We start from the raw sequence: 72089 nt of genomic DNA on the forward strand, positions 1-72089 counted from the left end.
ATACTGAAACCCTTCCTATAGCATGAGATGTCATATCACAATGTTTCTAATAGAAAACCTGAGACCCTTCCTATAGCAAGAGATGTGATATCCAAATCCTTCCCATTTCAATCTTGAGACCCTTCCTATAACATGAGATGTGATATCCAACTCCTACCCATTCCAACCTGAGACCCTTCCTATAGCATGAGAAGGGATATCCAATTCCTTCCCAATCCAATACTTAGACCCTTCCGATAGCAGAGATGTGATATCTCAATGCTTCTAATACAAAACCTGAGATCCTTCCTATAACATGAGATGTGATATCCAAGTCCTTCCCATTCCAATCCTGAGACCCTTCCTATAACATGACATGTGATATCCAACTCCTTCTATTCCAACCTGAGACCCTTCCTATAGCATGAGATGGGATATCCAACTCCTTCCAAATCCAATCCTGATACCCTTCTGATAGCATGAGATGTGATATCCCAATGCTTCTACAAAACCTGAGACCCATACCATGGCATGAGATGTGATATCAAACTCCCGTCCTATACCATGAGACTTGATATCTCAATGCTTCTAATACCAAACCTGAGACCGGTCCACTAACATGAGATGTGATATCCAAATCCTTCCCCTTCCAAACCTTAGACCCTTCCTTTATCATGAGATGTGATATCCAAGTCCTTCCCATTCCATTCCTGAGACCCTTCCTGTAGCATGAGATGTGATATCTCAATGCTTCTAATACCAAACCTGAGACCCTTCCTATAACATGAGATGTGATATCCAAATCCTTCCCATTCCAATCCTGAGACCCTTCCGATAGCAGAGATGTGATATCTCAATGCTTATACCAAACCTGAGACCCTTCCGATAGCATGAGATGTGATATCTCAATGCTTCTAATACCAAACCTCAGATCCTTCCAATCACATGAGATGTGATGTCCAAATCCTTCCCCTTCCAAACCTTAGACCCTTCCTTTATCATGAGATGTGATATCCAACTCCTTCCCATTCCAATCCTGAGACCCTTCCGATATCATGAGATGTGATATCTCAAAGCTTCTAATATCAAACTTGAGACCCTCCCTATAGCATGAGATGTGATATCCAAGTCCTTCCCATTCCAATCCTGAGACCCTTCCTATAGCATGAGATGTGATATCTCAATGCTTCTAATACCAAACCTGAGACCCTTCCTATAACATGAGATGGGAATATCCAACTCCTTCCCATTCCAATCCTGAGACCCTTCCCATAGCAGAGATGTGATATCTCAATGCTTATACCAAACCTGAGACCCTTCCTATGGCATGAGATGTGATATCCAACTCCTTGCCATTCAAATCCTGAGACCCTTCCTATAGCATGAGAAGGGATATCCAACTCCTTCCCAATCCAATCCTGAGACCCTTCCGATAGCATGAGATGTGATATCTCAATAACAGGAGATACGTCCTATAACATGAGATATGATATCCAAATCCTTCCCCTTCCAAACCTGAGACCCTTCCTTTAGCATGAGATGTGATATCCAAATCCTTCCCATTTCAATCTTGAGACCCTTCCTATAACATGAGATGTGATATCCAACTCCTACCCATTCCAACCTGAGACCCTTCCTATAGCATGAGAAGGGATATCCAATTCCTTCCCAATCCAATCCTTAGACCCTTCCGATAGCAGAGATGTGATATCTCAATGCTTATACCAAACCTGAGACCCTTCCTTTAGCATGAGATGTGATATCCAAATCCTTCACATTCCAATCCTGAGACCCTTCCTATAGCATGAGATGTGATATCTCAATGCTTCTAATACAAAACCTGAGATCCTTCCTATAACATGAGATGTGATATCCAAGTCCTTCCCATTCCAATCCTGAGACCCTTCCTATAACATGAGATGTGATATCCAACTCCTTCTATTCCAACCTGAGACCCTTCCTATAACATGAGACGTGATATCCAACTCCTTCCCAATCCAATCCTTAGACCCTTCCGATAGCAGAGATGTGATATCTCAATGCTTATACCAAACCTGATGACCCTTCCTATGGCATTAGATGTGATATCCAACTCCTTCCCATTCCAATCCTGAGTTCCTTCCTATAGCATGAGATGTGATATCTCAATGCTTCTATCAAACCTGATACCCTTCCTTTAGCATGAGATGTGATATTCAACTCCTTCCCATTCCAATCCTGAGACCCTTCCTATAACATGAGACGTGATATCCAACTCCTTCCCATTCCAATCTGAGACACCTCCTATAGCAAGAGATGTGATATCCAATTCCTTCCCATTCCAATCCTGAGACCCTTTATATAACGAGATGTGATATCCAACTCCTTCCCATTCCAACCTGAGACCCTTCCTGTAGCATGAGAAGGGAGATCCAAATCCTTCCCATTCCAATCCTGAGACCCTTCCTATACCATGAGATGTGATATCTCAATGCTTCTAATACCAAACCTGGGACCCGTCCTATAACATGAGATACGTCCTATAACATGAGATATGATATCCAAATCCTTCCCCTTCCAAACCTGAGACCCTTCCTTTAGCATGAGATGTGATATCCAAATCCTTCCCATTCCAATACTGAAACCCTTCCTATAGCATGAGATGTCATATCACAATGTTTCTAATAGAAAACCTGAGACCCTTCCTATAGCAAGAGATGTGATATCCAAATCCTTCCCATTTCAATCTTGAGACCCTTCCTATAACATGAGATGTGATATCCAACACCTACCCATTCCAACCTGAGACCCTTCCTATAGCATGAGAAGGGATATCCAATTCCTTCCCAATCCAATACTTAGACCCTTCCGATAGCAGAGATGTGATATCTCAATGCTTCTAATACAAAACCTGAGATCCTTCCTATAACATGAGATGTGATATCCAAGTCCTTCCCATTCCAATCCTGAGACCCTTCCTATAGCATGAGATATGATATCTCAATACTTCTAATACCAAACGTGAGATCCTTCCGATAACATGAGATGTGATATCCAAATCCTTCCCCTTCCAAACCTGAGACCCTCCCTTTAGCATGAGATGTGAGATCCAACTCCTTCCCATTCCAATCCTGAGACCCTTCTGATAGCATGAGATGTGATATCTCAATGCTTCTAATACCAAACCTGAGATCCTTCCGAAAGCATGAGATGTGATATCTCAATGCTTCTAATACCAAACCTGAGATCCTTCCTATAACATGAGATGTGATATCCAACTCCTTCCCATTCCATTCCTGAGACCCTTCTGATAGCATGAGATGTGATATCTCAATGCCTCTAATACCAAACCTGAGATCCTACCTCTAACATGAAATGTGATATCCAACTCTTTCCCCTTCCAAACCTGAGCGCCTTCCTATAGCATGAGATGTGATATCCAAGTCCTTCCCATTCCAATCCTGAGACCCTTCCTATAGCTTGAGATGTGATATCCAACTCCTTCCCATTCCAATTCTGAGACCCTTCCTATACTCTGAGACTTGATATCTCAATGCTTCTAATACCAAACCTGAGACCCGTAATATAACATGAGATGTGATATCCAAATCCTTCCCCTTCCAAACCTTAGACCCTTCCTTTATCATGAGATGTGATATCCAACTCCTTCCCATTCCAATCCTGAGACCCTTCCGATATCATGAGATGTGATATCTCAAAGCTTCTAATATCAAACTTGAGACCCTCCCTATAGCATGAGATGTGATATCCAAGTCCTTCCCATTCCAATCCTGAGACCCTTCCTATAGCATGAGATGTGATATCTCAATGCTTCTAATACCAAACCTGAGACCCTTCCTATAACATGAGATGGGAATATCCAACTCCTTCCCATTCCAATCCTGAGACCCTTCCGATAGCAGAGATGTGATATCTCAATGCTTATACCAAACCTGAGACCCTTCCTATGGCATGAGATGTGATATCCAACTCCTTGCCATTCAAATCCTGAGACCCTTCCTATAGCATGAGAAGGGATATCCAACTCCTTCCCAATCCAATCCTGAGACCCTTCCGATAGCATGAGATGTGATATCTCAATAACAGGAGATACGTCCTATAACATGAGATATGATATCCAAATCCTTCCCCTTCCAAACCTGAGACCCTTCCTTTAGCATGAGATGTGATATCCAAATCCTTCCCATTTCAATCTTGAGACCCTTCCTATAACATGAGATGTGATATCCAACTCCTACCCATTCCAACCTGAGACCCTTCCTATAGCATGAGAAGGGATATCCAATTCCTTCCCAATCCAATCCTTAGACCCTTCCGATAGCAGAGGTGTGATATCTCAATGCTTATACCAAACCTGAGACCCTTCCTTTAGCATGAGATGTGATATCCAAGTCCTTCCCATTCCAATCCTGAGACCCTTCCTATAACATGAGATGTGATATCCAACTCCTTCTATTCCAACCTGAGACCCTTCCTATAACATGAGACGTGATATCCAACTCCTTCCCAATCCAATCCTTAGACCCTTCCGATAGCAGAGATGTGATATCTCAATGCTTATACCAAACCTGATGACCCTTCCTATGGCATTAGATGTGATATCCAACTCCTTCCCATTCCAATCCTGAGTTCCTTCCTATAGCATGAGATGTGATATCTCAATGCTTCTATCAAACCTGATACCCTTCCTTTAGCATGAGATGTGATATTCAACTCCTTCCCATTCCAATCCTGAGACCCTTCCTATAACATGAGACGTGATATCCAACTCCTTCCCATTCCAATCCTGAGACACCTCCTATAGCAAGAGATGTGATATCCAATTCCTTCCCATTCCAATCCTGAGACCCTTTCTATAACGAGATGTGATATCCAACTCCTTCCCATTCCAACCTGAGACCCTTCCTGTAGCATGAGAAGGGAGATCCAAATCCTTCCCATTCCAATCCTGAGACCCTTCCTATACCATGAGATGTGATATCTCAATGCTTCTAATACCAAACCTGGGACCCGTCCTATAACATGAGATACGTCCTATAACATGAGATATGATATCCAAATCCTTCCCCTTCCAAACCTGAGACCCTTCCTTTAGCATGAGATGTGATATCCAAATCCTTCCCATTCCAATACTGAAACCCTTCCTATAGCATGAGATGTCATATCACAATGTTTCTAATAGAAAACCTGAGACCCTTCCTATAGCAAGAGACGTGATATCCAACTCCTTCCCAATCCAATCCTTAGACCCTTCCGATAGCAGAGATGTGATATCTCAATGCTTATACCAAACCTGATGACCCTTCCTATGGCATTAGATGTGATATCCAACTCCTTCCCATTCCAATCCTGAGTTCCTTCCTATAGCATGAGATGTGATATCTCAATGCTTCTATCAAACCTGATACCCTTCCTTTAGCATGAGATGTGATATTCAACTCCTTCCCATTCCAATCCTGAGACCCTTCCTATAACATGAGACGTGATATCCAACTCCTTCCCATTCCAATCCTGAGACACCTCCTATAGCAAGAGATGTGATATCCAATTCCTTCCCATTCCAATCCTGAGACCCTTTCTATAACGAGATGTGATATCCAACTCCTTCCCATTCCAACCTGAGACCCTTCCTGTAGCATGAGAAGGGAGATCCAAATCCTTCCCATTCCAATCCTGAGACCCTTCCTATACCATGAGATGTGATATCTCAATGCTTCTAATACCAAACCTGGGACCCGTCCTATAACATGAGATACGTCCTATAACATGAGATATGATATCCAAATCCTTCCCCTTCCAAACCTGAGACCCTTCCTTTAGCATGAGATGTGATATCCAAATCCTTCCCATTCCAATACTGAAACCCTTCCTATAGCATGAGATGTCATATCACAATGTTTCTAATAGAAAACCTGAGACCCTTCCTATAGCAAGAGATGTGATATCCAAATCCTTCCCATTTCAATCTTGAGACCCTTCCTATAACATGAGATGTGATATCCAACTCCTACCCATTCCAACCTGAGACCCTTCCTATAGCATGAGAAGGGATATCCAATTCCTTCCCAATCCAATACTTAGACCCTTCCGATAGCAGAGATGTGATATCTCAATGCTTCTAATACAAAACCTGAGATCCTTCCTATAACATGAGATGTGATATCCAAGTCCTTCCCATTCCAATCCTGAGACCCTTCCTATAACATGACATGTGATATCCAACTCCTTCTATTCCAACCTGAGACCCTTCCTATAGCATGAGATGGGATATCTAACTCCTTCCAAATCCAATCCTGATACCCTTCTGATAGCATGAGATGTGATATCCCAATGCTTCTACAAAACCTGAGACCCATACCATGGCATGAGATGTGATATCAAACTCCCGTCCTATACCATGAGACTTGATATCTCAATGCTTCTAATACCAAACCTGAGACCGGTCCACTAACATGAGATGTGATATCCAAATCCTTCCCCTTCCAAACCTTAGACCCTTCCTTTATCATGAGATGTGATATCCAAGTCCTTCCCATTCCATTTCTGAGACCCTTCCTATAGCATGAGATGTGATATCTCAATGCTTCTAATACCAAACCTGAGACCCCTCCTATAACATGAGATGTGATATCCAAATCCTTCCCATTCCAATCCTGAGACCCTTCCGATAGCAGAGATGTGATATCTCAATGCTTATACCAAACCTGAGACCCTTCCGATAGCATGAGATGTGATATCTCAATGCTTCTAATACCAAACCTCAGATCCTTCCAATCACATGAGATGTGATGTCCAAATCCTTCCCCTTCCAAACCTTAGACCCTTCCTTTATCATGAGATGTGATATCCAACTCCTTCCCATTCCAATCCTGAGACCCTTCCGATATCATGAGATGTGATATCTCAAAGCTTCTAATATCAAACTTGAGACCCTCCCTATAGCATGAGATGTGATATCCAAGTCCTTCCCATTCCAATCCTGAGACCCTTCCTATAGCATGAGATGTGATATCTCAATGCTTCTAATACAAAACCTGAGACCCTTCCTATAACATGAGATGGGAATATCCAACTCCTTCCCATTCCAATCCTGAGACCCTTCCGATAGCAGAGATGTGATATCTCAATGCTTATACCAAACCTGAGACCCTTCCTATGGCATGAGATGTGATATCCAACTCCTTGCCATTCAAATCCTGAGACCCTTCCTATAGCATGAGAAGGGATATCCAACTCCTTCCCAATCCAATCCTGAGACCCTTCCGATAGCATGAGATGTGATATCTCAATAACAGGAGATACGTCCTATAACATGAGATATGATATCCAAATCCTTCCCCTTCCAAACCTGAGACCCTTCCTTTAGCATGAGATGTGATATCCAAATCCTTCCCATTTCAATCTTGAGACCCTTCCTATAACATGAGATGTGATATCCAACTCCTACCCATTCCAACCTGAGACCCTTCCTATAGCATGAGAAGGGATATCCAATTCCTTCCCAATCCAATCCTTAGACCCTTCCGATAGCAGAGGTGTGATATCTCAATGCTTATACCAAACCTGAGACCCTTCCTTTAGCATGAGATGTGATATCCAAATCCTTCACATTCCAATCCTGAGACCCTTCCTATAGCATGAGATGTGATATCTCAATGCTTCTAATACAAAACCTGAGATCCTTCCTATAACATGAGATGTGATATCCAAGTCCTTCCCATTCCAATCCTGAGACCCTTCCTATAACATGAGATGTGATATCCAACTCCTTCTATTCCAACCTGAGACCCTTCCTATAACATGAGACGTGATATCCAACTCCTTCCCAATCCAATCCTTAGACCCTTCCGATAGCAGAGATGTGATATCTCAATGCTTATACCAAACCTGATGACCCTTCCTATGGCATTAGATGTGATATCCAACTCCTTCCCATTCCAATCCTGAGTTCCTTCCTATAGCATGAGATGTGATATCTCAATGCTTCTATCAAACCTGATACCCTTCCTTTAGCATGAGATGTGATATTCAACTCCTTCCCATTCCAATCCTGAGACCCTTCCTATAACATGAGACGTGATATCCAACTCCTTCCCATTCCAATCCTGAGACACCTCCTATAGCAAGAGATGTGATATCCAATTCCTTCCCATTCCAATCCTGAGACCCTTTCTATAACGAGATGTGATATCCAACTCCTTCCCATTCCAACCTGAGACCCTTCCTGTAGCATGAGAAGGGAGATCCAAATCCTTCCCATTCCAATCCTGAGACCCTTCCTATACCATGAGATGTGATATCTCAATGCTTCTAATACCAAACCTGGGACCCGTCCTATAACATGAGATACGTCCTATAACATGAGATATGATATCCAAATCCTTCCCCTTCCAAACCTGAGACCCTTCCTTTAGCATGAGATGTGATATCCAAATCCTTCCCATTCCAATACTGAAACCCTTCCTATAGCATGAGATGTCATATCACAATGTTTCTAATAGAAAACCTGAGACCCTTCCTATAGCAAGAGATGTGATATCCAAATCCTTCCCATTTCAATCTTGAGACCCTTCCTATAACATGAGATGTGATATCCAACTCCTACCCATTCCAACCTGAGACCCTTCCTATAGCATGAGAAGGGATATCCAATTCCTTCCCAATCCAATACTTAGACCCTTCCGATAGCAGAGATGTGATATCTCAATGCTTCTAATACAAAACCTGAGATCCTTCCTATAACATGAGATGTGATATCCAAGTCCTTCCCATTCCAATCCTGAGACCCTTCCTATAACATGACATGTGATATCCAACTCCTTCTATTCCAACCTGAGACCCTTCCTATAGCATGAGATGGGATATCCAACTCCTTCCAAATCCAATCCTGATACCCTTCTGATAGCATGAGATGTGATATCCCAATGCTTCTACAAAACCTGAGACCCATACCATGGCATGAGATGTGATATCAAACTCCCGTCCTATACCATGAGACTTGATATCTCAATGCTTCTAATACCAAACCTGAGACCGGTCCACTAACATGAGATGTGATATCCAAATCCTTCCCCTTCCAAACCTTAGACCCTTCCTTTATCATGAGATGTGATATCCAAGTCCTTCCCATTCCATTCCTGAGACCCTTCCTATAGCATGAGATGTGATATCTCAATGCTTCTAATACCAAACCTGAGACCCCTCCTATAACATGAGATGTGATATCCAAATCCTTCCCATTCCAATCCTGAGACCCTTCCGATAGCAGTGATGTGATATCTCAATGCTTATACCAAACCTGAGACCCTTCCGATAGCATGAGATGTGATATCTCAATGCTTCTAATACCAAACCTCAGATCCTTCCAATCACATGAGATGTGATGTCCAAATCCTTCCCCTTCCAAACCTTAGACCCTTCCTTTATCATGAGATGTGATATCCAACTCCTTCCCATTCCAATCCTGAGACCCTTCCGATATCATGAGATGTGATATCTCAAAGCTTCTAATATCAAACTTGAGACCCTCCCTATAGCATGAGATGTGATATCCAAGTCCTTCCCATTCCAATCCTGAGTTCCTTCCTATAGCATGAGATGTGATATCTCAATGCTTCTATCAAACCTGATACCCTTCCTTTAGCATGAGATGTGATATTCAACTCCTTCCCATTCCAATCCTGAGACCCTTCCTATAACATGAGACGTGATATCCAACTCCTTCCCATTCCAATCCTGAGACACCTCCTATAGCAAGAGATGTGATATCCAATTCCTTCCCATTCCAATCCTGAGACCCTTTCTATAACGAGATGTGATATCCAACTCCTTCCCATTCCAACCTGAGACCCTTCCTGTAGCATGAGAAGGGAGATCCAAATCCTTCCCATTCCTATCCTGAGACCCTTCCTATACCATGAGATGTGATATCTCAATGCTTCTAATACCAAACCTGGGACCCGTCCTATAACATGAGATACGTCCTATAACATGAGATATGATATCCAAATCCTTCCCCTTCCAAACCTGAGACCCTTCCTTTAGCATGAGATGTGATATCCAAATCCTTCCCATTCCAATACTGAAACCCTTCCTATAGCATGAGATGTCATATCACAATGTTTCTAATAGAAAACCTGAGACCCTTCCTATAGCAAGAGATGTGATATCCAAATCCTTCCCATTTCAATCTTGAGACCCTTCCTATAACATGAGATGTGATATCCAACTCCTACCCATTCCAACCTGAGACCCTTCCTATAGCATGAGAAGGGATATCCAATTCCTTCCCAATCCAATACTTAGACCCTTCCGATAGCAGAGATGTGATATCTCAATGATTCTAATACAAAACCTGAGATCCTTCCTATAACATGAGATGTGATATCCAAGTCCTTCCCATTCCAATCCTGAGACCCTTCCTATAACATGACATGTGATATCCAACTCCTTCTATTCCAACCTGAGACCCTTCCTATAGCATGAGATGGGATATCCAACTGCTTCCAAATCCAATCCTTATACCCTTCTGATAGCATGAGATGTGATATCCCAATGCTTCTACAAAACCTGAGACCCATACCATGGCATGAGATGTGATATCAAACTCCCGTCCTATACCATGAGACTTGATATCTCAATGCTTCTAATACCAAACCTGAGACCGGTCCACTAACATGAGATGTGATATCCAAATCCTTCCCCTTCCAAACCTTAGACCCTTCCTTTATCATGAGATGTGATATCCAAGTCCTTCCCATTCCATTCCTGAGACCCTTCCTATAGCATGAGATGTGATATCTCAATGCTTCTAATACCAAACCTGAGACCCTTCCTATAACATGAGATGTGATATCCAAATCCTTCCCATTCCAATCCTGAGACCCTTCCGATAGCAGAGATGTGATATCTCAATGCTTATACCAAACCTGAGACCCTTCCGATAGCATGAGATGTGATATCTCAATGCTTCTAATACCAAACCTCAGATCCTTCCAATCACATGAGATGTGATGTCCAAATCCTTCCCCTTCCAAACCTTAGACCCTTCCTTTATCATGAGATGTGATATCCAACTCCTTCCCATTCTAATCCTGAGACCCTTCCGATATCATGAGATGTGATATCTCAAAGCTTCTAATATCAAACTTGAGACCCTCCCTATAGCATGAGATGTGATATCCAAGTCCTTCCCATTCCAATCCTGAGACCCTTCCTATAGCATGAGATGTGATATCTCAATGCTTCTAATACCAAACCTGAGACCCTTCCTATAACATGAGATGGGAATATCCAACTCCTTCCCATTCCAATCCTGAGACCCTTCCGATAGCAGAGATGTGATATCTCAATGCTTATACCAAACCTGAGACCCTTCCTATGGCATGAGATGTGATATCCAACTCCTTGCCATTCAAATCCTGAGACCCTTCCTATAGCATGAGAAGGGATATCCAACTCCTTCCCAATCCAATCCTGAGACCCTTCCGATAGCATGAGATGTGATATCTCAATAACAGGAGATACGTCCTATAACATGAGATATGATATCCAAATCCTTCCCCTTCCAAACCTGAGACCCTTCCTTTAGCATGAGATGTGATATCCAAATCCTTCCCATTTCAATCTTGAGACCCTTCCTATAACATGAGATGTGATATCCAACTCCTACCTGTTAGGAAAGATTTCGTTATTGTAGGGAACTTTCCTTCCATGTGGCAACCCCTAAACTTTTTGCTATTGTTTTCAACCTGTTTTCTTGACTTTGCCAGAGAAGTGCAGCCTTCTGCTGTACTCCTCTGGGCTTTCGCTCCTTTCTTACGGGGAAACTGACATGCCCTTAAGACAGTCAGTACCGGGGAACGCTGTTTCCCGTAGTTTCTTTTATCGTGTCGCCATTTTAGTGCAACACGACACAAGAGGGCACTGTAAGCTAAGTTACAGCTCTCTTGGGTCTCTAGCCTTCTACAGACCCTAGACACTCTTATAGGATGGTTTTTGGATCGGTGCAAGTCATTCAGGGACTGGGCTGGTGGCAGCGATCATTTGGTTTATTTTGAGCTCCGTTTGCCGTTCTGAGCACCTTTTTGCCGCGAACACAAAAGGGTGGCCCGGCTACCCAAAATGGCCGGACCACGAGGCTCCTTTGTCTCGTCCACTGTCCGTCTTGCTCCCTTTACCTTCCCCCGGGTCAGGCGACCCGGGGCCTTCCTTATTTGGGCATGTAGTTTCCCGCGAAGCACGGTTGCTTTCGCGGGCTTCTACATGTCGTTTGAGTGCCCCCAGGATGTGGGCTGGGCTGTCTGGTCCCAATACACATCCTGGGTGCCAGAGAGTCTAGGGTGGTGTGAATGCCTGGGACCACTGTGGTCCGTGATTGGTCCACGTATGGTATGTGTGTTGATGAGCGGATCTCCCATTGGCTCCCCTCCGTTTTGGCGCGAAGGGAACCGTGGATAAGAGGGAGCTGGAAACACCACTGCCATGTCGATCTCCTGAGTTCTTACGAACCCAGGGATACAGGAGCCAAGTATCCTGCGAACACGAGGCTGGACCGAGGAATCACTGGTGACCCCCTGAAGAACTTCTGCTCCTCATTGCTGTCGTCCGGTGAAGCCCTTTCCACCTAAGATCGAACAAGAAGGCCTGTACTGGCGCTTCGACCTATTGGAATAGCAGGACCAGCTATTCCCGGCACCTTCATCAACTCCTGCTGTAAGCCTTCGGAAGTGTCTCTGGGCCATCCAGTTGACTGACCAGCTTACTAAGGAGGCCTGCTCTGTAATCGCCGACAGGTTGGGTGGTATTCTGAGTCCGGGGCATGCTCACACGCTTCGTTTGCGTAGCAGTCCTAAGCTAGAGGTGAGCGGTGCTCGTTTGGCTTGAATACACCCGGCCGTCCCGTTGCCCTGCGGTGGCGACAAAACTGTGCTTGTTTCTTCGATCGGGACGTCTTTTTACTCTGCACGACGACGAGACGTTCCCTGCTCTTCAGAACCTGCCAGAAGCTGCATCTATCGAGGAGAAGCTCGGGCCTGCTTGCTTCGGGGACCGGTGAGTAGATTAGCTAGGATCTGGTCGCCCTCCTGCAGTGCCCTTTGCTTTTCCCCGCTGTGAATACAGCACCCCTTGTCCGTACTCGCGCCCTGCTTCTGCCTCACAGTGGAGGCTGCGCTAGAGTCGCGGACCGTGTTCTCCTTCATTAGAGCTCCCTACAGAGCTGTTCAACGTCCTCCGAAGAGCTTCACCTTCTGCCCATTGGCACCGGCGTGTGCAGGTACTTTTGAGCGCTAGGCTCCACTCTTCGTAGGGATTGGACTACCATCCAGTTAGGGGCCTCAGAAGGCGGACATATCACACGCATTGGTTCGCACTGCCTGTTTTCCTTCCCCTGCAGGTGGATAACATATTTCGTGCTGCTAATGCTGTGAAACTGTGTATTCTGTATATATATTGGGTGGATAGTGTATGTGTTGGTTTAATATCGTTGTATATTGCTGCTTTTACTGTGGTTATTAGTTTCAAGGCCTTATAATAAATGTGTATCTATTTTTGATATAAACAACTGTTTGGAGTAGTTTGTAAGCGCTCTTGCTTTGTGTGCTCATTGCGGGCTTTCAGTCACCCTCACCCCTCTTGAGACCTAGTCTTGACCGCCGCGATCGCTACCTTGATTGGTCTGGCTTGTCCAGAGGTTACCCTGTTCCAAGTAATTAGGTTGGCCTTCTGAACCTCTGCGCCACCAGGACAGAGTTCAGAAATCCGTCTTAACAAATTGGTGTACAGCGGTGGGATACGACTGAAGGTATCCAGTGTTGCGCACGAGCTAAGGCGTTTTCAGGTTATTCCAACCAGGACACGCAGTAAAGTATTGAATATAACGTTAAAAAGGCCATAGTCCTATCGACAGTATGGAAACGAATACTTTATTAACCTTAAATGCTTCGAAATCTGAAACATTGAAGAAGATGTGTGCGGAGAGAGGGGTTTCCTCTCAAGGCACTAAATTGGAAATGATCCAGAGAATCGTGGCGTGGCAAGAAGCGCAGCTTGACGCTATAACTTCCGAGGACAGTGCAGAAGGTGGTGGGGCTGCTCTCACTGGCAGAACCGACGGTTCTGCCGCTGCACTGATCCATCACGACCACGAGGACAGGGAGGATGTAATGTCTAATGTTTCCTCTGCCAGTATTTGTTAGGAAAGATTTCGTTATTGTAGGGAACTTTCCTTCCATGTGGCAACCCCTAAACTTTTTGCTATTGTTTTCAACCTGTTTTCTTGACTTTGCCAGAGAAGTGCAGCCTTCTGCTGTACTCCTCTGGGCTTTCGCTCCTTTCTTACGGGGAAACTGACATGCCCTTAAGACAGTCAGTACCGGGGAACGCTGTTTCCCGTAGTTTCTTTTATCGTGTCGCCATTTTAGTGCAACACGACACAAGAGGGCACTGTAAGCTAAGTTACAGCTCTCTTGGGTCTCTAGCCTTCTACAGACCCTAGACACTCTTATAGGATGGTTTTTGGATCGGTGCAAGTCATTCAGGGACTGGGCTGGTGGCAGCGATCATTTGGTTTATTTTGAGCTCCTTTTGCCGTTCTGAGCACCTTTTTGCCGCGAACACAAAAGGGTGGCCCGGCTACCCAAAATGGCCGGACCACGAGGCTCCTTTGTCTCGTCCACTGTCCGTCTTGCTCCCTTTACCTTCCCCCGGGTCAGGCGACCCGGGGCCTTCCTTATTTGGGCATGTAGTTTCCCGCGAAACACGGTTGCTTTCGCGGGCTTCTACATGTCGTTTGAGTGCCCCCAGGATGTGGGCTGGGCTGTCTGGTCCCAATACACATCCTGGGTGCCAGAGAGTCTAGGGTGGTGTGAATGCCTGGGACCACTGTGGTCCGTGATTGGTCCACGTATGGTATGTGTGTTGATGAGCGGATCTCCCATTGGCTCCCCTCCGTTTTGGCGCGAAGGGAACCGTGGATAAGAGGGAGCTGGAAACACCACTACCATGTCGATCTCCTGAGTTCTTACGAACCCAGGGATACAGGAGCCAAGTTGTTAGGAAAGATTTCGTTATTGTAGGGAACTTTCCTTCCATGTGGCAACCCCTAAACTTTTTGCTATTGTTTTCAACCTGTTTTCTTGACTTTGCCAGAGAAGTGCAGCCTTCTGCTGTACTCCTCTGGGCTTTCGCTCCTTTCTTACGGGGAAACTGACATGCCCTTAAGACAGTCAGTACCGGGGAACGCTGTTTCCCGTAGTTTCTTTTATCGTGTCGCCATTTTAGTGCAACACGACACAAGAGGGCACTGTAAGCTAAGTTACAGCTCTCTTGGGTCTCTAGCCTTCTACAGACCCTAGACACTCTTATAGGATGGTTTTTGGATCGGTGCAAGTCATTCAGGGACTGGGCTGGTGGCAGCGATCATTTGGTTTATTTTGAGCTCCTTTTGCCGTTCTGAGCACCTTTTTGCCGCGAACACAAAAGGGTGGCCCGGCTACCCAAAATGGCCGGACCACGAGGCTCCTTTGTCTCGTCCACTGTCCGTCTTGCTCCCTTTACCTTCCCCCGGGTCAGGCGACCCGGGGCCTTCCTTATTTGGGCATGTAGTTTCCCGCGAAACACGGTTGCTTTCGCGGGCTTCTACATGTCGTTTGAGTGCCCCCAGGATGTGGGCTGGGCTGTCTGGTCCCAATACACATCCTGGGTGCCAGAGAGTCTAGGGTGGTGTGAATGCCTGGGACCACTGTGGTCCGTGATTGGTCCACGTATGGTATGTGTGTTGATGAGCGGATCTCCCATTGGCTCCCCTCCGTTTTGGCGCGAAGGGAACCGTGGATAAGAGGGAGCTGGAAACACCACTACCATGTCGATCTCCTGAGTTCTTACGAACCCAGGGATACAGGAGCCAAGTATCCTGCGAACACGAGGCTGGACCGAGGAATCGCTGGTGACCCCCTGAAGAACTTCTGCTCCTCATTGCTGTCGTCCGGTGAAGCCCTTTCCACCTAAGATCGAACAAGAAGGCCTGTACTGGCGCTTCGACCTATTGGAATAGCAGGACCAGCTATTCCCGGCACCTTCATCAACTCCTGCTGTAAGCCTTCGGAAGTGTCTCTGGGCCATCCAGTTGACTGACCAGCTTACTAAGGAGGCCTGCTCTGTAATCGCCGACAGGTTGGGTGGTATTCTGAGTCCGGGGCACGCTCACACGCTTCGTTTGCTTAGCAACCCTAAGCTAGAGGTGAGCAGTGCTCGTTTGGCTTGAATACACCCGGCCGTTCCGTTGCCCTGCTGTGGCGACAAAACTGTGCTTGTTTCTTCGATCGGGACGTCTTTTTACTCTGCACGACGACGAGACGTTCCCTGCTCTTCAGAACCTGCCAAAAGCTGCATCTATCGAGGAGAAGCTCGGGCCTGCTTGCTTCGGGGACCGGTGAGTAGATTAGCTAGGATCTGGTCGCCCTCCTGCAGTGCCCCTTGCTTTTCCCCGCTGTGAATACAGCACCCCTTGTCCGTACTCGCGCCCTGCTTCTGCCTCACAGTGGAGGCTGCGCTAGAGTCGCGGACCGTGTTCTCCTTCATTAGAGCTCCCTACAGAGCTGTTCAACGTCCTCCGAAGAGCTTCACCTTCTGCCCATTGGCACCGGCGTGTGCAGGTACTTTTGAGCGCTAGGCTCCACTCTTCGTAGGGATTGGACTACCATCCAGTTAGGGGCCTCAGAAGGCGGACATATCACTCGCATTGGTTCGCACTGCCTGTTTTCCTTCCCCTGCAGGTGGATAACATATTTCGTGCTGCTAATGCTGTGAAACTGTGTATTCTGTATATATATTGGGTGGATAGTGTATGTGTTGGTTTAATATCGTTGTATATTGCTGCTTTTACTGTGGTTATTAGTTTCAAGGCCTTATAATAAATGTGTATCTATTTTTGATATAAACAACTGTTTGGAGTAGTTTGTAAGCGCTCTTGCTTTGTGTGCTCATTGCGGGCTTTCAGTCACCCTCACCCCTCTTGAGACCTAGTCTTGACCGCCGCGATCGCTACCTTGATTGGTCTGGCTTGTCCAGAGGTTACCCTGTTCCAAGTAATTAGGTTGGCCTTCTGAACCTCTGCGCCACCAGGACAGAGTTCAGAAATCCGTCTTAACAAATTGGTGTACAGCGGTGGGATACGACTGAAGGTATCCAGTGTTGCGCACGAGCTAAGGCGTTTTCAGGTTATTCCAACCAGGACACGCAGTAAAGTATTGAATATAACGTTAAAAAGGCCATAGTCCTATCGACAGTATGGAAACGAATACTTTATTAACCTTAAATGCTTCGAAATCTGAAACATTGAAGAAGATGTGTGCGGAGAGAGGGGTTTCCTCTCAAGGCACTAAATTGGAAATGATCCAGAGAATCGTGGCGTGGCAAGAAGCGCAGCTTGACGCTATAACTTCCGAGGACAGTGCAGAAGGTGGTGGGGCTGCTCTCACTGGCAGAACCGACGGTTCTGCCGCTGCACTGATCCATCACGACCACGAGGACAGGGAGGATGTAATGTCTAACGTTTCCTCTGCCAGTGTTGATGGGGAGGCTATGCTTGAATTCAAGAAGCAAGAGCTGCGGTTTAGGCAGCAGGAGCTTGAATTCAGCATAGCCAAACTGAAAATCGACCAGGCAGAAAAACAAAAAGACAGGGATCACCAGTTGGAACTGGCCAAGCTTCAGTTCGCAAATGGGTCCAAGGGTCCTGGACATGGTTCTGGGGCTTCCTCTCATCCACGGTTTCCAAAAGATCTGCTCAGTGTGTATGAGGAACGAAATGACATTATGGACTGGTTAAATGCGTTTGAGTATGCATGCGAGGTTCAAGAGGTTGATAATGCGGATAAGATTGCATGGTTACTCAGCAGACTGCCCCATTCTGGTTGCAGTGCCATTATGGAAATGTCGAAGGCTGAGCGCGCTGATTTTGCAATGTTGAAGCAGACTCTCATTTTAAAGTTTGGGAAGACTCCGACCCAATATTTGAAAAGGTTTAGAGAGTATAAGAAAAAGGAAGGTGGTACTTGGGTGTCGTATGTAGCTGAGTCCCTGAAAAACTTGACTGGCTGGGTTGAAGGTTATAAGGTTTCTACCTTCGAAGGCATGATCAATCTGGTCATGCTGGAACACATTTTTGCTTCTTCTTCCCCGGAGCTTAAGCAGCATTTGGCCGATTCGAAGGAGATAGATCCTAAGAAGCTGGCCATTGCAGCAGATTTATGGGTGTCACATCGAGTGTCCCATAAGGACAAAACTCATCCTGGTAAGCAGGAAGAAGGGAAAAAGTCCAAAGATGTGGAGGGTGGGGAATCTGCTAAATCTTCTTCCCATAAGGGCCACAAAAAGAAAAATAAGGGTAAGCCATCCGAGAACTCACAGGGTAGTGGAGGTTCGCCTCCGAAACAGAACTCTGGTTATAATAAGCCTCCCTACGTAAACAGACCCAATGGGGCTTGTTTTTCTTGTGGAGCAACTGACCATGTGAAGGGGGATCCCCGTTGTAAGGTTAGACCTTTGGGGGTCCACTCCGCTAATCTGGCCTTCTCCTCCTACGAGGAAGAAGAGATTACAGGAGCATCCTTCTCCTCAGACTCATTTCCCAGCGGAATAGAGGCTGAGGTAGTTTTAGTGTCCCTGGGTTCCTGGGAGCCTAAAGTCGCAGAGGCGTATGCTAGGATTCCGGATAATACCAAGCACTACTTTAAAGACAGTGTGCTGATCAATGGAGTGGATACTCCAGCTCTTAGGGATAGTGGGTGCAGTCGAACTGTAGTGGATTCTACCTTGGTAGACTCAGAGGAAGTTGCCAGAGCTACTCTGATGCCCACTAAGTTGGCTGACGGCCCCCTCCGTATGTTTCCCGTGATCCCTGTTAATCTAACTTTAAATGGTACAGCAGTTAGGATTCCAGTGAGCATTCAGAGAAACGTCCCGGGAAAGGTCTTGTTGGGCAATGATCTCAGAGCTCTAGGGCTCGTAGGAGACACTGCCGAAAGACCCTACACACGGTCTCAAGCACGGGCAGCATTGGCCAAGTCCAATACGCCGCCCCAGCCGAAGGGGAAACCCAAGGCGAAAGGAGTCAACAAGTCCCGACGGGGGAAAGAGAATATTCCCCCGAACTCGCCTACCACTGCGGTGGAGGGAGTTGGTCAATCGCCCGAGCCTGACGAGGAGGTGGCGATGCCTGAAGTGTTCGACCCCAACGACCATCCTGAACTAAAAGACTTGTTAGTTGAAGGAGGTCCTGATAGGGACGACTTCAGTAAGGGCCAACGTGAGTGCCCATCTCTGGAAGGCCTAAGGAGACAGGCCTGCTCCCAGCTTGAGGGTGAACCTCCTGGGAAGCATCGGATTTATTGGGAAGGTGGACTCCTGTACAGTGAGCCCACAGAGTCTACAGAAGGAGACCATAGGAGGTTGGTGGTTCCCCTTTCTGTTAGACCCTTCCTCCTGCAGTTGGCGCATGAAGTTCCCCTTGCTGGTCACCTTGGAATGAAGAGGACCAAGCAAAGGTTATCTATGCACTTCTACTGGCCCAAGATGGGGGTGCAAGTAGAAAGTCACTGCAGGAGTTGTGCCTCCTGCCAGTTGTCTGGTAAGGTTGGCGCGACAATCCAAGCTCCGTTGGTACCGCTCCCAGTTGTGGGGGTACCATTTGAAAGGGTAGGGATCGACATCGTTGGTCCCCTTGACCCGCAAACATCCTCAGGCAATAGGTTTATCCTGGTGCTGGTCGACCATGCAACCAGGTATCCTGAGGCCATCCCATTAAAGACTGTAACTGCCAAGTCAGTTGCAAAAGCGTTACTCGGCATATTTACTAGGGTTGGCTTCCCTAAAGAAGTTGTGTCAGATCGTGGCAGCAACTTTATGTCGAAGTATATGCAGGCTATGTGGAAAGAATGTGGGGTCACCTACAAGTTCTCTTCTGCATACCACCCCCAGACCAATGGTCTGGTGGAGCGTTTCAACAGAACGCTAAAGAGCATGATTGGGGCTCTGGAGGAGCCCCAGAGGAGGAAATGGGACCTTCTTTTACCATGCTTGTTGTTTGCCTACAGAGAGGTACCACAGGAGGGTGTTGGCTTCAGCCCCTTCGAACTTCTGTTCGGTCATCCCGTACGGGGACCCTTAGCCATCGTCAAAGAGGGATGGGAGATGCCCACTCCCCCTGTTACTACCAATGTAGTTGACTATGTGCTAGGGCTCAGAAAACGGATGGTACTCCTGATGGGCTTGGCTAGTGAAAAGTTGAAGGCCGGACAAGCGCTGGTGAAACATTGGTACGACCAGAAAGCTTCCTTAATTCACTTTACCCCTGGTCAGCAAGTCCTGATCATGAACCCTATAAGGCCTCGCGCTTTACAGGACAAATGGTCAGGCCCTTACACAGTGGTGGAGCCCCTGGGTGAGGTGAACTATTTAGTGGACCTTGGAAGGCCTGGACAGGCTCCAAAAGTGTTCCACGTAAATAGGCTGAAGGCTTTCGTCCCAAGAGTCGAAATCGCAGCACTGCTACTGGCGTCAGACGTTGAGGAAGAGGAGTCAGAACCTCTTCCCGACCTGTTCCAAAGCGGTCCTTCAGATAGCTCCGTTGAGGGTGTCCGAGTGGCCCCTCACCTGACTTCTGATCAGCAGGCTGAGGTGAAAAGTTTGCTTAGGCAGTTTTCCCCCCTGTTTTCACAGTCGCCTGGTTTGACACCTTGGTGCAAACATAACATTGACACAGGAGACAGTGTACCTACCAAAAGTAGGGGATACAGGATGTCGGATAAAGTACGGTCTTATATTAAGACCGAGGTCAACAAGATGTTAGACCTTGGGGTGATTGAACCCTCTAGTAGTCCTTGGTCCAGTCCTGTGGTTCTGGTTCCAAAAGCAGGCACTTCTGAATTGAGGTTCTGCGTGGATTACAGGGCTCTGAATGCTGTCACCAAGACAGACGCTCACCCCTTGCCTCGAACTGACGAGCTGGTGGATACCTTGGGTGCCTCCAAGTACCTCAGCACGTTTGACCTGACTGCGGGCTATTGGCAAATAGCTTTAGCAGAACATGCCAAGGAGAAGACAGCATTTTCAACTCCCGACGGGCTTTACCAATTCCGGGTAATGCCGTTCGGATTGAAGAATGCACCTGCCACTTTCCAGAGGCTTGTGAATCATGTGTTGAATGGGTTGGACGAATTCTGTCTTGCATATCTGGACGATATAGCAGTTTTCAGTGCCACCTGGGAAGACCATGTGAAACACCTCGGGATTGTGCTCCAGGCTCTTCAGAAAGCCCACTTGACCATAAAGGCGAGTAAATGCCAGATTGGACAAGGCTCAGTGGTTTACCTTGGGCATGAAGTAGGTGGAGGAAGGATACAGCCTCTCCCCAGTAAAGTACAAGCAGTACAAGACTGGCCTACCCCCACTACACAAACCCAAGTGAGAGCCTTCTTAGGACTCACGGGTTATTACCGCAATTTTATGGCAGACTATGGCACCATAGCTGCTCCTCTGACTGCCCTCACAACTCCGAAGAAACCCAAGAAGGTAACTTGGACTGACGAGTGTGAGAAGGCCTTCAATGGCTTGAAAGACTCCTTGTGCCAGGCCCCTGTGCTCAGGGCCCCTGATTATCAAAGACCTTTTATCGTGCAGACGGATGCCTCTGACACTGGGATAGGAGCTGTACTATCACAAGTAGATGAGAAGGGTAAGGAACACCCTATCGGTTTTATTAGTCGCCAGCTTAAGGACAGAGAGCTCAGATGGTCCACGGTAGAGAAAGAATGTTTCTCTGTTGTGTGGGCCCTAAGGAAGCTGCGGCCCTACCTCTATGGGACCCACTTCACTGTGCAGACTGACCATAAGCCGTTAAAGTGGCTAATGAACATGAAGGGGGAGAATCCAAAGTTGCTTAGGTGGTCCATAAGTCTACAAGGCTTCGACTTCACTATTGAGCATAGGCCAGGTGTCCAACATAGCAATGCTGATGGGTTGTCCAGAATGTTTTACCGACCTGAACAAGAGACTCATCCAGGGGTGGATTAGTTCCCCCTGTCCATAGTCTGGGAGGGGCGAGTGTTAGGAAAGATTTCGTTATTGTAGGGAACTTTCCTTCCATGTGGCAACCCCTAAACTTTTTGCTATTGTTTTCAACCTGTTTTCTTGACTTTGCCAGAGAAGTGCAGCCTTCTGCTGTACTCCTCTGGGCTTTCGCTCCTTTCTTACGGGGAAACTGACATGCCCTTAAGACAGTCAGTACCGGGGAACGCTGTTTCCCGTAGTTTCTTTTATCGTGTCGCCATTTTAGTGCAACACGACACAAGAGGGCACTGTAAGCTAAGTTACAGCTCTCTTGGGTCTCTAGCCTTCTACAGACCCTAGACACTCTTATAGGATGGTTTTTGGATCGGTGCAAGTCATTCAGGGACTGGGCTGGTGGCAGCGATCATTTGGTTTATTTTGAGCTCCTTTTGCCGTTCTGAGCACCTTTTTGCCGCGAACACAAAAGGGTGGCCCGGCTACCCAAAATGGCCGGACCACGAGGCTCCTTTGTCTCGTCCACTGTCCGTCTTGCTCCCTTTACCTTCCCCCGGGTCAGGCGACCCGGGGCCTTCCTTATTTGGGCATGTAGTTTCCCGCGAAACACGGTTGCTTTCGCGGGCTTCTACATGTCGTTTGAGTGCCCCCAGGATGTGGGCTGGGCTGTCTGGTCCCAATACACATCCTGGGTGCCAGAGAGTCTAGGGTGGTGTGAATGCCTGGGACCACTGTGGTCCGTGATTGGTCCACGTATGGTATGTGTGTTGATGAGCGGATCTCCCATTGGCTCCCCTCCGTTTTGGCGCGAAGGGAACCGTGGATAAGAGGGAGCTGGAAACACCACTACCATGTCGATCTCCTGAGTTCTTACGAACCCAGGGATACAGGAGCCAAGTATCCTGCGAACACGAGGCTGGACCGAGGAATCGCTGGTGACCCCCTGAAGAACTTCTGCTCCTCATTGCTGTCGTCCGGTGAAGCCCTTTCCACCTAAGATCGAACAAGAAGGCCTGTACTGGCGCTTCGACCTATTGGAATAGCAGGACCAGCTATTCCCGGCACCTTCATCAACTCCTGCTGTAAGCCTTCGGAAGTGTCTCTGGGCCATCCAGTTGACTGACCAGCTTACTAAGGAGGCCTGCTCTGTAATCGCCGACAGGTTGGGTGGTATTCTGAGTCCGGGGCACGCTCACACGCTTCGTTTGCTTAGCAACCCTAAGCTAGAGGTGAGCAGTGCTCGTTTGGCTTGAATACACCCGGCCGTTCCGTTGCCCTGCTGTGGCGACAAAACTGTGCTTGTTTCTTCGATCGGGACGTCTTTTTACTCTGCACGACGACGAGACGTTCCCTGCTCTTCAGAACCTGCCAAAAGCTGCATCTATCGAGGAGAAGCTCGGGCCTGCTTGCTTCGGGGACCGGTGAGTAGATTAGCTAGGATCTGGTCGCCCTCCTGCAGTGCCCCTTGCTTTTCCCCGCTGTGAATACAGCACCCCTTGTCCGTACTCGCGCCCTGCTTCTGCCTCACAGTGGAGGCTGCGCTAGAGTCGCGGACCGTGTTCTCCTTCATTAGAGCTCCCTACAGAGCTGTTCAACGTCCTCCGAAGAGCTTCACCTTCTGCCCATTGGCACCGGCGTGTGCAGGTACTTTTGAGCGCTAGGCTCCACTCTTCGTAGGGATTGGACTACCATCCAGTTAGGGGCCTCAGAAGGCGGACATATCACTCGCATTGGTTCGCACTGCCTGTTTTCCTTCCCCTGCAGGTGGATAACATATTTCGTGCTGCTAATGCTGTGAAACTGTGTATTCTGTATATATATTGGGTGGATAGTGTATGTGTTGGTTTAATATCGTTGTATATTGCTGCTTTTACTGTGGTTATTAGTTTCAAGGCCTTATAATAAATGTGTATCTATTTTTGATATAAACAACTGTTTGGAGTAGTTTGTAAGCGCTCTTGCTTTGTGTGCTCATTGCGGGCTTTCAGTCACCCTCACCCCTCTTGAGACCTAGTCTTGACCGCCGCGATCGCTACCTTGATTGGTCTGGCTTGTCCAGAGGTTACCCTGTTCCAAGTATTTAGGTTGGCCTTCTGAACCTCTGCGCCACCAGGACAGAGTTCAGAAATCCGTCTTAACACAAGTATCCTGCGAACACGAGGCTGGACCGAGGAATCGCTGGTGACCCCCTGAAGAACTTCTGCTCCTCATTGCTGTCGTCCGGTGAAGCCCTTTCCACCTAAGATCGAACAAGAAGGCCTGTACTGGCGCTTCGACCTATTGGAATAGCAGGACCAGCTATTCCCGGCACCTTCATCAACTCCTGCTGTAAGCCTTCGGAAGTGTCTCTGGGCCATCCAGTTGACTGACCAGCTTACTAAGGAGGCCTGCTCTGTAATCGCCGACAGGTTGGGTGGTATTCTGAGTCCGGGGCATGCTCACACGCTTCGTTTGCTTAGCAGTCCTAAGCTAGAGGTGAGCGGTGCTCGTTTGGCTTGAATACACCCGGCCGTTCCGTTGCCCTGCGGTGGCGACAAAACTGTGCTTGTTTCTTCGATCGGGACGTCTTTTTACTCTGCACGACGACGAGACGTTCCCTGCTCTTCAGAACCTGCCAGAAGCTGCATCTATCGAGGAGAAGCTCGGGCCTGCTTGCTTCGGGGACCGGTGAGTAGATTAGCTAGGATCTGGTCGCCCTCCTGCAGTGCCCCTTGCTTTTCCCCGCTGTGAATACAGCACCCCTTGTCCGTACTCGCGCCCTGCTTCTGCCTCACAGTGGAGGCTGCGCTAGAGTCGCGGACCGTGTTCTCCTTCATTAGAGCTCCCTACAGAGCTGTCCAACGTCCTCCGAAGAGCTTCACCTTCTGCCCATTGGCACCGGCGTGTGCAGGTACTTTTGAGCGCTAGGCTCCACTCTTCGTAGGGATTGGACTACCATCTAGTTAGGGGCCTCAGAAGGCGGACATATCACAAGCATTGGTTCGCACTGCCTGTTTTCCTTCCCCTGCAGGTGGATAACATATTTCGTGCTGCTAATGCTGTGAAACTGTGTATTCTGTATATATATTGGGTGGATAGTGTATGTGTTGGTTTAATATCGTTGTATATTACTGCTTTTGCTGTGGTTATTAGTTTCAAGGCCTTATAATAAATGTGTATCTATTTTTGATATAAACAACTGTTTGGAGTAGTTTGTAAGCGCTCTTGCTTTGTGTGCTCATTGCGGGCTTTCAGTCACCCTCACCCCTCTTGAGACCTAGTCTTGACCGCCGCGATCGCTACCTTGATTGGTCTGGCTTGTCCAGAGGTTACCCTGTTCCAAGTAATTAGGTTGGCCTTCTGAACTTCTGCGCCACCAGGACAGAGTTCAGAAATCCGTCTTAACAAATTGGTGTACAGCGGTGGGATACGACTGAGGGTATCCAGTGTTGCGCACGAGCTAAGGCGTTTTCAGGTTATTCCAACCAGGACACGCAGTAAAGTATTGAATATAACGTTAAAAAGGCCATAGTCCTATCAACAGTATGGAAACGAATACTTTGTTAACCTTAAATGCTTCGAAATCTGAAACATTGAAGAAGATGTGTGCGGAGAGAGGGGTTTCCTCTCAAGGCACTAAATTGGAAATGATCCAGAGAATCGTGGCGTGGCAAGAAGCGCAGCTTGACGCTATAACTTCCGAGGACAGTGCAGAAGGTGGTGGGGCTGCTCTCACTGGCAGAACCGACGGTTCTGCCGCTGCACTGATCCATCACGACCACGAGGACAGGGAGGATGTAATGTCTAACGTTTCCTCTGCCAGTGTTGATGGGGAGGCTATGCTTGAATTCAAGAAGCAAGAGCTGCGGTTTAGGCAGCAGGAGCTTGAATTCAGCATAGCCAAACTGAAAATCGACCAGGCAGAAAAACAAAAAGACAGGGATCACCAGTTGGAACTGGCCAAGCTTCAGTTCGCAAATGGGTCCAAGGGTCCTGGACATGGTTCTGGGGCTTCCTCTCATCCACGGTTTCCAAAAGATCTGCTCAGTGTGTATGAGGAACGAAATGACATTATGGACTGGTTAAATGCGTTTGAGTATGCATGCGAGGTTCAAGAGGTTGATAATGCGGATAAGATTGCATGGTTACTCAGCAGACTGCCCCATTCTGGTTGCAGTGCCATTATGGAAATGTCGAAGGCTGAGCGCGCTGATTTTGCAATGTTGAAGCAGACTCTCATTTTAAAGTTTGGGAAGACTCCGACCCAATATTTGAAAAGGTTTAGAGAGTATAAGAAAAAGGAAGGTGGTACTTGGGTGTCGTATGTAGCTGAGTCCCTGAAAAACTTGACTGGCTGGGTTGAAGGTTATAAGGTTTCTACCTTCGAAGGCATGATCAATCTGGTCATGCTGGAACACATTTTTGCTTCTTCTTCCCCGGAGCTTAAGCAGCATTTGGCCGATTCGAAGGAGATAGATCCTAAGAAGCTGGCCATTGCAGCAGATTTATGGGTGTCACATCGAGTGTCCCATAAGGACAAAACTCATCCTGGTAAGCAGGAGGAAGGGAAAAAGTCCAAAGATGTGGAGGGTGGGGAATCTGCTAAATCTTCTTCCCATAAGGGCCACAAAAAGAAAAATAAGGGTAAGCCATCCGAGAACTCACAGGGTAGTGGAGGTTCGCCTCCGAAACAGAACTCTGGTTATAATAAGCCTCCCTACGTAAACAGACCCAATGGGGCTTGTTTTTCTTGTGGAGCAACTGACCATGTGAAGGGGGATCCCCGTTGTAAGGTTAGACCTTTGGGGGTCCACTCCGCTAATCTGGCCTTCTCCTCCTACGAGGAAGAAGAGATTACAGGAGCATCCTTCTCCTCAGACTCATTTCCCAGCGGAATAGAGGCTGAGGTAGTTTTAGTGTCCCTGGGTTCCTGGGAGCCTAAAGTCGCAGAGGCGTATGCTAGGATTCCGGATAATACCAAGCACTACTTTAAAGACAGTGTGCTGATCAATGGAGTGGATACTCCAGCTCTTAGGGATAGTGGGTGCAGTCGAACTGTAGTGGATTCTACCTTGGTAGACTCAGAGGAAGTTGCCAGAGCTACTCTGATGCCCACTAAGTTGGCTGACGGCCCCCTCCGTATGTTTCCCGTGATCCCTGTTAATCTAACTTTAAATGGTACAGCAGTTAGGATTCCAGTGAGCATTCAGAGAAACGTCCCGGGAAAGGTCTTGTTGGGCAATGATCTCAGAGCTCTAGGGCTCGTAGGAGACACTGCCGAAAGACCCTACACACGGTCTCAAGCACGGGCAGCATTGGCCAAGTCCAATACGCCGCCCCAGCCGAAGGGGAAACCCAAGGCGAAAGGAGTCAACAAGTCCCGACGGGGGAAAGAGAATATTCCCCCGAACTCGCCTACCACTGCGGTGGAGGGAGTTGGTCAATCGCCCGAGCCTGACGAGGAGGTGGCGATGCCTGAAGTGTTCGACCCCAACGACCATCCTGAACTAAAAGACTTGTTAGTTGAAGGAGGTCCTGATAGGGACGACTTCAGTAAGGGCCAACGTGAGTGCCCATCTCTGGAAGGCCTAAGGAGACAGGCCTGCTCCCAGCTTGAGGGTGAACCTCCTGGGAAGCATCGGATTTATTGGGAAGGTGGACTCCTGTACAGTGAGCCCACAGAGTCTACAGAAGGAGACCATAGGAGGTTGGTGGTTCCCCTTTCTGTTAGACCCTTCCTCCTGCAGTTGGCGCATGAAGTTCCCCTTGCTGGTCACCTTGGAATGAAGAGGACCAAGCAAAGGTTATCTATGCACTTCTACTGGCCCAAGATGGGGGTGCAAGTAGAAAGTCACTGCAGGAGTTGTGCCTCCTGCCAGTTGTCTGGTAAGGTTGGCGCGACAATCCAAGCTCCGTTGGTACCGCTCCCAGTTGTGGGGGTACCATTTGAAAGGGTAGGGATCGACATCGTTGGTCCCCTTGACCCGCAAACATCCTCAGGCAATAGGTTTATCCTGGTGCTGGTCGACCATGCAACCAGGTATCCTGAGGCCATCCCATTAAAGACTGTAACTGCCAAGTCAGTTGCAAAAGCGTTACTCGGCATATTTACTAGGGTTGGCTTCCCTAAAGAAGTTGTGTCAGATCGTGGCAGCAACTTTATGTCGAAGTATATGCAGGCTATGTGGAAAGAATGTGGGGTCACCTACAAGTTCTCTTCTGCATACCACCCCCAGACCAATGGTCTGGTGGAGCGTTTCAACAGAATGCTAAAGAGCATGATTGGGGCTCTGGAGGAGCCCCAGAGGAGGAAATGGGACCTTCTTTTACCATGCTTGTTGTTTGCCTACAGAGAGGTACCACAGGAGGGTGTTGGCTTCAGCCCCTTCGAACTTCTGTTCGGTCATCCCGTACGGGGACCCTTAGCCATCGTCAAAGAGGGATGGGAGATGCCCACTCCCCCGGTTACTACCAATGTAGTTGACTATGTGCTAGGGCTCAGAAAACGGATGGTACTCCTGATGGGCTTGGCTAGTGAAAAGTTGAAGGCAGGACAAGCGCTGGTGAAACATTGGTACGACCAGAAAGCTTCCTTAATTCACTTTACCCCTGGTCAGCAAGTCCTGATCATGAACCCTATAAGGCCTCGCGCTTTACAGGACAAATGGTCAGGCCCTTACACAGTGGTGGAGCCCCTGGGTGAGGTGAACTATTTAGTGGACCTTGGAAGGCCTGGACAGGCTCCAAAAGTGTTCCACGTAAATAGGCTGAAGGCTTTCGTCCCAAGAGTCGAAATCGCAGCACTGCTACTGGCGTCAGACGTTGAGGAAGAGGAGTCAGAACCTCTTCCCGACCTGTTCCAAAGCGGTCCTTCAGATAGCTCCGTTGAGGGTGTCCGAGTGGCCCCTCACCTGACTTCTGATCAGCAGGCTGAGGTGAAAAGTTTGCTTAGGCAGTTTTCCCCCCTGTTTTCACAGTCGCCTGGTTTGACACCTTGGTGCAAACATAACATTGACACAGGAGACAGTGTACCTACCAAAAGTAGGGGATACAGGATGTCGGATAAAGTACGGTCTTATATTAAGACCGAGGTCAACAAGATGTTAGACCTTGGGGTGATTGAACCCTCTAGTAGTCCTTGGTCCAGTCCTGTGGTTCTGGTTCCAAAAGCAGGCACTTCTGAATTGAGGTTCTGCGTGGATTACAGGGCTCTGAATGCTGTCACCAAGACAGACGCTCACCCCTTGCCTCGAACTGACGAGCTGGTGGATACCTTGGGTGCCTCCAAGTACCTCAGCACGTTTGACCTGACTGCGGGCTATTGGCAAATAGCTTTAGCAGAACATGCCAAGGAGAAGACAGCATTTTCAACTCCCGACGGGCTTTACCAATTCCGGGTAATGCCGTTCGGATTGAAGAATGCACCTGCCACTTTCCAGAGGCTTGTGAATCATGTGTTGAATGGGTTGGACGAATTCTGTCTTGCATATCTGGACGATATAGCAGTTTTCAGTGCCACCTGGGAAGACCATGTGAAACACCTCGGGATTGTGCTCCAGGCTCTTCAGAAAGCCCACTTGACCATAAAGGCGAGTAAATGCCAGATTGGACAAGGCTCAGTGGTTTACCTTGGGCATGAAGTAGGTGGAGGAAGGATACAGCCTCTCCCCAGTAAAGTACAAGCAGTACAAGACTGGCCTACCCCCACTACACAAACCCAAGTGAGAGCCTTCTTAGGACTCACGGGTTATTACCGCAATTTTATGGCAGACTATGGCACCATAGCTGCTCCTCTGACTGCCCTCACAACTCCGAAGAAACCCAAGAAGGTAACTTGGACTGACGAGTGTGAGAAGGCCTTCAATGGCTTGAAAGACTCCTTGTGCCAGGCCCCTGTGCTCAGGGCCCCTGATTATCAAAGACCTTTTATCGTGCAGACGGATGCCTCTGACACTGGGATAGGAGCTGTACTATCACAAGTAGATGAGAAGGGTAAGGAACACCCTATCGGTTTTATTAGTCGCCAGCTTAAGGACAGAGAGCTCAGATGGTCCACGGTAGAGAAAGAATGTTTCTCTGTTGTGTGGGCCCTAAGGAAGCTGCGGCCCTACCTCTATGGGACCCACTTCACTGTGCAGACTGACCATAAGCCGTTAAAGTGGCTAATGAACATGAAGGGGGAGAATCCAAAGTTGCTTAGGTGGTCCATAAGTCTACAAGGCTTCGACTTCACTATTGAGCATAGGCCAGGTGTCCAACATAGCAATGCTGATGGGTTGTCCAGAATGTTTTACCGACCTGAACAAGAGACTCATCCAGGGGTGGATTAGTTCCCCCTGTCCATAGTCTGGGAGGGGCGAGTGTTAGGAAAGATTTCGTTATTGTAGGGAACTTTCCTTCCATGTGGCAACCCCTAAACTTTTTGCTATTGTTTTCAACCTGTTTTCTTGACTTTGCCAGAGAAGTGCAGCCTTCTGCTGTACTCCTCTGGGCTTTCGCTCCTTTCTTACGGGGAAACTGACATGCCCTTAAGACAGTCAGTACCGGGGAACGCTGTTTCCCGTAGTTTCTTTTATCGTGTCGCCATTTTAGTGCAACACGACACAAGAGGGCACTGTAAGCTAAGTTACAGCTCTCTTGGGTCTCTAGCCTTCTACAGACCCTAGACACTCTTATAGGATGGTTTTTGGATCGGTGCAAGTCATTCAGGGACTGGGCTGGTGGCAGCGATCATTTGGTTTATTTTGAGCTCCTTTTGCCGTTCTGAGCACCTTTTTGCCGCGAACACAAAAGGGTGGCCCGGCTACCCAAAATGGCCGGACCACGAGGCTCCTTTGTCTCGTCCACTGTCCGTCTTGCTCCCTTTACCTTCCCCCGGGTCAGGCGACCCGGGGCCTTCCTTATTTGGGCATGTAGTTTCCCGCGAAACACGGTTGCTTTCGCGGGCTTCTACATGTCGTTTGAGTGCCCCCAGGATGTGGGCTGGGCTGTCTGGTCCCAATACACATCCTGGGTGCCAGAGAGTCTAGGGTGGTGTGAATGCCTGGGACCACTGTGGTCCGTGATTGGTCCACGTATGGTATGTGTGTTGATGAGCGGATCTCCCATTGGCTCCCCTCCGTTTTGGCGCGAAGGGAACCGTGGATAAGAGGGAGCTGGAAACACCACTACCATGTCGATCTCCTGAGTTCTTACGAACCCAGGGATACAGGAGCCAAGTATCCTGCGAACACGAGGCTGGACCGAGGAATCGCTGGTGACCCCCTGAAGAACTTCTGCTCCTCATTGCTGTCGTCCGGTGAAGCCCTTTCCACCTAAGATCGAACAAGAAGGCCTGTACTGGCGCTTCGACCTATTGGAATAGCAGGACCAGCTATTCCCGGCACCTTCATCAACTCCTGCTGTAAGCCTTCGGAAGTGTCTCTGGGCCATCCAGTTGACTGACCAGCTTACTAAGGAGGCCTGCTCTGTAATCGCCGACAGGTTGGGTGGTATTCTGAGTCCGGGGCATGCTCACACGCTTCGTTTGCTTAGCAGTCCTAAGCTAGAGGTGAGCGGTGCTCGTTTGGCTTGAATACACCCGGCCGTTCCGTTGCCCTGCGGTGGCGACAAAACTGTGCTTGTTTCTTCGATCGGGACGTCTTTTTACTCTGCACGACGACGAGACGTTCCCTGCTCTTCAGAACCTGCCAGAAGCTGCATCTATCGAGGAGAAGCTCGGGCCTGCTTGCTTCGGGGACCGGTGAGTAGATTAGCTAGGATCTGGTCGCCCTCCTGCAGTGCCCCTTGCTTTTCCCCGCTGTGAATACAGCACCCCTTGTCCGTACTCGCGCCCTGCTTCTGCCTCACAGTGGAGGCTGCGCTAGAGTCGCGGACCGTGTTCTCCTTCATTAGAGCTCCCTACAGAGCTGTCCAACGTCCTCCGAAGAGCTTCACCTTCTGCCCATTGGCACCGGCGTGTGCAGGTACTTTTGAGCGCTAGGCTCCACTCTTCGTAGGGATTGGACTACCATCTAGTTAGGGGCCTCAGAAGGCGGACATATCACAAGCATTGGTTCGCACTGCCTGTTTTCCTTCCCCTGCAGGTGGATAACATATTTCGTGCTGCTAATGCTGTGAAACTGTGTATTCTGTATATATATTGGGTGGATAGTGTATGTGTTGGTTTAATATCGTTGTATATTACTGCTTTTGCTGTGGTTATTAGTTTCAAGGCCTTATAATAAATGTGTATCTATTTTTGATATAAACAACTGTTTGGAGTAGTTTGTAAGCGCTCTTGCTTTGTGTGCTCATTGCGGGCTTTCAGTCACCCTCACCCCTCTTGAGACCTAGTCTTGACCGCCGCGATCGCTACCTTGATTGGTCTGGCTTGTCCAGAGGTTACCCTGTTCCAAGTAATTAGGTTGGCCTTCTGAACTTCTGCGCCACCAGGACAGAGTTCAGAAATCCGTCTTAACAGTATTGATGGGGAGGCTATGCTTGAATTCAAGAAGCAAGAGCTGCGGTTTAGGCAGCAGGAGCTTGAATTCAGCATAGCCAAACTGAAAATCGACCAGGCAGAAAAACAAAAAGACAGGGATCACCAGTTGGAACTGGCCAAGCTTCAGTTCGCAAATGGGTCCAAGGGTCCTGGACATGGTTCTGGGGCTTCCTCTCATCCACGGTTTCCAAAAGATCTGCTCAGTGTGTATGAGGAACGAAATGACATTATGGACTGGTTGAATGCGTTTGAGTATGCATGCGAGGTTCAAGAGGTTGATAATGCGGATAAGATTGCATGGTTACTCAGCAGACTGCCCCATTCTGGTTGCAGTGCCATTATGGAAATGTCGAAGGCTGAGCGCGCTGATTTTGCAATGTTGAAGCAGACTCTCATTTTAAAGTTTGGGAAGACTCCGACCCAATATTTGAAAAGGTTTAGAGAGTATAAGAAAAAGGAAGGTGGTACTTGGGTGTCGTATGTAGCTGAGTCCCTGAAAAACTTGACTGGCTGGGTTGAAGGTTATAAGGTTTCTACCTTCGAAGGCATGATCAATCTGGTCATGCTGGAACACATTTTTGCTTCTTCTTCCCCGGAGCTTAAGCAGCATTTGGCCGATTCGAAGGAGATAGATCCTAAGAAGCTGGCCATTGCAGCAGACTTATGGGTGTCACATCGAGTGTCCCATAAGGACAAAACTCATCCTGGTAAGCAGGAGGAAGGGAAAAAGTCCAAAGATATGGAGGGTGGGGAATCTGCTAAATCTTCTTCCCATAAGGGCCACAAAAAGAAAAATAAGGGTAAGCCATCCGAGAACTCACAGGGTAGTGGAGGTTCGCCTCCGAAACAGAACTCTGGTTATAATAAGCCTCCCTACGTAAACAGACCCAATGGGGCTTGTTTTTCTTGTGGAGCAACTGACCATGTGAAGGGGGATCCCCGTTGTAAGGTTAGACCTTTGGGGGTCCACTCCGCTAATCTGGCCTTCTCCTCCTACGAGGAAGAAGAGATTACAGGAGCATCCTTCTCCTCAGACTCATTTCCCAGCGGAATAGAGGCTGAGGTAGTTTTAGTGTCCCTGGGTTCCTGGGAGCCTAAAGTCGCAGAGGCGTATGCTAGGATTCCAGATAATACCAAGCACTACTTTAAAGACAGTGTGCTGATCAATGGAGTGGATACTCCAGCTCTTAGGGATAGTGGGTGCAGTCGAACTGTAGTGGATTCTACCTTGGTAGACTCAGAGGAAGTTGCCAGAGCTACTCTGATGCCCACTAAGTTGGCTGACGGCCCCCTCCGTATGTTTCCCGTGATCCCTGTTAATCTAACTTTAAATGGTACAGCAGTTAGGATTCCAGTGAGCATTCAGAGAAACGTCCCGGGAAAGGTCTTGTTGGGCAATGATCTCAGAGCTCTAGGGCTCGTAGGAGACACTGCCGAAAGACCCTACACACGGTCTCAAGCACGGGCAGCATTGGCCAAGTCCAATACGCCGCCCCAGCCGAAGGGGAAACCCAAGGCGAAAGGAGTCAACAAGTCCCGACGGGGGAAAGAGAATATTCCCCCGAACTCGCCTACCACTGCGGTGGAGGGAGTTGGTCAATCGCCCGAGCCTGACGAGGAGGTGGCGATGCCTGAAGTGTTCGACCCCAACGACCATCCTGAACTAAAAGACTTGTTAGTTGAAGGAGGTCCTGATAGGGACGACTTCAGTAAGGGCCAACGTGAGTGCCCATCTCTGGAAGGCCTAAGGAGACAGGCCTGCTCCCAGCTTGAGGGTGAACCTCCTGGGAAGCATCGGATTTATTGGGAAGGTGGACTCCTGTACAGTGAGCCCACAGAGTCTACAGAAGGAGACCATAGGAGGTTGGTGGTTCCCCTTTCTGTTAGACCCTTCCTCCTGCAGTTGGCGCATGAAGTTCCCCTTGCTGGTCACCTTGGAATGAAGAGGACCAAGCAAAGGTTATCTATGCACTTCTACTGGCCCAAGATGGGGGTGCAAGTAGAAAGTCACTGCAGGAGTTGTGCCTCCTGCCAGTTGTCTGGTAAGGTTGGCGCGACAATCCAAGCTCCGTTGGTACCGCTCCCAGTTGTGGGGGTACCATTTGAAAGGGTAGGGATCGACATCGTTGGTCCCCTTGACCCGCAAACATCCTCAGGCAATAGGTTTATCCTGGTGCTGGTCGACCATGCAACCAGGTATCCTGAGGCCATCCCATTAAAGACTGTAACTGCCAAGTCAGTTGCAAAAGCGTTACTCGGCATATTTACTAGGGTTGGCTTCCCTAAAGAAGTTGTGTCAGATCGTGGCAGCAACTTTATGTCGAAGTATATGCAGGCTATGTGGAAAGAATGTGGGGTCACCTACAAGTTCTCTTCTGCATACCACCCCCAGACCAATGGTCTGGTGGAGCGTTTCAACAGAACGCTAAAGAGCATGATTGGGGCTCTGGAGGAGCCCCAGAGGAGGAAATGGGACCTTCTTTTACCATGCTTGTTGTTTGCCTACAGAGAGGTACCACAGGAGGGTGTTGGCTTCAGCCCCTTCGAACTTCTGTTCGGTCATCCCGTACGGGGACCCTTAGCCATCGTCAAAGAGGGATGGGAGATGCCCACTCCCCCTGTTACTACCAATGTAGTTGACTATGTGCTAGGGCTCAGAAAACGGATGGTACTCCTGATGGGCTTGGCTAGTGAAAAGTTGAAGGCCGGACAAGCGCTGGTGAAACATTGGTACGACCAGAAAGCTTCCTTAATTCACTTTACCCCTGGTCAGCAAGTCCTGATCATGAACCCTATAAGGCCTCGCGCTTTACAGGACAAATGGTCAGGCCCTTACACAGTGGTGGAGCCCCTGGGTGAGGTGAACTATTTAGTGGACCTTGGAAGGCCTGGACAGGCTCCAAAAGTGTTCCACGTAAATAGGCTGAAGGCTTTCGTCCCAAGAGTCGAAATCGCAGCACTGCTACTGGCGTCAGACGTTGAGGAAGAGGAGTCAGAACCTCTTCCCGACCTGTTCCAAAGCGGTCCTTCAGATAGCTCCGTTGAGGGTGTCCGAGTGGCCCCTCACCTGACTTCTGATCAGCAGGCTGAGGTGAAAAGTTTGCTTAGGCAGTTTTCCCCCCTGTTTTCACAGTCGCCTGGTTTGACACCTTGGTGCAAACATAACATTGACACAGGAGACAGTGTACCTACCAAAAGTAGGGGATACAGGATGTCGGATAAAGTACGGTCTTATATTAAGACCGAGGTCAACAAGATGTTAGACCTTGGGGTGATTGAACCCTCTAGTAGTCCTTGGTCCAGTCCTGTGGTGTTGGTTCCAAAAGCAGGCACTTCTGAATTGAGGTTCTGCGTGGATTACAGGGCTCTGAATGCTGTCACCAAGACAGACGCTCACCCCTTGCCTCGAACTGACGAGCTGGTGGATACCTTGGGTGCCTCCAAGTACCTCAGCACGTTTGACCTGACTGCGGGCTATTGGCAAATAGCTTTAGCAGAACATGCCAAGGAGAAGACAGCATTTTCAACTCCCGACGGGCTTTACCAATTCCGGGTAATGCCGTTCGGATTGAAGAATGCACCTGCCACTTTCCAGAGGCTTGTGAATCATGTGTTGAATGGGTTGGACGAATTCTGTCTTGCATATCTGGACGATATAGCAGTTTTCAGTGCCACCTGGGAAGACCATGTGAAACACCTCGGGATTGTGCTCCAGGCTCTTCAGAAAGCCCACTTGACCATAAAGGCGAGTAAATGCCAGATTGGACAAGGCTCAGTGGTTTACCTTGGGCATGAAGTAGGTGGAGGAAGGATACAGCCTCTCCCCAGTAAAGTACAAGCAGTACAAGACTGGCCTACCCCCACTACACAAACCCAAGTGAGAGCCTTCTTAGGACTCACGGGTTATTACCGCAATTTTATGGCAGACTATGGCACCATAGCTGCTCCTCTGACTGCCCTCACAACTCCGAAGAAACCCAAGAAGGTAACTTGGACTGACGAGTGTGAGAAGGCCTTCAATGGCTTGAAAGACTCCTTGTGCCAGGCCCCTGTGCTCAGGGCCCCTGATTATCAAAGACCTTTTATCGTGCAGACGGATGCCTCTGACACTGGGATAGGAGCTGTACTATCACAAGTAGATGAGAAGGGTAAGGAACACCCTATCGGTTTTATTAGTCGCCAGCTTAAGGACAGAGAGCTCAGATGGTCCACGGTAGAGAAAGAATGTTTCTCTGTTGTGTGGGCCCTAAGGAAGCTGCGGCCCTACCTCTATGGGACCCACTTCACTGTGCAGACTGACCATAAGCCGTTAAAGTGGCTAATGAACATGAAGGGGGAGAATCCAAAGTTGCTTAGGTGGTCCATAAGTCTACAAGGCTTCGACTTCACTATTGAGCATAGGCCAGGTGTCCAACATAGCAATGCTGATGGGTTGTCCAGAATGTTTTACCGACCTGAACAAGAGACTCATCCAGGGGTGGATTAGTTCCCCCTGTCCATAGTCTGGGAGGGGCGAGTGTTAGGAAAGATTTCGTTATTGTAGGGAACTTTCCTTCCATGTGGCAACCCCTAAACTTTTTGCTATTGTTTTCAACCTGTTTTCTTGACTTTGCCAGAGAAGTGCAGCCTTCTGCTGTACTCCTCTGGGCTTTCGCTCCTTTCTTACGGGGAAACTGACATGCCCTTAAGACAGTCAGTACCGGGGAACGCTGTTTCCCGTAGTTTCTTTTATCGTGTCGCCATTTTAGTGCAACACGACACAAGAGGGCACTGTAAGCTAAGTTACAGCTCTCTTGGGTCTCTAGCCTTCTACAGACCCTAGACACTCTTATAGGATGGTTTTTGGATCGGTGCAAGTCATTCAGGGACTGGGCTGGTGGCAGCGATCATTTGGTTTATTTTGAGCTCCGTTTGCCGTTCTGAGCACCTTTTTGCCGCGAACACAAAAGGGTGGCCCGGCTACCCAAAATGGCCGGACCACGAGGCTCCTTTGTCTCGTCCACTGTCCGTCTTGCTCCCTTTACCTTCCCCCGGGTCAGGCGACCCGGGGCCTTCCTTATTTGGGCATGTAGTTTCCCGCGAAGCACGGTTGCTTTCGCGGGCTTCTACATGTCGTTTGAGTGCCCCCAGGATGTGGGCTGGGCTGTCTGGTCCCAATACACATCCTGGGTGCCAGAGAGTCTAGGGTGGTGTGAATGCCTGGGACCACTGTGGTCCGTGATTGGTCCACGTATGGTATGTGTGTTGATGAGCGGATCTCCCATTGGCTCCCCTCCGTTTTGGCGCGAAGGGAACCGTGGATAAGAGGGAGCTGGAAACACCACTGCCATGTCGATCTCCTGAGTTCTTACGAACCCAGGGATACAGGAGCCAAGTATCCTGCGAACACGAGGCTGGACCGAGGAATCACTGGTGACCCCCTGAAGAACTTCTGCTCCTCATTGCTGTCGTCCGGTGAAGCCCTTTCCACCTAAGATCGAACAAGAAGGCCTGTACTGGCGCTTCGACCTATTGGAATAGCAGGACCAGCTATTCCCGGCACCTTCATCAACTCCTGCTGTAAGCCTTCGGAAGTGTCTCTGGGCCATCCAGTTGACTGACCAGCTTACTAAGGAGGCCTGCTCTGTAATCGCCGACAGGTTGGGTGGTATTCTGAGTCCGGGGCATGCTCACACGCTTCGTTTGCGTAGCAGTCCTAAGCTAGAGGTGAGCGGTGCTCGTTTGGCTTGAATACACCCGGCCGTCCCGTTGCCCTGCGGTGGCGACAAAACTGTGCTTGTTTCTTCGATCGGGACGTCTTTTTACTCTGCACGACGACGAGACGTTCCCTGCTCTTCAGAACCTGCCAGAAGCTGCATCTATCGAGGAGAAGCTCGGGCCTGCTTGCTTCGGGGACCGGTGAGTAGATTAGCTAGGATCTGGTCGCCCTCCTGCAGTGCCCTTTGCTTTTCCCCGCTGTGAATACAGCACCCCTTGTCCGTACTCGCGCCCTGCTTCTGCCTCACAGTGGAGGCTGCGCTAGAGTCGCGGACCGTGTTCTCCTTCATTAGAGCTCCCTACAGAGCTGTTCAACGTCCTCCGAAGAGCTTCACCTTCTGCCCATTGGCACCGGCGTGTGCAGGTACTTTTGAGCGCTAGGCTCCACTCTTCGTAGGGATTGGACTACCATCCAGTTAGGGGCCTCAGAAGGCGGACATATCACACGCATTGGTTCGCACTGCCTGTTTTCCTTCCCCTGCAGGTGGATAACATATTTCGTGCTGCTAATGCTGTGAAACTGTGTATTCTGTATATATATTGGGTGGATAGTGTATGTGTTGGTTTAATATCGTTGTATATTGCTGCTTTTACTGTGGTTATTAGTTTCAAGGCCTTATAATAAATGTGTATCTATTTTTGATATAAACAACTGTTTGGAGTAGTTTGTAAGCGCTCTTGCTTTGTGTGCTCATTGCGGGCTTTCAGTCACCCTCACCCCTCTTGAGACCTAGTCTTGACCGCCGCGATCGCTACCTTGATTGGTCTGGCTTGTCCAGAGGTTACCCTGTTCCAAGTAATTAGGTTGGCCTTCTGAACCTCTGCGCCACCAGGACAGAGTTCAGAAATCCGTCTTAACACTACCCATTCCAACCTGAGACCCTTCCTATAGCATGAGAAGGGATATCCAATTCCTTCCCAATCCAATCCTTAGACCCTTCCGATAGCAGAGATGTGATATCTCAATGCTTATACCAAACCTGAGACCCTTCCTTTAGCATGAGATGTGATATCCAAATCCTTCACATTCCAATCCTGAGACCCTTCCTATAGCATGAGATGTGATATCTCAATGCTTCTAATACAAAACCTGAGATCCTTCCTATAACATGAGATGTGATATCCAAGTCCTTCCCATTCCAATCCTGAGACCCTTCCTATAACATGAGATGTGATATCCAACTCCTTCTATTCCAACCTGAGACCCTTCCTATAACATGAGACGTGATATCCAACTCCTTCCCAATCCAATCCTTAGACCCTTCCGATAGCAGAGATGTGATATCTCAATGCTTATACCAAACCTGATGACCCTTCCTATGGCATTAGATGTGATATCCAACTCCTTCCCATTCCAATCCTGAGTTCCTTCCTATAGCATGAGATGTGATATCTCAATGCTTCTATCAAACCTGATACCCTTCCTTTAGCATGAGATGTGATATTCAACTCCTTCCCATTCCAATCCTGAGACCCTTCCTATAACATGAGACGTGATATCCAACTCCTTCCCATTCCAATCCTGAGACACCTCCTATAGCAAGAGATGTGATATCCAATTCCTTCCCATTCCAATCCTGAGACCCTTTCTATAACGAGATGTGATATCCAACTCCTTCCCATTCCAACCTGAGACCCTTCCTGTAGCATGAGAAGGGAGATCCAAATCCTTCCCATTCCAATCCTGAGACCCTTCCTATACCATGAGATGTGATATCTCAATGCTTCTAATACCAAACCTGGGACCCGTCCTATAACATGAGATACGTCCTATAACATGAGATATGATATCCAAATCCTTCCCCTTCCAAACCTGAGACCCTTCCTTTAGCATGAGATGTGATATCCAAATCCTTCCCATTCCAATACTGAAACCCTTCCTATAGCATGAGATGTCATATCACAATGTTTCTAATAGAAAACCTGAGACCCTTCCTATAGCAAGAGATGTGATATCCAAATCCTTCCCATTTCAATCTTGAGACCCTTCCTATAACATGAGATGTGATATCCAACTCCTACCCATTCCAACCTGAGACCCTTCCTATAGCATGAGAAGGGATATCCAATTCCTTCCCAATCCAATACTTAGACCCTTCCGATAGCAGAGATGTGATATCTCAATGCTTCTAATACAAAACCTGAGATCCTTCCTATAACATGAGATGTGATATCCAAGTCCTTCCCATTCCAATCCTGAGACCCTTCCTATAACATGACATGTGATATCCAACTCCTTCTATTCCAACCTGAGACCCTTCCTATAGCATGAGATGGGATATCCAACTCCTTCCAAATCCAATCCTGATACCCTTCTGATAGCATGAGATGTGATATCCCAATGCTTCTACAAAACCTGAGACCCATACCATGGCATGAGATGTGATATCAAACTCCCGTCCTATACCATGAGACTTGATATCTCAATGCTTCTAATACCAAACCTGAGACCGGTCCACTAACATGAGATGTGATATCCAAATCCTTCCCCTTCCAAACCTTAGACCCTTCCTTTATCATGAGATGTGATATCCAAGTCCTTCCCATTCCATTCCTGAGACCCTTCCTATAGCATGAGATGTGATATCTCAATGCTTCTAATACCAAACCTGAGACCCTTCCTATAACATGAGATGTGATATCCAAATCCTTCCCATTCCAATCCTGAGACCCTTCCGATAGCAGAGATGTGATATCTCAATGCTTATACCAAACCTGAGACCCTTCCGATAGCATGAGATGTGATATCTCAATGCTTCTAATACCAAACCTCAGATCCTTCCAATCACATGAGATGTGATGTCCAAATCCTTCCCCTTCCAAACCTTAGACCCTTCCTTTATCATGAGATGTGATATCCAACTCCTTCCCATTCCAATCCTGAGACCCTTCCGATATCATGAGATGTGATATCTCAAAGCTTCTAATATCAAACTTGAGACCCTCCCTATAGCATGAGATGTGATATCCAAGTCCTTCCCATTCCAATCCTGAGACCCTTCCTATAGCATGAGATGTGATATCTCAATGCTTCTAATACCAAACCTGAGACCCTTCCTATAACATGAGATGGGAATATCCAAATCCTTCCCATTCCAATCCTGAGACCCTTCCGATAGCAGAGATGTGATATCTCAATGCTTATACCAAACCTGAGACCCTTCCTGTGGCATGAGATGTGATATCCAACTCCTTGCCATTCAAATCCTGAGACCCTTCCTATAGCATGAGAAGGGATATCCAACTCCTTCCCAATCCAATCCTGAGACCCTTCCGATAGCATGAGATGTGATATCTCAATAACAGGAGATACGTCCTATAACATGAGATATGATATCCAAATCCTTCCCCTTCCAAACCTGAGACCCTTCCTTTAGCATGAGATGTGATATCCAAATCCTTCCCATTTCAATCTTGAGACCCTTCCTATAACATGAGATGTGATATCCAACTCCTACCCATTCCAACCTGAGACCCTTCCTATAGCATGAGAAGGGATATCCAATTCCTTCCCAATCCAATCCTTAGACCCTTCCGATAGCAGAGATGTGATATCTCAATGCTTATACCAAACCTGAGACCCTTCCTTTAGCATGAGATGTGATATCCAAATCCTTCACATTCCAATCCTGAGACCCTTCCTATAGCATGAGATGTGATATCTCAATGCTTCTAATACAAAACCTGAGATCCTTCCTATAACATGAGATGTGATATCCAAGTCCTTCCCATTCCAATCCTGAGACCCTTCCTATAACATGAGATGTGATATCCAACTCCTTCTATTCCAACCTGAGACCCTTCCTATAACATGAGACGTGATATCCAACTCCTTCCCAATCCAATCCTTAGACCCTTCCGATAGCAGAGATGTGATATCTCAATGCTTATACCAAACCTGATGACCCTTCCTATGGCATTAGATGTGATATCCAACTCCTTCCCATTCCAATCCTGAGTTCCTTCCTATAGCATGAGATGTGATATCTCAATGCTTCTATCAAACCTGATACCCTTCCTTTAGCATGAGATGTGATATTCAACTCCTTCCCATTCCAATCCTGAGACCCTTCCTATAACATGAGACGTGATATCCAACTCCTTCCCATTCCAATCTGAGACACCTCCTATAGCAAGAGATGTGATATCCAATTCCTTCCCATTCCAATCCTGAGACCCTTTATATAACGAGATGTGATATCCAACTCCTTCCCATTCCAACCTGAGACCCTTCCTGTAGCATGAGAAGGGAGATCCAAATCCTTCCCATTCCAATCCTGAGACCCTTCCTATACCATGAGATGTGATATCTCAATGCTTCTAATACCAAACCTGGGACCCGTCCTATAACATGAGATACGTCCTATAACATGAGATATGATATCCAAATCCTTCCCCTTCCAAACCTGAGACCCTTCCTTTAGCATGAGATGTGATATCCAAATCCTTCACATTCCAATACTGAAACCCTTCCTATAGCATGAGATGTCATATCACAATGTTTCTAATAGAAAACCTGAGACCCTTCCTATAGCAAGAGATGTGATATCCAAATCCTTCCCATTTCAATCTTGAGACCCTTCCTATAACATGAGATGTGATATCCAACTCCTACCCATTCCAACCTGAGACCCTTCCTATAGCATGAGAAGGGATATCCAATTCCTTCCCAATCCAATACTTAGACCCTTCCGATAGCAGAGATGTGATATCTCAATGCTTCTAATACAAAACCTGAGATCCTTCCTATAACATGAGATGTGATATCCAAGTCCTTCCCATTCCAATCCTGAGACCCTTCCTATAACATGACATGTGATATCCAACTCCTTCTATTCCAACCTGAGACCCTTCCTATGGCATGAGATGGGATATCCAACTCCTTCCAAATCCAATCCTGATACCCTTCTGATAGCATGAGATGTGATATCCCAATGCTTCTACAAAACCTGAGACCCATACCATGGCATGAGATGTGATATCAAACTCCCGTCCTATACCATGAGACTTGATATCTCAATGCTTCTAATACCAAACCTGAGACCGGTCCACTAACATGAGATGTGATATCCAAATCCTTCCCCTTCCAAACCTTAGACCCTTCCTTTATCATGAGATGTGATATCCAAGTCCTTCCCATTCCATTCCTGAGACCCTTCCTATAGCATGAGATGTGATATCTCAATGCTTCTAATACCAAACCTGAGACCCTTCCTATAACATGAGATGTGATATCCAAATCCTTCCCATTCCAATTCTGAGACCCTTCCGATAGCAGAGATGTGATATCTCAATGCTTATACCAAACCTGAGACCCTTCCGATAGCATGAGATGTGATATCTCAATGCTTCTAATACCAAACCTCAGATCCTTCCAATCACATGAGATGTGATGTCCAAATCCTTCCCCTTCCAAACCTTAGACCCTTCCTTTATCATGAGATGTGATATCCAACTCCTTCCCATTCCAATCCTGAGACCCTTCCGATATCATGAGATGTGATATCTCAAAGCTTCTAATATCAAACTTGAGACCCTCCCTATAGCATGAGATGTGATATCCAAGTCCTTCCCATTCCAATCCTGAGACCCTTCCTATAGCATGAGATGTGATATCTCAATGCTTCTAATACCAAACCTGAGACCCTTCCTATAACATGAGATGGGAATATCCAACTCCTTCCCATTCCAATCCTGAGACCCTTCCGATAGCAGAGATGTGATATCTCAATGCTTATACCAAACCTGAGACCCTTCCTATGGCATGAGATGTGATATCCAACTCCTTGCCATTCAAATCCTGAGACCCTTCCTATAGCATGAGAAGGGATATCCAACTCCTTCCCAATCCAATCCTGAGACCCTTCCGATAGCATGAGATGTGATATCTCAATAACAGGAGATACGTCCTATAACATGAGATATGATATCCAAATCCTTCCCCTTCCAAACCTGAGACCCTTCCTTTAGCATGAGATGTGATATCCAAATCCTTCCCATTTCAATCTTGAGACCCTTCCTATAACATGAGATGTGATATCCAACTCCTACCCATTCCAACCTGAGACCCTTCCTATAGCATGAGAAGGGATATCCAATTCCTTCCCAATCCAATCCTTAGACCCTTCCGATAGCAGAGATGTGATATCTCAATGCTTATACCAAACCTGAGACCCTTCCTTTAGCATGAGATGTGATATCCAAATCCTTCACATTCCAATCCTGAGACCCTTCCTATAGCATGAGATGTGATATCTCAATGCTTCTAATACAAAACCTGAGATCCTTCCTATAACATGAGATGTGATATCCAAGTCCTTCCCATTCCAATCCTGAGACCCTTCCTATAACATGAGATGTGATATCCAACTCCTTCTATTCCAACCTGAGACCCTTCCTATAACATGAGACGTGATATCCAACTCCTTCCCAATCCAATCCTTAGACCCTTCCGATAGCAGAGATGTGATATCTCAATGCTTATACCAAACCTGATGACCCTTCCTATGGCATTAGATGTGATATCCAACTCCTTCCCATTCCAATCCTGAGTTCCTTGCTATAGCATGAGATGTGATATCTCAATGCTTCTATCAAACCTGATACCCTTCCTTTAGCATGAGATGTGATATTCAACTCCTTCCCATTCCAATCCTGAGACCCTTCCTATAACATGAGACGTGATATCCAACTCCTTCCCATTCCAATCCTGAGACACCTCCTATAGCAAGAGATGTGATATCCAATTCCTTCCCATTCCAATCCTGAGACCCTTTCTATAACGAGATGTGATATCCAACTCCTTCCCATTCCAACCTGAGACCCTTCCTGTAGCATGAGAAGGGAGATCCAAATCCTTCCCATTCCAATCCTGAGACCCTTCCTATACCATGAGATGTGATATCTCAATGCTTCTAATACCAAACCTGGGACCCGTCCTATAACATGAGATACGTCCTATAACATGAGATATGATATCCAAATCCTTCCCCTTCCAAACCTGAGACCCTTCCTTTAGCATGAGATGTGATATCCAAATCCTTCCCATTCCAATACTGAAACCCTTCCTATAGCATGAGATGTCATATCACAATTTTTCTAATAGAAAACCTGAGACCCTTCCTATAGCAAGAGATGTGATATCCAACTCCTACCCATTCCAACCTGAGACCCTTCCTATAGCATGAGAAGGGATATCCAATTCCTTCCCAATCCAATACTTAGATCCTTCCGATAGCAGAGATGTGATATCTCAATGCTTCTAATACAAAACCTGAGATCCTTCCTATAACATGAGATGTGATATCCAAGTCCTTCCCATTCCAATCCTGAGACCCTTCCTATAACATGACATGTGATATCCAACTCCTTCTATTCCAACCTGAGACCCTTCCTATAGCATGAGATGGGATATCCAACTCCTTCCAAATCCAATCCTGATACCCTTCTGATAGCATGAGATGTGATATCCCAATGCTTCTACAAAACCTGAGACCCATACCATGGCATGAGATGTGATATCAAACTCCCGTCCTATACCATGAGACTTGATATCTCAATGCTTCTAATACCAAACCTGAGACCGGTCCACTAACATGAGATGTGATATCCAAATCCTTCCCCTTCCAAACCTTAGACCCTTCCTTTATCATGAGATGTGATATCCAAGTCCTTCCCATTCCATTCCTGAGACCCTTCCTATAGCATGAGATGTGATATCTCAATGCTTCTAATACCAAACCTGAGACCCTTCCTATAACATGAGATGTGATATCCAAATCCTTCCCATTCCAATCCTGAGACCCTTCCGATAGCAGAGATGTGATATCTCAATGCTTATACCAAACCTGAGACCCTTCCGATAGCATGAGATGTGATATCTCAATGCTTCTAATACCAAACCTCAGATCCTTCCAATCACATGAGATGTGATGTCCAAATCCTTCCCCTTCCAAACCTTAGACCCTTCCTTTATCATGAGATGTGATATCCAACTCCTTCCCATTCCAATCCTGAGACCCTTCCGATATCATGAGATGTGATATCTCAAAGCTTCTAATATCAAACTTGAGACCCTCCCTATAGCATGAGATGTGATATCCAAGTCCTTCCCATTCCAATCCTGAGACCCTTCCTATAGCATGAGATGTGATATCTCAATGCTTCTAATACCAAACCTGAGACCCTTCCTATAACATGAGATGGGAATATCCAACTCCTTCCCATTCCAATCCTGAGACCCTTCCGATAGCAGAGATGTGATATCTCAATGCTTATACCAAACCTGAGACCCTTCCTATGGCATGAGATGTGATATCCAACTCCTTGCCATTCAAATCCTGAGACCCTTCCTATAGCATGAGATGTGATATCCAAGTCCTTCCCATTCCAATCCTGAGACCCTTCCTATAACATGAGATGTGATATCCAACTCCTTCTATTCCAACCTGAGACCCTTCCTATAACATGAGACGTGATATCCAACTCCTTCCCAATCCAATCCTTAGACCCTTCCGATAGCAGAGATGTGATATCTCAATGCTTATACCAAACCTGATGACCCTTCCTATGGCATTAGATGTGATATCCAACTCCTTCCCATTCCAATCCTGAGTTCCTTGCTATAGCATGAGATGTGATATCTCAATGCTTCTATCAAACCTGATACCCTTCCTTTAGCATGAGATGTGATATTCAACTCCTTCCCATTCCAATCCTGAGACCCTTCCTATAACATGAGACGTGATATCCAACTCCTTCCCATTCCAATCCTGAGACACCTCCTATAGCAAGAGATGTGATATCCAATTCCTTCCCATTCCAATCCTGAGACCCTTTCTATAACGAGATGTGATATCCAACTCCTTCCCATTCCAACCTGAGACCCTTCCTGTAGCATGAGAAGGGAGATCCAAATCCTTCCCATTACAATCCTGAGACCCTTCCTATAGCATGAGATGTGATATCTCAATGCTTCTAATACCAAACCTGGGACCCGTCCTATAACATGAGATACGTCCTAGAGCATGGAGAGGGCTGTGTCAGGGTGGGAGTCAGCCGGGGGGGAGGAGGGGGCGAGAAGGTAGCAGCGAAGGCCTCAACTGACACGCGCTTCATGGGCCGGATGACCGAGAAGGTGGGTGGCAGTGAAGAGGGTGGCTTTGCCTGTGGGGTAGGGAGGGAGAGGTGGGAGGATAGGAGAAAGTGATCGCTCCAGGAGAGAGGAGTGGAGAGAGGGAGGGAGAGGGGAAGGTCAGAAGAGATCAGAGCATCAAGAGTGTGCCCTGCAGAGTGAGTAGGCCCAGACGGGAGAATAGAGAGTGAGAGAGAGTTGCAGAGTTCACGAAAGAGACCAGTGAGGGGACAGGAGGCATCGAGGTGGATGTTGAAGTCACCGAGAAAGAGGAGTTGGGTGGTTGAGGACAGGAGTGAGGAGGAGAGGTCAGCCCACTCAGAGAGGAAGGAGGAAATTTGACCAGGTGGCCGATAGATAGTAGCCACGGTAAGGGAATGGCTAGGAGAGAGAGAGAGTCGGCAGACAAGATATTCAAAAGAGGAGTAGGTCTGCGTAGGAGTGACAGTGGCAGGAATCCACTCAGGGAAGATAAGGGCAACACCACCCCCTGAGCGGTTGGGCCGGGGCACGGAGAGGATCTTGTAGCCGTCAGGTAGGAGTGTGTCGAAGCTGGTGGCAGAGCTGGCAGTGAACCAAGTCTCAGTGAGACCGAGGACGTCGAGGTCCAGTTCCTCAAGAAGGCGACAGATATCAGAGGAGTGCTTGATGGCAGAGCGAGAATTTAGAGTGGCAATGTGGAGAAGGTTGCCACCCTTGAAAAACTTCCGGGGAGGGGTACAGATCAGAGGTACGCCCTGCGGAGGTGTTAGAGAAGGAGTTGAAAAGGGAGCAAGAGAAGGGGCAGGGAGGGAGGGGAGAGGCAAGGTAGCCGAGGACAGAGGAGGGGGGACAGCGGGAGCGGAGAGGAAGTTGATGAGGCATGGGAAGCGTCTATCAAAGAGGTGAAGGTTGGCCTGAGGGCCTTGGACCAAGACGGTCCCGTTAGCATAGACATTAATGATGGCTTTAGAGGAGTGGAAAGGGGCCAAGAGGACATCCCAACGGGTGCCACCATTAATGGGAGAGGTGGAGAAAGGAGAGAGCACAGCGACCATGTGAGGGGTCCATAGGTCAGGTGAAGGCACGAAAAAGAGAATGTCAGTGAGAGTTTCCTTGGAGCAGGCGCTCGTGTAGGTGTCAGCGATAGGGAGGCCTGGGTTGGAGACCAGGATGTCCTTTTTAAACTTTTTCCTACCGGATTTAATGAGGAGTGCAGGATAGTCAATGGAGAAGCAGTTAGAGTAGATAGGCGAGATAGAGAGCACCATGGAGTAGGAGGGGAGGCGGACGCCACGAGTATGCAGACAGGAAGTGAGTGGAGGGCACTAGTTTACCACAATGCAGAGCAAACAGTAATGTGTAGTAGGTCAGGGCCACCTAAGTTTGAGAATCCTGCGAGGGGAGAAAAACACCCTAGTTTAACACAATGCAGAGCAAACAGTAATGCGTAGTAGGTCAGGGCCACCTAAGTTTGAGAATCCTGCGAGGGGATAAAAACACCCTAGTTTAACACAATGCAGAGCAAACAGTAATGCGTAGTAGGTCAGGGCCACCTAAGTTTGAGAATCCTGCGGGGGGAGAAAAACACCCTAGTTTAACACAATGCAGAGCAAACAGTAATGCGTAGTAGGTCAGGGCCACCTAAGTTTGAGAATCCTGCGGGGGGAGAAAAGCACCCTAGTTTAACACAATGCAGAGCAAACAGTAATGCGTAGTAGGTCAGGGCCACCTAAGTTTGAGAATCCTGCGGGGGGAGAAAAGCACCCTAGTTTACCAAAGAATTGGAATAGGGGGGCGAGGCATCATGCGGATGAGGTGAGCAAGGTGAGGAGGGGTGGGCCGGAAAGCGGAGGAGCTGGCGCCTGGCGTCCCCTGCGGACACCTGCAGACACACAGGGAGCCGCACTGAAGGAGTCGCCCTTGGCCTGGGGCCCTTAGCCGCGGGGGCTGCCGGGCAGAGGGCTGCCCAGGAGGGGGGAGGTTATAGGCAGAGGGAGAGGAAGGGGGGGGTGTGGGCGGGCAGGGAGGCGGGGAGGGAGGGGAAGACCAGGAAGTGGGAGGGGGGAGCAGGAGCAGGCCAAACACCGCGCTGGGAGCGCGTGAAAACAATTCACTTTCCTTTCCCTTTCAAAGCACAAAGAAAACAAAAACTCACGGAGGCCCAGGCAGGGCTTTCCAGGCCTGCTGATCCCCTCAGGCCACCGGCGACCGCTCTCCACGCTCAGCTGGAGAAAAGAAGCGAGCGTGGGGAACGGCCGTCGAGTAGGCCAGAGGGGAGGCAGGCACACAGCCAATCAGAGGGGGGGGTGGGCGGGCAGGGAGGCGGGGAGGGAGGGGAAGGCCAGGAAGTGGGAGGGGGGAGCAGGAGCAGGCCAAACACCGCGCTGGGAGCGCGTGAAAACAATTCACTTTCCTTTCCCTTTCAAAGCACAAAGAAAACAAAAACTCACGGAGGCCCAGGCAGGGCTTTCCAGGCCTGCTGATCCCCTCAGGCCACCGGCGACCGCTCTCCACGCTCAGCTGGAGAAAAGAAGCGAGCGTGGGGAACGGCCGTCGAGTAGGCCAGAGGGGAGGCAGGCACACAGCCAATCAGAGGGGGGCGTGGGCGGGCAGGGAGGCGGGGAGGGAGGGGAAGACCAGGAAGTGGGAGGGGGGAGCAGGAGCAGGCCAAACACTGCGCTGGGAGCGCGTGAAAACAATTCACTTTCCTTTCCCTTTCAAAGCACAAAGAAAACAAAAACTCACGGAGGCCCAGGCAGGGCTTTCCAGGCCTGCTGATCCCCTCAGGCCACCGGCGACCGCTCTCCACGCTCAGCTGGAGAAAAGAAGCGAGCGTGGGGAACGGCCGTCGAGTAGGCCAGAGGGGAGGCAGGCACACAGCCAATCAGAGGGGGGGGTGGGCGGGCAGGGAGGCGGGGAGGGAGGGGAAGACCAGGAAGTGGGAGGGGGAGCAGGAGCAGGCCAAACACCGCGCTGGAAGCGCGTGAAAACAATTCACTTTCCTTTCCCTTTCAAAGCACAAAGAAAACAAAAACCCACGGAGGCCCAGGCAGGGCTTTCCAGGCCTGCTGATCCCCTCAGGCCACCGGCGACCGCTCTCCACGCTCAGCTGGAGAAAAACCTTTAGCATGAGATGTGATATCCAACTCCTTCCCATTCCAATCCTGAGACCCTTCTGATAGCATGAGATGTGATATCTCAATGCCTCTAATTCCAAACCTGAGATCCTACCTCTAACATGAAATGTGATATCCATCTCCTTCCCTTTCCAAACCTGAGACCCTGCCTATAGCATGAGATGTGATATCCAAGTCCTTCCCATTCCAATCCTGAGACCCTTCCTATAGCATGTGATGTGATATCTCAATGCTTATACCAAACCTGAGACCCTTCCTATGGCATGAGATGTCATATACAACTCCTTCCCATTCCAATCCTGAGACCCTTCCTATAGCATGAGATGTGATATCTCAATGCTTATACCAAACCTGAGACCCTTCCTATAGCATGAGATGTGATATCCAACTTCTTCCCATTCCAATCCTGAGACCCTTCCTATAACATGAGATGTGATGTCTCAATGCTTCTAATACCAAACCTGAGATCTTTCCTATAACATGAGATGTGATATCCAACTCCTTCCCATTCCAATCCTGAGACCCTTCCTATAGCATGAGATGTGATATCTCAAGGCCTCTAATACCAAACCTAAGATCCTTCCTCTAACATGAAATGTGATATCCAACTCTTTCCCCTTCCAAACCTGAGAGCCTTCCTATAGCATGAGATATGATATCCAAATCCTTCCCATTCCAATCCTGAGACCCTTCCTATAACATGAAATGTGATATCCTACTCCTTCCCATTCCATCCTGGGACCCTTCCTATATCATGAGATGGGATATCTCAATGCTTCTAATACCAAACCTGAGACCCTTCCTATAACATGAGATGGGAATATCCAACTCCTTCCCATTCCAATCCTGAGACACTTCCTATAGCATGAGATGTGATATCTCAATGCTTATACCAAATCTGAGACCCTTCCTATAGCATGAGATGTGATATCCAACTCCTTCCCATTCCAATCCTGAGACCCTTCCTATAGCATGAGATGTGATATCTCAAGGCCTCTAATACCAAACCTGAGATCCTTCCTCTAACATGAAATGTGATATCCAACTCTTTCCCCTTCCAAACCTGAGAGCCTTCCTATAGCATGAGATATGATAGCCAAGTCCTTCCAATTCCAATCCTGAGACCCTTCCTATAACATGAAATGTGATATCCAACTCCTTCCCATTCCAACCTGAGACCCTTCCTATAGCATGAGATGGGATGTCTCAATGCTTCTAATACCAAACCTGAGACTCTTCCTATAACATGAGATGGGATATCCAACTCATTCCCATTCCAATCCTGAGACCCTTCCGATAGCAGAGATGTGATATCTCAATGCTTATACCAAACCTGAGACCCTTCCTATGGCCTGAGATGTCATATACAACTCCTTCCCATTCCAATCCTGAGACCCTTCCTATAGCATGAGATGTGATATCTCAATGCTTATACCAAATCTGAGACCCTTCCTATAGCATGAGATGTGATATCCAACTCCTTCCCATTCCAATCCTGAGACCCTTCCTATAGCATGAGATGTGATGTCTCAATGCTTCTAATACCAAACCTGAGATCCTTCCTATAACATGAGATGTGATATCCAACTCCTTCCCATTCCAGTCCTGAGACCCTTATGATAGCATGAGATGTGATATCTCAATGCCTCTAATACCAAACCTGAGATACTTCCGATAGCATGAGATGTGATATCTCAATGCTTCTAATACCAAACCTGAGATCCTTCCTATAACATGAGATGTGATTTCCAAATCCTCCCCCTTCCAAACCTGAGACCCTCCCTTTAGCATGAGATGTGATATCCAACTCCTTCCCATTCCAATCCTGAGACCCTTCTGATAGCATGAGATGTGATATCTCAATGCCATTAATTCCAAACCTGAGATCCTACCTCTAACATGAAATGTGATATCCATCTCCTTCCCTTTCCAAACCTGAGACCCTGCCTATAGCATGAGATGTGATATCCAAGTCCTTCCCATTCCAATCCTGAGACCCTTCCTATAGCATGTGATGTGATATCTCAATGCTAATACCAAACCTGAGACCCTTCCTATGGCATGAGATGTCATATACAACTCCTTCCCATTCCAATCCTGAGACCCTTCCTATAGCATGAGATGTGATATCTCAATGCTTATACCAAACCTGAGACCCTTCCTATAGCATGAGATGTGATATCCAACTTCTTCCCATTCCAATCCTGAGACCCTTCCTATAACATGAGATGTGATGTCTCAATGCTTCTAATACCAAACCTGAGATCTTTCCTATAACATGAGATGTGATATCCAACTCCTTCCCATTCCAATCCTGAGACCCTTCCTATAGCATGAGATGTGATATCTCAAGGCCTCTAATACCAAACCTGAGATCCTTCCTCTAACATGAAATGTGATATCCAACTCTTTCCCCTTCCAAACCTGAGAGCCTTCCTATAGCATGAGATATGATATCCAAATCCTTCCCATTCCAATCCTGAGACCCTTCCTATAACATGAAATGTGATATCCTACTCCTTCCCATTCCATCCTGGGACCCTTCCTATATCATGAGATGGGATATCTCAATGCTTCTAATACCAAACCTGAGACCCTTCCTATAACATGAGATGGGAATATCCAACTCCTTCCCATTCCAATCCTGAGACCCTTCCGATAGCAGAGATGTGATATCTCAATGCTTATACCAAACCTGAGATCCTTCCTATAACATGAGATGTGATATCCAACTCCTTCCCATTCCAATCCTGAGACACTTCCTATAGCATGAGATGTGATATCTCACTGCTTATACCAAACCTGAGACCCTTCCTATAGAATGAGATGTGATATCCAACTCCTTCCCATTCCAATCCTGAGACCATTCCTATAGCATGAGATGTGATATCTCAATGCTTCTAATATCAAACTTGAGACCCTCCCTATAGCATGAGATGTGATACCCAAGTCCTTCCCATTCCAATCCTGAGACACTTCCTATAGCATGAGATGTGATATCTCAAGGCTTCTAATACCAAACCTGAGACTCTTCCTATAACATGAGATGGGATATCCAACTCCTTCCCATTCCAATCCTGAGACCCTTCCAATAGCAGAGATGTGATATCTCAATGCTTATACCAAACCTAAGACCCTTCCTATGGCATGAGATGTGATATCCAACTCCTTCCCATTCCAATCCCGAGACCCTTCCTATAGCATGAGATGTGATATCTCGATGCTTATACCAAATCTGAGACCCTTCCTATAGCATGAGATGTGATATCCAACTCCTTCCCATTCCAATCCTAAGGCCCTTCCTATAGCATGAGATGTGATGTCTCAATGCTTCTAATACCAAACCTGAGATCCTTCCTATAACATGAGATGTGATATCCAACTCCTTCCCATTCCAATCCTGAGACCCTTCCTATAGCATGAGATGTGATGTCTCAATGCTTCTAATACCAAACCTGAGAACCTTCCTACAGCATGCGATGTGATATCTCAATGCTTCTAATACCAAACCTGAGACCAGTCCTATAACATGAGATTGGATATCCAACTCCTTCCCCTTCCAAACCTGAGACCCTTCCTATAGCATGAGATGTGATATCCAACTTCTTCCCATTCCAATCCTGAGACCCTTCCTATAACATGAGATGTGATGTCTCAATGCTTCTAATACCAAACCTGAGATCTTTCCTATAACATGAGATGTAATATCCAACTCCTTCCCATTCCAATCCTGAGACCCTTCCTATAGCATGAGATGTGCTATCTCAATGCTTATACCAAACCTGAGACCCTTCCTAAAGCTTGAGATGTGATATCCAACTCCTTCCCATTCCAATCCTGAGACCCTTCCTATAGCATGATATGTGATATCTCAATGCCTCTAATACCAAACCTGAGATCCTTCCTCTAACATGAAATGTGATATCGAACTCCTTCCCTTTCCAAACCTGAGAGCCTACCTATAGCATGAGATGTGATATCCAAGTCCTTCCCATTCCAATCCTTAGACCCTTCCTACAGCATGCAATATGATATCTCAATGATTCTAATAACAAACCTGAGACCCGTCCTATAACATGAGATGTGATATCCAACTCCTTCCCGTTTCAAACCTGAGACCCTTCCTATAACATGAGATGTGATATCCAACTCCTTCCCGTTTCAAACCTGAGACCCTTCCTATAGCATATGTGATATCCAACTCCTTCCCATTCCAAACATGAGACCCTTCCTATAGCAAGAATGTAATATCCAACTCCTTCCCATTCCAATCCTGAGACCATTCCTATAGCATGAGATGTGATATCTCAATGCTTCTAATACCAAACCTGAGATCCTTCCTATGACATGAGATGTGATATCCAATTCCTCCCCATTCCAAACCTGAGAACCTTCCTACAGCATGCGATGTGATATCTCAATGCTTCTAATACCAAACCTGAGACCAGTCCTATAACATGAGATTGGATATCCAACTTCTTCCCATTCCAATCCTGAGACCCTTCCTATAACATGAGATGTGATGTCTCAATGCTTCTAATACCAAACCTGAGATCTTTCCTATAACATGAGATGTGATATCCAACTCCTTCCCATTCCAATCCTGAGACCCTTCCTATAGCATGAGATGTGCTATCTCAATGCTTATACCAAACCTGAGACCCCTCCTAAAGCTTGAGATGTGATATCCAACTCCTTCCCATTCCAATCCTGAGACCCTTCCTATAACATGAAATGTGATATCCAACTCCTTCCCATTCCAACCTGAGACCCTTCCCATAGCATGAGATGGGATATCCAACTCCTTCCAAATCCAATACTGATACCCTTCCAATAGCATGAGATGTGATATCCCAATGCTTCTACCAAACCTGAGAACCATACTATGGCATGAGATGTGATATCAAACTCCTTCCCATTCCAATCCTGAGACTCTTCCTATAGCTTGAGATGTGATATCCGAAATCCTTCCCATTCCAATTCTGAGACCCTTCCTATACCATGAGACTTGATATCTCAATTCTTCTAATACCAAACCTGAGACCCGTCCTATAACATGAGATGTGATATCAAACTCCTTCCCATTCCAATCCTGAGACTCTTCCTATAGCTTGAGATCTGATATCCGAAATCCTTCCCATTCCAATTCTGAGACCCTTCCTATACCATGAGACTTGATATCTCAATGCTTCTAATACCAAACCTGAGACCCTTCCTTTATCATGAGATGTGATATCCAACTCCTTCCCATTCCAATCCTGAGACCCTTCCGATATCATGAGATTTGTTATCTCAATGCTTCTAATATCAAAATTGAGACCCGCCTATAACATGAGATGTGATATCCAAATCTTTCCCCTTCCAAATCTTAGACCCTTCCTTTATCATGAGATGGGATATCCAACTCCTTCCCATTCCAATCCTGAGACCCTTCCGATAGCAGAGATGTGATATCTCAATGCTTATACCAATCCTGAGACCCTTCCTATGGCCTGAGATGTCATATACAACTCCTTCCCAATCCAATCCTGAGACCCTTCCTATAGCATGAGATGTGATATCCAACTCCTTCCCATTCCAATCCTGAGACCCTTCCTATAGCATGAGATGTGATGTCTCAATGCTTCTAATACCAAACCTGAGATCCTTCCTATAACATGAGATGTGATATCCAACTCCTTCCCATTCCAATCCTGAGACCCTTCCTATAGCATGAGATGTGATGTCTCAATGCTTCTAATACCAAACCTGAGAACCTTCCTACAGCATGCGATGTGATATCTCAATGCTTCTAATACCAAACCTGAGACCAGTCCTATAACATGAGATTGGATATCCAACTCCTTCCCCTTCCAAACCTGAGACCCTTCCTATAGCATGAGATGTGATATCCAACTTCTTCCCATTCCAATCCTGAGACCCTTCCTATAACATGAGATGTGATGTCTCAATGCTTCTAATACCAAACCTGAGATCTTTCCTATAACATGAGATGTAATATCCACCTCCTTCCCATTCCAATCCTGAGACCCTTCCTATAGCATGAGATGTGATATCTCAATGCTTATACCAAACCTGAGACCCTTCCTAAAGCTTGAGATGTGATATCCAACTCCTTCCCATTCCAATCCTGAGACCCTTCCTATAGCATGAGATGTGATATCTCAATGCTTCTAATATCAAACTTGAGACCCTTCCTATAGCATGAGATGTGATATCCAACTCCTTCCCATTCCAATCCTGAGACCCTTCCTATAGCATGAGATGTGATGTCTCAATGCTTCTAATACCAAACCTGAGATCCTTCCTATAACATGAGATGTGATATCCAACTCCTTCCCATTCTAATCCCGAGACCCTTCCTATAGCATGAGATGTGATATCTCAATGCTTATACCAAACCTGAGACCCTTCCTAAAGCTTGAGATGTGATATCCAACTCCTTCCCATTCCAATCCTGAGACCCTTCCTATAGCATGAGATGTGATATCTCAATGCTTCTAATATCAAACCTGAGAGCCTACCTATAGCATGAGATGTGATATCCAAGTCCTTCCCATTCCAATCCTTAGACCCTTCCTACAGCATGCAATATGATATCTCAATGATTCTAATAACAAACCTGAGACCCATCCTATAACATGAGATGGGATATCCAACTCCTTCCTATTCCAATCCTGAGACACTTCCGATAGCAGAGATGTGATATCTCAATGCTTATACCAAACCTGAGGCCCTTCCTATAACATGAGATGTGATATCCAATTCCTTCCCGGTCCAAACCTGAGACCCTTCCTATAGCATATGTGATATCCAACTCCTTCCCATTCCAAACATGAGACCCTTCCTATAGCAAGAATGTAATATCCAACTCCTTCCCATTCCAATCCTGAGACCATTCCTATAGCATGCGATGTGATATCTCAATGCTTCTAATACCAAACCCGAGACCAGTCCTATAACATGAGATTGGATATCCAACTCCTTCCCCTTCCAAACCTGAGACCCTTCCTATAGCATGAGATGTGATATCCAACTTCTTCCCATTCCACTCCTGAGACCCTTCCTATAACATGAGATGTGATGTCTCAATGCTTCTAATACCAAACCTGAGATCTTTCCTATAACATGAGATGTGATATCCAACTCCTTCCCATTCCAATCCTGAGACCCTTCCTATAGCATGAGATGTGATATCTCAATGCTTATACCAAACCTGAGACCCTTCCTATAGCTTGAGATGTGATATCCAACTCCTTCCCATTCCAATCCTGAGACCCTTCCTATAGCATGAGATGTGATATCTCAAGGCCTCTAATACCAAACCTGAGATTCTTCCTCTAACATGAAATGTGATATCCAACTCCTTCCCCTTCCAAACCTGAGAGCCTTCCTATAGCATGAGATATGATATCCAAGTCCTTCCCATCCAATCCTGAGACCCTTCCTATAACATGAAATGTGATATCCAACTCCTTCCCATTCCAACCTGAGACCCTTCCTATAGCATGAGATGGGATATCCAATTCCTTCCAAATCCAATACTGATACCCTTCCGATTGCATGAGATGTGATATCCCAATGCTTCTACCAAACCTGAGACCCATACTATGGCATGAGATGTGATATCAAACTCCTTCCCATTCCAATCCTGAGACCCTACCTATAGCTTGAGATGTGATATCCAACTCCTTCCCATTCCAATTCTGAGACCCTTCCTATACCATGAGACTTGATATCTCAATGCTTCTAATACAAAACCTGAGACCCGTCCTATAACATGAGATGTGATATCCAAATCCTTCCCCTTCCAAACCTTAGACCCTTCCTTTATCATGAGATGTGATATCCAATTCCTTCCCATTCCAATCCTGAGACCCTTCCGATATCATGAGATTTGTTATCTCAATGCTTCTAATATCAAACTTGAGACCCTCCCTATAGCATGAGATGTGACATCCAAGTCCTCCCCATTCCAATCCTGAGACTCTTCCTATAGCATGAGATGTGATATCTCAATGCTTCTAATACCAAACCTGAGACCCTTCCTATAACATGAGATGGGATATCCAACTCCTTCCCATTCCAATCCTGAGACCCTTCCGATAGCAGAGATGTGATATCTCAATGCTTATACCAAACCTGAGACCCTTCCTATGGCCTGATTTGTCATATACAACTCCTTCCCATTCCAATCCTGAGACCCTTCCTATAGCATGAGATGTGATATCTCAATGCTTATACCAAATCCGAGACCCTTCCTATAGCATGAGATGTGATATCCAACTCCTTCCCATTCCAATCCTGAGACCCTTCCTATAGCATGAGATGTGATGTCTCAATGCTTCTAATACAAAACCTGAGATCCTTCTGATAGCATGAGATGTGATATCTCAATGCTTCTAGTACCAAACCTGAGATCCTTCCTATAACATGAGATGTGATTTCCAAATCCTTCCACTTCCAAACCTGAGACACTCCCTTTAGCATGAGATGTGATATCCAACTCCTTCCCATTCCAATCCTGAGACCCTTCTGATAGCATGAGATGTGATATTTCAATGCCTCTAATACCAAACCTGAGATCCTACCTCTAACATGAAATGTGATATCCATCTCCTTCCCTTTCCAAACCTGAGACCCTGCCTATAGCATGAGATGTGATATCAAAAGTCCTTCCCATTCCAATCCTGAGACCCTTCCTATAGCATGTGATGTGATATCTCAATGCTTATACCAAACCTGAGACCCTTCCTATGGCATGAGATGTCATATACAACTCCTTCCCATTCCAATCCTGAGACCCTTCCTATAGCATGAGATGTGATATCTCAATGCTTATACCAAACCTGAGACCCTTCCTATAGCATGAGATGTGATATCCAACTTCTTCCCATTCCAATCCTGAGACCCTTCCTATAACATGAGATGTGATGTCTCAATGCTTCTAATACCAAACCTGAGACCCTTCCTATAACATGAGATGGGATATCCAACTCCTTCCCATTCCAATCCTGAGACCGTTCCTATAGCATGAGATGTGATATCTCAATGCTTATACCAAATCTGAGACCCTTCCTATAGCATGAGATGTGATATCCAACTCCTTCCCATTCCAATCCTGAGACCCTTCCTATAGCATGAGATGTGATGTCTCAATGCTTCTAATACCAAACCTGAGATCCTTCCTATAACATGAGATGTGATATCCAACTCCTTCCCATTCCAATCCTGAGACCCTTAAGATAGCATGAGATGTGATATCTCAATGCCTCTAATACCAAACCTGAGATACTTCCGATAGCATGAGATGTGATATCTCAATGCTTCTAATACCAAACCTGAGATCCTTCCTATAACATGAGATGTGATTTCCAAATCCTTCCCCTTCCAAACCTGAGACCCTCCCTTTAGCATGAGATGTGATATCCAACTCCTTCCCATTCCAATCCTGAGACCCTTCTGATAGCATGAGATGTGATATTTCAATGCCTCTAATACCAAACCTGGGATCCTACCTCTAACATGAAATGTGATATCCATCTCCTTCCCTTTCCAAACCTGAGACCCTGCCTATAGCATGAGATGTGATATCCAAGTCCTTCCCATTACAATCCTGAGACCCTTCCTATAGCATGTGATGTGATATCTCAATGCTTATACCAAACCTGAGACCCTTCCTATGGCATGAGATGTCATATACAACTCCTTCCCATTCCAATCCTGAGACCCTTCCTATAGCATGAGATGTGATATCTCAATGCTTATACCAAACCTGAGACCCTTCCTATAGCATGAGATGTGATATCCAACTTCTTCCCATTCCAATCCTGAGACCCTTCCTATAACATGAGATGTGATGTCTCAATGCTTCTAATACCAAACCTGAGATCTTTCCTATAACATGAGATGTGATATCCAACTCCTTCCCATTCCAATCCTGAGACCCTTCCTATAGCATGAGATGTGATATCTCAAGGCCTCTAATACCAAACCTGAGATCGTTCCTCTAACATGAAATGTGATATCCAACTCCTTCCCCTTCCAAACCTGAGAGCCTTCCTATAGCATGAGATATGATAGCCAAGTCCTTCCAATTCCAATCCTGAGACCCTTCCTATAACATGAAATGTGATATCCAACTCCTTCCCATTCCAACCTGAGACCCTTCCTATAGCATGAGATGGGATATCTCAATGCTTCTAATACCAAACCTGAGACTCTTCCTATAACATGAGATGGGATATCCAACTCCTTCCCATTCCAATCCTGAGACCCTTCCGATAGCAGAGATGTGATATCTCAATGCTTATACCAAACCTGAGACCCTTCCTATGGCCTGAGATGTGATATCCAACTGCTTCCCATTCCAATCCTGAGACCCTTCCTATAGCATGAGATGTGATATCTCAATGCTTATACCAAATCTGAGACCCTTCCTATAGCATGAGATGTGATATCCAACTCCTTCCCATTCCAATCCTGAGACCCTTCCTATAGCATGAGATGTGATGTCTCAATGCTTCTAATACCAAACCTGAGATCCTTCCAATAACATGAGATGTGATATCCAACTCCTTCCGATTCCAATCCTGAGACCCTTATGATAGCATGAGATGTGATATCTCAATGCTTCTAATACCAAACCTGAGATCCTTCCTATAACATGAGATTTGATTTCCAAATCCTTCCCCTTCCAAACCTGAGACCCTCCCTTTAGCATGAGATGTGATATCCAACTCCTTCCCATTCCAATCCTGAGACCCTTCCTATAGCCTGAGATGTGATATCTCAATGCCTCTAATACCAAACCTGAGATCCTTCCTCTAACATGAAATGTGATATCCAACTCCTTCCCTTTCCAAACCTGAGAGCCTATCTATAGCATGAGATGTGATATCCAAGTCCTTCCCATTCCAATCCTGAGACACGTCCGATAGCAGAGATGTGATATCTCAATGCTTATACCAAACCTGAGACCCTTCCTATAACATGAGATGTGATATCCAACTCCTTCCCGTTCCAAACCTGAGACCCTTCCTTTAGCATGAGATGTGATATCCAGCTCCTTCCCATTCCAATCCTGAGACACTTCCGATAGCATGAGATGTGATTTCTCAATGCTTCTAATATCAAAACTGAGACCCTCCCTATAGCATGATATGTGATATCTAAGTCCTTCCCATTCCAATCCTGAGACCCTTCCTATAGCATGAGATGTGATATCTCAATGCTTCTACCAAACCTGAGACCCTTCCTTTAGCATGAGATGTGATAACCAACACCTTCCCATTCCAATCCTGAGACCCTTCCTATAGCATGAGATGTGATATCTCAATACTTCTAATACCAAACCTGAGATCCTTCCGATAACATGAGATGTGATATCCAAATCCTTCCCCTTCCAAACCTGAGACCCTCCCTATAGCATGAGATGTGATATCCAACTCCTTCCCATTCCAATCCTGAGACCCTTCTGATAGCATGAGATTTGTTATCTCAATGCTTATACCAAACCTGAGACCCTTCCTATGGCCTGATTTGTCATATACAACTCCTTCCCATTCCAATCCTGAGACCCTTCCTATAGCATGAGATGTGATATCTCAATGCTTATACCAAATCCGAGACCCTTCCTATAGCATGAGATGTGATATCCAACTCCTTCCCATTCCAATCCTGAGACCCTTCCTATAGCATGAGATGTGATGTCTCAATGCTTCTAATACCAAACCTGAGATCCTTCTGATAGCATGAGATGTGATATCTCAATGCTTCTAGTACCAAACCTGAGATCCTTCCTATAACATGAGATGTGATTTCCAAATCCTTCCACTTCCAAACCTGAGACACTCCCTTTAGCATGAGATGTGATATCCAACTCCTTCCCATTCCAATCCTGAGACCCTTCTGATAGCATGAGATGTGATATTTCAATGCCTCTAATACCAAACCTGAGATCCTACCTCTAACATGAAATGTGATATCCATCTCCTTCCCTTTCCAAACCTGAGACCCTGCCTATAGCATGAGATGTGATATCAAAAGTTCTTCCCATTCCAATCCTGAGACCCTTCCTATAGCATGTGATGTGATATCTCAATGCTTATACCAAACCTGAGACCCTTCCTATGGCATGAGATGTCATATACAACTCCTTCCCATTCCAATCCTGAGACCCTTCCCATAGCATGAGATGTGATATCTCAATGCTTATACCAAACCTGAGACCCTTCCTATAGCATGAGATGTGATATCCAACTTCTTCCCATTCCAATCCTGAGACCCTTCCTATAACATGAGATGTGATGTCTCAATGCTTCTAATACCAAACCTGAGACCCTTCCTATAACATGAGATGGGATATCCAACTCCTTCCCATTCCAATCCTGAGACCCTTCCGATAGCAGAGATGTGATATCTCAATGCTTATACCAAACCTGAGACCCTTCCTATGGCCTGAGATGTCATATACAACTCCTTCCCATTCCAATCCTGAGACCGTTCCTATAGCATGAGATGTGATATCTCAATGCTTATACCAAATCTGAGACCCTTCCTATAGCATGAGATGTGATATCCAACTCCTTCCCATTCCAATCCTGAGACCCTTCCTATAGCATGAGATGTGATGTCTCAATGCTTCTAATACCAAACCTGAGATCCTTCCTATAACATGAGATGTGATATCCAACTCCTTCCCATTCCAATCCTGAGACCCTTAAGATAGCATGAGATGTGATATCTCAATGCCTCTAATACCAAACCTGAGATACTTCCGATAGCATGAGATGTGATATCTCAATGCTTCTAATACCAAACCTGAGATCCTTCCTATAACATGAGATGTGATTTCCAAATCCTTCCCCTTCCAAACCTGAGACCCTCCCTTTAGCATGAGATGTGATATCCAACTCCTTCCCATTCCAATCCTGAGACCATTCTGATAGCATGAGATGTGATATTTCAATGCCTCTAATACCAAACCTGAGATCCTACCTCTAACATGAAATGTGATATCCATCTCCTTCACTTTCCAAACCTGAGACCCTGCCTATAGCATGAGATGTGATATCCAAGTCCTTCCCATTACAATCCTGAGACCCTTCCTATAGCATGAGATGTGATATCTCAATGCTTATACCAAACCTGAGACCCTTCCTATGGCATGAGATGTCATATACAACTCCTTCCCATTCCAATCCTGAGACCCTTCCTATAGCATGAGATGTGATATCTCAATGCTTATACCAAACCTGAGACCCTTCCTATAGCATGAGATGTGATATCCAACTTCTTCCCATTCCAATCCTGAGACCCTTCCTATAACATGAGATGTGATGTCTCAATGCTTCTAATACCAAACCTGAGATCTTTCCTATAACATGAGATGTGATATCCAACTCCTTCCCATTCCAATCCTGAGACCCTTCCTATAGCATGAGATGTGATATCTCAAGGCCTCTAATACCAAACCTGAGATCGTTCCTCTAACATGAAATGTGATATCCAACTCCTTCCCCTTCCAAACCTGAGAGCCTTCCTATAGCATGAGATATGATAGCCAAGTCCTTCCAATTCCAATCCTGAGACCCTTCCTATAACATGAAATGTGATATCCAACTCCTTCCCATTCCAACCTGAGACCCTTCCTATAGCATGAGATGGGATATCTCAATGCTTCTAATACCAAACCTGAGACTCTTCCTATAACATGAGATGGGATATCCAACTCCTTCCCATTCCAATCCTGAGACCCTTCCGATAGCAGAGATGTGATATCTCAATGCTTATACCAAACCTGAGACCCTTCCTATGGCCTGAGATGTGATATCCAACTGCTTCCCATTCCAATCCTGATTCCCTTCCTATAGCATGAGATGTGATATCTCAATGCTTATACCAAATCTGAGACCCTTCCTATAGCATGAGATGTGATATCCAACTCCTTCCCATTCCAATCCTGAGACCCTTCCTATAGCATGAGATGTGATGTCTCAATGCTTCTAATACCAAACCTGAGATCCTTCCTATAACATGAGATGTGATATCCAACTCCTTCCGATTCCAATCCTGAGACCCTTATGATAGCATGAGATGTGATATCTCAATGCTTCTAATACCAAACCTGAGATCCTTCCTATAACATGAGATGTGATTTCCAAATCCTTCCCCTTCCAAACCTGAGACCCTCCCTTTAGCATTGAGATGTGATATCCAACTCCTTCCCATTCCAATCCTGAGACCCTTCTGATAGCATGAGATGTGATATCTCAATGCCTCTAATTCCAAACCTGAGATCCTACCTCTAACATGAAATGTGATATCCATCTCATTCCCTTTCCAAACCTGAGACCCTGTCTATAGCATGAGATGTCATATACAACTCCTTCCCATTCCAATCCTGAGACCCTTCCTATAGCACGAGATGTGATATCTCAATGCTTATACCAAACCTGAGACCCTTCCTATAGCATGAGATGTGATATCCAACTCCTTCCCATTCCAATCCTGAGACCCTTCCTATAGCATGAGATGTGATGTCTCAATGCTTCTAATACCAAACCTGAGATCCTTCCAATAACATGAGATGTGATATCCAACTCCTTCCGATTCCAATCCTGAGACCCTTATGATAGCATGAGATGTGATATCTCAATGCTTCTAATACCAAACCTGAGATCCTTCCTATAACATGAGATTTGATTTCCAAATCCTTCCCCTTCCAAACCTGAGACCCTCCCTTTAGCATGAGATGTGATATCCAACTCCTTCCCATTCCAATCCTGAGACCCTTCCTATAGCCTGAGATGTGATATCTCAATGCCTCTAATACCAAACCTGAGATCCTTCCTCTAACATGAAATGTGATATCCAACTCCTTCCCTTTCCAAACCTGAGAGCCTATCTATAGCATGAGATGTGATATCCAAGTCCTTCCCATTCCAATCCTGAGACACGTCCGATAGCAGAGATGTGATATCTCAATGCTTATACCAAACCTGAGACCCTTCCTATAACATGAGATGTGATATCCAACTCCTTCCCGTTCCAAACCTGAGACCCTTCCTTTAGCATGAGATGTGATATCCAGCTCCTTCCCATTCCAATCCTGAGACACTTCCGATAGCATGAGATGTGATTTCTCAATGCTTCTAATATCAAAACTGAGACCCTCCCTATAGCATGATATGTGATATCTAAGTCCTTCCCATTCCAATCCTGAGACCCTTCCTATAGCATGAGATGTGATATCTCAATGCTTCTACCAAACCTGAGACCCTTCCTTTAGCATGAGATGTGATAACCAACACCTTCCCATTCCAATCCTGAGACCCTTCCTATAGCATGAGATGTGATATCTCAATACTTCTAATACCAAACCTGAGATCCTTCCGATAACATGAGATGTGATATCCAAATCCTTCCCCTTCCAAACCTGAGACCCTCCCTATAGCATGAGATGTGATATCCAACTCCTTCCCATTCCAATCCTGAGACCCTTCTGATAGCATGAGATTTGTTATCTCAATGCTTATACCAAACCTGAGACCCTTCCTATGGCCTGATTTGTCATATACAACTCCTTCCCATTCCAATCCTGAGACCCTTCCTATAGCATGAGATGTGATATCTCAATGCTTATACCAAATCCGAGACCCTTCCTATAGCATGAGATGTGATATCCAACTCCTTCCCATTCCAATCCTGAGACCCTTCCTATAGCATGAGATGTGATGTCTCAATGCTTCTAATACCAAACCTGAGATCCTTCTGATAGCATGAGATGTGATATCTCAATGCTTCTAGTACCAAACCTGAGATCCTTCCTATAACATGAGATGTGATTTCCAAATCCTTCCACTTCCAAACCTGAGACACTCCCTTTAGCATGAGATGTGATATCCAACTCCTTCCCATTCCAATCCTGAGACCCTTCTGATAGCATGAGATGTGATATTTCAATGCCTCTAATACCAAACCTGAGATCCTACCTCTAACATGAAATGTGATATCCATCTCCTTCCCTTTCCAAACCTGAGACCCTGCCTATAGCATGAGATGTGATATCAAAAGTTCTTCCCATTCCAATCCTGAGACCCTTCCTATAGCATGTGATGTGATATCTCAATGCTTATACCAAACCTGAGACCCTTCCTATGGCATGAGATGTCATATACAACTCCTTCCCATTCCAATCCTGAGACCCTTCCCATAGCATGAGATGTGATATCTCAATGCTTATACCAAACCTGAGACCCTTCCTATAGCATGAGATGTGATATCCAACTTCTTCCCATTCCAATCCTGAGACCCTTCCTATAACATGAGATGTGATGTCTCAATGCTTCTAATACCAAACCTGAGACCCTTCCTATAACATGAGATGGGATATCCAACTCCTTCCCATTCCAATCCTGAGACCCTTCCGATAGCAGAGATGTGATATCTCAATGCTTATACCAAACCTGAGACCCTTCCTATGGCCTGAGATGTCATATACAACTCCTTCCCATTCCAATCCTGAGACCGTTCCTATAGCATGAGATGTGATATCTCAATGCTTATACCAAATCTGAGACCCTTCCTATAGCATGAGATGTGATATCCAACTCCTTCCCATTCCAATCCTGAGACCCTTCCTATAGCATGAGATGTGATGTCTCAATGCTTCTAATACCAAACCTGAGATCCTTCCTATAACATGAGATGTGATATCCAACTCCTTCCCATTCCAATCCTGAGACCCTTAAGATAGCATGAGATGTGATATCTCAATGCCTCTAATACCAAACCTGAGATACTTCCGATAGCATGAGATGTGATATCTCAATGCTTCTAATACCAAACCTGAGATCCTTCCTATAACATGAGATGTGATTTCCAAATCCTTCCCCTTCCAAACCTGAGACCCTCCCTTTAGCATGAGATGTGATATCCAACTCCTTCCCATTCCAATCCTGAGACCATTCTGATAGCATGAGATGTGATATTTCAATGCCTCTAATACCAAACCTGAGATCCTACCTCTAACATGAAATGTGATATCCATCTCCTTCACTTTCCAAACCTGAGACCCTGCCTATAGCATGAGATGTGATATCCAAGTCCTTCCCATTACAATCCTGAGACCCTTCCTATAGCATGAGATGTGATATCTCAATGCTTATACCAAACCTGAGACCCTTCCTATGGCATGAGATGTCATATACAACTCCTTCCCATTCCAATCCTGAGACCCTTCCTATAGCATGAGATGTGATATCTCAATGCTTATACCAAACCTGAGACCCTTCCTATAGCATGAGATGTGATATCCAACTTCTTCCCATTCCAATCCTGAGACCCTTCCTATAACATGAGATGTGATGTCTCAATGCTTCTAATACCAAACCTGAGATCTTTCCTATAACATGAGATGTGATATCCAACTCCTTCCCATTCCAATCCTGAGACCCTTCCTATAGCATGAGATGTGATATCTCAAGGCCTCTAATACCAAACCTGAGATCGTTCCTCTAACATGAAATGTGATATCCAACTCCTTCCCCTTCCAAACCTGAGAGCCTTCCTATAGCATGAGATATGATAGCCAAGTCCTTCCAATTCCAATCCTGAGACCCTTCCTATAACATGAAATGTGATATCCAACTCCTTCCCATTCCAACCTGAGACCCTTCCTATAGCATGAGATGGGATATCTCAATGCTTCTAATACCAAACCTGAGACTCTTCCTATAACATGAGATGGGATATCCAACTCCTTCCCATTCCAATCCTGAGACCCTTCCGATAGCAGAGATGTGATATCTCAATGCTTATACCAAACCTGAGACCCTTCCTATGGCCTGAGATGTGATATCCAACTGCTTCCCATTCCAATCCTGATTCCCTTCCTATAGCATGAGATGTGATATCTCAATGCTTATACCAAATCTGAGACCCTTCCTATAGCATGAGATGTGATATCCAACTCCTTCCCATTCCAATCCTGAGACCCTTCCTATAGCATGAGATGTGATGTCTCAATGCTTCTAATACCAAACCTGAGATCCTTCCTATAACATGAGATGTGATATCCAACTCCTTCCGATTCCAATCCTGAGACCCTTATGATAGCATGAGATGTGATATCTCAATGCTTCTAATACCAAACCTGAGATCCTTCCTATAACATGAGATGTGATTTCCAAATCCTTCCCCTTCCAAACCTGAGACCCTCCCTTTAGCATTGAGATGTGATATCCAACTCCTTCCCATTCCAATCCTGAGACCCTTCTGATAGCATGAGATGTGATATCTCAATGCCTCTAATTCCAAACCTGAGATCCTACCTCTAACATGAAATGTGATATCCATCTCATTCCCTTTCCAAACCTGAGACCCTGTCTATAGCATGAGATGTCATATACAACTCCTTCCCATTCCAATCCTGAGACCCTTCCTATAGCACGAGATGTGATATCTCAATGCTTATACCAAACCTGAGACCCTTCCTATAGCATGAGATGTGATATCCAACTCCTTCCCATTCCAATCCTGAGACCCTTCCTTTAGCATGAGATGTGATATCCAACTCCTTCCCATTCCAATCCTGAGACCCTTCCTATAGCCTGAGATGTGATATCTCAATGCCTCTAATACCAAACCTGAGATCCTTCCTCTAACATGAAATGTGATATCCAACTCCTTCCCTTTCCAAACCTGAGAGCCTATCTATAGCATGAGATGTGATATCCAAGTCCTTCCCATTCCAATCCTGAGACACTTCCGATAGCAGAGATGTGATATCTCAATGCTTATACCAAACCTGAGACCCTTCCTATAACATGAGATGTGATATCCAACTCCTTCCCGTTCCAAACCTGAGACCCTTCCTTTAGCATGAGATGTGATATCCAGCTCCTTCCCATTCCAATCCTGAGACACTTCCGATAGCATGAGATGTGATATCTCAATGCTTCTAATATCAAAACTGAGACCCTCCCTATAGCATGATATGTGATATCTAAGTCCTTCCCATTCCAATCCTGAGACCCTTCCTATAGCATGAGATGTGATATCTCAATGCTTCTACCAAACCTGAGACCCTTCCTTTAGCATGAGATGTGATAACCAACTCCTTCCCATTCCAATCCTGAGACCCTTCCTATAGCATGAGATGTGATATCTCAATACTTCTAATACCAAACCTGAGATCCTTCCGATAACATGAGATGTGATATCCAAATCCTTCCCCTTCCAAACCTGAGACCCTCCCTATAGCATGAGATGTGATATCCAACTCCTTCCCATTCCAATCCTGAGACCCTTCTGATAGCATGAGATGTGATATCTCAATGCTTCTATACCAAACCTGAGATCCTTCCGATAGCATGAGATGTGATATCTCAATGCTTCTAATACCAAACCTGAGATCCTTCCTATAACATGAGATGTGATATCCAAATCCTTCCCCTTCCAAACCTGAGACCCTCCCTTTAGCATGAGATGTGATATCCAACTCCTTCCCATTCCAATCCTGAGACCCTTCCGATATCATGAGATTTGTTATCTCAATGCTTCTAATATCAAACTTGAGACCCTCCCTATAGCATGAGATGTGACATCCAAGTCCTCCCCATTCCAATCCTGAGACTCTTCCTATAGCATGAGATGTGATATCTCAATGCTTCTAATACCAAACCTGAGACCCTTCCTATAACATATCCAACTCCTTCCCATTCCAATTCTGAGACCCTTCCTATACCATGAGACTTGATATCTCAATGCTTCTAATACCAAACCTGAGACCCGTCCTATAACATGAGATGTGATATCCAAATCCTTCCCCTTCCAAACCTTAGACCCTTCCTTTATCATGAGATGTGATATCCAACTCCTTCCCATTCCAATCTTGAGACCCTTCCGATATCATGAAATGTGATACCTCAATGCTTCTAATATCAAACTTGAGACCCTCCCTATAGCAAGAGATGTGATATCCAAGTCCTTCCCATTCCAATCCTGAGACCCTTCCTATAGCATGAGATGTGATATCTCAATGCTTCTAATACCAAACCTGAGACCCTTCCTATAACATGAGATGGGAATATCCAACTCCTTCCCATTCCAATCCTGAGACCCTTCCGATAGCAGAGATGTGATATCTCAATGCTTATACCAAACCTGAGATCCTTCCTATGACATGAGATGTGATATCCAATTCCTCCCCATTCCAAACCTGAGAACCTTCCTACAGCATGCAATGTGATATCTCAATGCTTCTAATACCAAACCTGAGACCAGTCCTATAACATGAGATTGGATATCCAACTCCTTCCCCTTCCAAACCTGAGACCCTTCCTTTAGCATGAGATGTGATATCCAACTTCTTCCCATTCCAATCCTGAGACCCTTCCTATAACATGAGATGTGATGTCTCAATGCTTCTAATACCAAACCTGAGATATTTCCTATAACATGAGATGTGATATCCAACTCCTTCCCATTCCAATCCTGAGACCCTTCCTATAGCATGAGATGTGCTATCTCAATGCTTATACCAAACCTGAGACCCTTCCTAAAGCTTGAGATGTGATATCCAACTCCTTCCCATTCCAATCCTGAGACCCTTCCTATAACATGAAATGTGATATCCAACTCCTTCCCATTCCAACCTGAGACCCTTCCCATAGCATGAGATGGGATATCCAACTCCTTCCAAATCCAATACTGATACCCTTCCAATAGCATGAGATGTGATATCCCAATGCTTCTACCAAACCTGAGAACCATACTATGGCATGAGATGTGATATCAAACTCCTTCCCATTCCAATCCTGAGACTCTTCCTATAGCTTGAGATGTGATATCCGAAATCCTTCCCATTCCAATTCTGAGACCCTTCCTATACCATGAGACTTGATATCTCAATGCTTCTAATACCAAACCTGAGACCCGTCCTATAACATGAGATGTGATATCAAACTCCTTCCCATTCCAATCCTGAGACTCTTCCTATAGCTTGAGATGTGATATCCGAAATCCTTCCCATTCCAATTCTGAGACCCTTCCTATACCATGAGACTTGATATCTCAATGCTTCTAATACCAAACCTGAGACCCTTCCTTTATCATGAGATGTGATATCCAACTCCTTCCCATTCCAATCCTGAGACCCTTCCGATATCATGAGATTTGTTATCTCAATGCTTCTAATATCAAAATTGAGACCCGCCTATAACATGAGATGTGATATCCAAATCTTTCCCCTTCCAAACCATAGACCCTTCCTTTATCATGAGATGGGATATCCAACTCCTTCCCATTCCAATCCTGAGACCCTTCCGATAGCAGAGATGTGATATCTCAATGCTTATACCAATCCTGAGACCCTTCCTATGGCCTGAGATGTCATATACAACTCCTTCCCAATCCAATCCTGAGACCCTTCCTATAGCATGAGATGTGATATCTCAATGCTTATACCAAATCTGAGACCCTTCCTATAGCATGAGATGTGATATCCAACTCCTTCCCATTCCAATCCTGAGACCCTTCCTATAGCATGAGATGTGATGTCTCAATGCTT

Source organism: Ambystoma mexicanum, chromosome 13 (genome assembly GCF_040938575.1).
Source record: "Ambystoma mexicanum isolate Mex_15411 chromosome 13, UKY_AmexF1_1, whole genome shotgun sequence".
NCBI lineage: Eukaryota > Metazoa > Chordata > Amphibia > Caudata > Ambystomatidae > Ambystoma > Ambystoma mexicanum.